Source organism: Aegilops tauschii, chromosome 5 (assembly GCF_002575655.3).
Source record: "Aegilops tauschii subsp. strangulata cultivar AL8/78 chromosome 5, Aet v6.0, whole genome shotgun sequence".
Classification (NCBI taxonomy): Eukaryota; Viridiplantae; Streptophyta; class Magnoliopsida; order Poales; family Poaceae; genus Aegilops; species Aegilops tauschii.
The window spans coordinates 451,629,650-451,700,837 of NC_053039.3; the positions used below are offsets into that span (position 1 = coordinate 451,629,650).

At 44.9% G+C, this 71,188-nt stretch overlaps 5 protein-coding genes and 2 long non-coding RNA genes across 8 annotated transcripts; 3 read left to right on the forward strand and 4 right to left on the reverse strand.

Annotated features, from left to right (window-relative positions):
* Nucleotides 1–27,583: 27,583 nt before the first annotated feature.
* On the forward strand, nt 27,584–30,660 carry LOC109782082 (uncharacterized). Its single transcript, XM_020340665.4, has 4 exons — nt 27,584–27,750; nt 28,872–29,876; nt 29,955–30,038; nt 30,180–30,660. Exons 2-4 carry the CDS (start codon nt 28,910–28,912, stop codon nt 30,308–30,310), a joined length of 1,182 nt encoding a protein of 393 aa, XP_020196254.1. The 5' UTR covers nt 27,584–27,750; nt 28,872–28,909; the 3' UTR covers nt 30,311–30,660.
* A 133-nt stretch (nt 30,661–30,793) lies between these two features.
* On the reverse strand, nt 30,794–35,194 carry LOC123494202 (uncharacterized). The gene is made up of 3 exons (XR_006664504.2): nt 35,109–35,194; nt 32,206–34,055; nt 30,794–31,676 (listed from the first exon to the last, which is right to left on the reverse strand). It is a non-coding gene; the product is annotated as an uncharacterized lncRNA (long non-coding RNA).
* Nucleotides 34,861–39,996, forward strand: LOC109782081 (protein NLP1). The gene is given in 5 exon segments (XM_020340663.4): nt 34,861–35,081; nt 35,084–35,826; nt 35,991–36,041; nt 36,705–37,587; nt 38,454–39,996. Coding segments are annotated over 5 exon segments (2,580 nt in total). The 5' UTR covers nt 34,861–35,056; the 3' UTR covers nt 39,332–39,996.
* Nucleotides 39,997–40,584: 588 nt separating this feature from the next.
* Nucleotides 40,585–43,091, reverse strand: LOC109782079 (uncharacterized). Its single transcript, XM_020340662.4, has 2 exons — nt 42,179–43,091; nt 40,585–41,360 (listed from the first exon to the last, which is right to left on the reverse strand). Exon 1 carries the CDS (start codon nt 43,015–43,017, stop codon nt 42,187–42,189), a length of 831 nt encoding a protein of 276 aa, XP_020196251.1. The 5' UTR covers nt 43,018–43,091; the 3' UTR covers nt 40,585–41,360; nt 42,179–42,186.
* A 1,762-nt stretch (nt 43,092–44,853) lies between these two features.
* Nucleotides 44,854–46,267, forward strand: LOC109782065 (uncharacterized). Its single transcript, XM_020340649.3, has 3 exons — nt 44,854–45,001; nt 45,148–45,299; nt 45,685–46,267. The coding sequence occupies exons 1-3, from the start codon at nt 44,869–44,871 to the stop codon at nt 46,018–46,020; spliced, it is 621 nt and encodes a 206-aa protein (XP_020196238.1). The 5' UTR covers nt 44,854–44,868; the 3' UTR covers nt 46,021–46,267.
* Nucleotides 45,530–49,446, reverse strand: LOC109782078 (uncharacterized). 2 transcript variants are annotated; one of them, XM_020340661.3, is made up of 2 exons: nt 48,776–49,446; nt 45,530–45,906 (listed from the first exon to the last, which is right to left on the reverse strand). In XM_020340661.3, exon 1 carries the CDS (start codon nt 49,151–49,153, stop codon nt 48,785–48,787), a length of 369 nt encoding a protein of 122 aa, XP_020196250.1. In that variant the 5' UTR covers nt 49,154–49,446; the 3' UTR covers nt 45,530–45,906; nt 48,776–48,784. The 2 variants fall into 2 exon arrangements, with proteins under 2 accessions (XP_020196250.1, XP_040246727.1); XM_040390793.3 differs by lacking the exon at nt 45,530–45,906 and adding an exon at nt 46,408–47,059.
* A 1,942-nt stretch (nt 49,447–51,388) lies between these two features.
* LOC123494203 (uncharacterized) lies at nt 51,389–53,378 on the reverse strand. Its single transcript, XR_006664505.1, has 2 exons — nt 52,491–53,378; nt 51,389–52,425 (listed from the first exon to the last, which is right to left on the reverse strand). It is a non-coding gene; the product is annotated as an uncharacterized lncRNA (long non-coding RNA).
* Nucleotides 53,379–71,188: the final 17,810 nt, after the last annotated feature.

A 71,188-nucleotide genomic window follows, 5' to 3' on the forward strand; every position in this document is an offset into this window, starting at 1 on the left:
GTTTATCAAGATTTAAATCTTGAATCATTTATGGAAACTATCTCGGATTATATTGGCATTTAGCCAATTCCGGAGTCAGGGCCCATCAACGCTTCCTTGTGTATCATAGGTATACTGTTGTCTAACAACAATATCTCGTTTGCACACCTGAGAGGTTTGCATGAGCTTTGCCTATGTTGTTCAGCTGCAAGTTCGACCGAAGTCCATACATCTAATGTAGACGCTTCCGTATCAGTCGCAGTAGGAAACTCTGGAATCACTTCCAAGGTTCCTTTTCTTTGACCTGATGACGAAGATACTTGTTATCTCGTCGAGTTGCACTGTCCTCCCACTTACCCTTTTGCAAGAACTATTCTCTTTAAAAGCATACCGTTTTGTGGCAAAAATCCTTTGCCTCGGTATAGTGGTGGGGGAATACCCAATGACTAGGGATAACTTACAAAGTAGCACCTGTCTGATTTGGAATAGGTTTGTAACCTTTTACACAAGCCCCATATTCCAAATGTTAAGAAAAGATATAACATGGTTGGGCGTACCATACCATGCGTCATTTCAACGGACCTAGTGGAGCTCTTTTCAGTGTAAAAGCCGCAGTCTCTAAAGCATTACTCTTTAAAAGTGATAATGGAAAATTTATTTATGTCATCTTTGATCTTACCATGTCATAAATGGTTTGATTACATCTTCACAGACATTCCACTCATAGTGGTGTTCCGGGAGTTGTATGTTATGAAACTCTTTTCACAACTCATCAGACATTCGCTAAACTTGTAACTCAAATATTCCTTTCTGCAATAAAATTGCAGAAACATAATTTCCTTGTTACAATAACTTCTACTTCATTTTTGAAAACCTTTCGAATGATTTCAAAAGATCCAGACTTATGTCTCATCAAGCAAATATCCATATATCTACTTGAGTCATTTCTGAAGATATATAAATCCACTACTTGCAACAACATTTATTGAACTACACACATCAAAATGTATGATCACCAATAAGTTTGTTGCTCATTCCTTATGGCCTGTGAACGGTATTTCAGTCACTTCACTTTTCGAAAAAAAGTTGCAAGTGTCAGATGATTCAAAATCAAACGACTTCAAAATCCATCATAATGGAATTTTTCCATGCGTGTTTCTCCAATGTGACCAAATGCAGTGCCACACATGTGTGGTATTCTCATAGTCTTGCGAAATTTAGCGTCAGTGTTATGGATGTATCATTTTACCATCAATATTCATAACATACATCCCATCTTGGATGGAAGCATGGCCCTTCATGTTATTCATAATACTGAACAACAATTGTTCTTTTATGAACAACCCTTTTGCAATAAACATTGTGCAATGGGCTAGAGTGTAAGAAACTCTAAAATGAATTATGAAAGTAAACATAGAGGTAATATATTAATATCATTATTCATAACATACATCTCATTCATAATGAAAGTATGGCCCTTATGTTTATTCATAATACTGAACATCAAAAGTTCTCTTATGAACAACCTTCTTGCAAGATACCTTATGCAAAGGGCTAGAGTGTGAGAAACTCTAAAATGAATTATGAAAGAAAATACATAGGTAATACACCGATGGAAGGTATAGTAACTTTTACTATGTTCCCAGCATGTATTAAAACCTCATTCCTGGCTAGTCTTTTTAGGCCATAGTAGCTCTTACATTGATTTGCAACAGAGTGCAATCGAGCGGGTATCTTTGCGATTAACTCACAATACCCAAGAATTAGTGATTACCATGTTTAACCATAATTCCCAAGAACTATATTTTTGACCGGCCTTCTATACATCAAAAACTTGTATGACATTCATACATGAGCTGGATATTCCAGTCATCTTTCTTTCTACCTTTATACTTCTAACAGTTTAACTTTTAGTATTTCTCCTACTCGCAAAAGAAGCACCCAACTTAAGAGTGGCGTTAGCCCCGGACTTCCTAGGCGTGTAAGTCATACTAACACCCTTTGGACACTTCCTTTCTCTTTAAGTTGTTGTTTTATTCACCTTTCATCATATGACAGGTGTTCTTCTGGATCCCTCTCTTATCAGTCTAATGCATAGTAAAAACTTTACTAATAATTTGCAAACAAACATTGCTTTGGATATTTCATATCTTTCAGTCTTTGTTTGTATCTAAAAATTAATTTTCAGTTCCATGAATATCACATAACTATCCCAAACTTTTGAAGTTCGAGTTTCATGGAAGCAAACATATTGCACTTGACCGCAATGGAATTCTAGCTTTTGGATCGAAGGACGAGAGTCTCATCATCCATTGCATTTAGCGGGAGTATACGGAAAGCATGCGATAGGACAAAGTCCTTCTCGGCACTTTTGAGGACAATCCTCACATTACGTTACCAATCGTAAAGTTTTAACCAGATATTTAACAGCTATTCAATTTTAACAGGGAAGGTGGAAACGCGAGCCATAATTCTACAACTTTTTTGCAAGAAACACTTAGACAGTGTTCATAATTAATTGCACTGAGAATTAAACATGTTAATTCAACAGTGCACTCCCACTCAAATCAATATCTCTCAAAATTGATTATGAGTGACACAAGACCCGCATATCCATTCAACGCCATTGAACGAGATGAACACTGATGGCGCGGAATTCAATCGGTAGGCAAACTTGCCGATCACATCTCTATGTGACTCTTGTTCATCTTTCGATGGGCGTGTTCCGAGCTCAGGGAGATCCTTCCAGAACGTCAAGACAACCAAGTGATCTTGCTGCGAGGTCTCAACTCACCCGCCTCATACTTCCCTAATCGTTCGTACACAGGGAGATCCTGCGATACCCCGAAAAGTTAGGTGACGTGACGGTGCTACACTTGGGAGAACACTAACTACTTGATATTTTTTTGAGAGACCACCCTAAGAAAAGCGACTACCGCGCAATCAAGAAGGGTGCATCAAGAGGGATAAACATCTCAGGCAATTCATAATAGCATGATATGGTATAGCCTCTTCTGACGGAGAAGTCAAGTATTTCTTCGTCTTCGGCATTCGCGTCGGTGTTCACCTTCGCGAAGATTGCCACCACCTTGTCGATGCACCAGATAATATCGCTATCTCCATAGCGGATAAAATAAATGCATTACTTAAGGTTGACACGCAGGTCATTAAAGTGCAATCATATGGCTCCAGCCATCATGCTGAATCATGACACGCAGGTCATGTTAATTACATCATATAGTCATCTCATACATAATCAAATTGAATATGAGCATTGCTATACCACATCACATGCACATCCTGCAAAACAAAGTTAGACGCCTCTAATCGGTTTATGCAAATTTTATTTTACGTGGCTTCTAAGGTTTTGACTTAAACTGTAGCTACCAACGTTTTATCATCAAGTATGATTATTCAAGTTGCTAGATTAACATCTCGGGGTGTATGAAACACGAGATAATTAAATCTCGAGCCCCATACTAAACTTTGTCATACGCATGACCCCCGTGCAGATCATATCTGCAATGCCCTTTCATCTGCGAATTTCATCTTTCTTTTGACTACGGCAGAACCCAAAGAACTGATAGCACTTCCATGATCAATCAGGATCACGGATTGCCAGAACATTGTCAAATTCCACCATGTTGTCTCGAGATTGAGAAAACGCAAATTCTAGGGAAGCAACAAGAACGTCGGGTAACAGATTTCATCTGTCACCCGCATAAATAATTTTCAGCAATAGATCTCATCTACTACCTAATTATAGTATGCAATACCCATACATCTCCATGTATTCTAGATCGAAACATGCATCTACGCATAGCACGGCTCTTGATGCCACTATAGGGTAATGCGGAAGAAAACAAAAATTTCCGACCTACGCACCAGCCCAGGACCACTATGGAGACTGCATACAAGGTTTGATCTTTTTCGTTACTGACTCGTAGCGCAGCGGGAAGTAGAGTCGATGACGATCGGCGGTGCAGATCCCCGCAGCTAGGATTTACAACCTCCCAACCGCGAGGATGTATACCCTCATCGGCCCCTCGAACAGCCCTCCGGGAGGTGGTCGGACAGTCCCCCGGATGGTGTCGCGGACAGCCCTTCGGGAGGACCTTCGAAACTCGGACGGTCACTCGGACAACCCTTCGGGAGGACCTTTGAAACTCGGACGGTCACCCGGACAGCCCTTCGGGAGGCACTCTTGAACTAAGACCGAAACTACGATCTCTCTACAGAGTTGCACACATACAGTGTCATCTATCCGGCAGGGCTTCACTGTCCAGAACTAGTTCCCACCGGAACCCAGACAGCCTTTCGGCTCTACGAAACTATTTCACGGGGAGGGAGAGAGAAGCCAGATCATTGCAATGGCACTTGTATGTGAGAAAGAGTGAGTGTGGAGAGTGCCTCTTCACCTCTATTTATAGGAAAACCCAAGGGGTAGGGGACACATGAAAAACCCAAAAATGCCCACACTTTATGTCACACATAAAGGGCATAAAGGGATGACAAGTGGAGCCCCATGGAGGAGCTGCACCCTCCAACATCCCACCTTCATGGGGGCCCCCAAAATGGGGTTCCTTGATCCCCAAGTCCTTCTAGAATCCTTTTGGGAAAAGCCCCAAAAGGTGGCTTTCCATAAATATCCCAAAAAGCACTTTCACTATTCACGACGACATTTTTCAGCGTCCGTTCGAACTGAAAATATTTATGTGGGCTTAGAACATTTCCAGTACCCACTAAAATAATTTTCAACGCGTTCCGAAACAATTCCCGATTAGTGATTTTCATCTGCGAAAAGCATCTGAAGTGGTTCCGGCAGCTCCGGAGCATATCTAGCTTTTATCCCAGAAAATTCCAGAAAGTTTCCAGAATGACTCTGGCACCCTCCAAGAATTATCAGGCGTGTCCCGAAACCAATTTGACTTAATGGTATATCCCGAAACAACTTTTCGGTGTTACAAAACTATTTCGCTATTCTCTCTCCGGAACTCTTCCATTGTCTCCGAAACTTTTTCGGCAAATTTCTCTCAGACTCCCTGTCTAGTATTCAGCAGATAGATGACCCTTAAGCGTGTGACCCTATAGGTTCGGTGAAGCATAGACATGACCGGAACACTTTCCGATCGATGATCAATATCGGAGCCGTGGACACCCATATTGACCCCTATACCCACACGAATGAATATTCGAGTGAACCTCCAGTTGCCGTGTGTTATTCCTGTTGCTTCGCGATATGTTACAAAGACCCGAGGTGAGATTTACTTGCATCCCCGTGGATCAACAACTTGTCCACTATGCTAGTTACCTCGTTACTGGTTTTGTTCTCTTTTCTCGTTTCCGTGTTCCGGCATCCCTGTGATCAAATCACACTATGTCTGGCCAGACGATTATGGTAACCATGACACCGAGAGGGCCCGAGAATATCTCTCCATCGTCGGAGGAGCAAATCCCAATCTTGAGATATCAAGTTACTTGACATATTTTCCATGAACCCGTAAGCCGCCGTAATAGCCACCCATTTACGGATGACGTTTAACAAACCCCAAAGTTCATGAAGCAAGCATGAAGAAACTCGATACTCTCATGGTCTAAGGAATCATGCAAACGTTAACCATCTTTGTGTTATGTACCATTAACTTGTGACGAATTAATCTCATAGCATAACATCAATCTGGGTCGATTCAACACAAATGTTCTCTTAACATTGTGCCCTCAAAGTTGCTGGCATTGACATGCCCATGATCAGGAAAACAGAACCATCATCCAACACTTGAGCTAGTCTTAGAGGCCAGACTAAGAATACTTCTTACCGTTTATTATTCCACACGTGCATATGAGTCTTCCTCCGAGCCTCTTGTTATTGCAGGCTCGAGAACCATAGCAGTTATAGCATGGAACATAAACATAATTATGAACTTGGAGATAAATAATATCATTTATTATTGCCTCTAGGGCATATCTCCTACACCGGGCCACCGACCGGCGGCTAAGGAGCGGCGGCTTTTATGGCGAGGTCAAGGTGCTTCTCAGCAATGGCATCCAAGGCTTCCAGCCGGTTGAAGAAGGCTAACGTCATAGCGTCCTCACTGGACTTGCGGATATACCTATGTACACGATTCGCTTGTACACATGGATGTGTAGGTCGACGGTTTCTTGTAGGGCGAGGTGCCTCGTGGCGAGGGCGACCTCCAGGTGGACATTCTTCGTGGCGTCGGCGGGCAATCGCAGGGCCACCAGTGCTTGAAAGAGGTTCCGACCATGGAGGCCGATTAGGGTGGCAGGCAATGAGGAGCCCGGGTGCGCGGGCTGGAGGAGTATGGCGATGTCGTCCGCGAGCTTCTTGACGACGGTGAACCTGTTGGTGGTGCGAACGATCATCTGGTCGCACTGAAAGTCGTAGCTGGCGTCGACGGTGGCCATCCCACCAGCCGGTCGCCAACACCGTGTGGAGACGATCCACGATGCCATGCCGCAGGCCGGCGTCGTGGACCATCTGGCACAGCCGCTGGCCGCTCGCGGGCATCGCCGCTATGGGTCTGGAGTGAGCACTTTTGTGCTTATTAGTGTAGGTGCTTAGGCAAATGCTTAGGTGCGTACGATGTGGTAGATGCATTGGAATGGAGGGGCGCCTTTCTATTAGTGCAAACTGCGTTGCATTCACATCATGCTGCCTCTTTTCCCGGTCCTCCTCCCATTACTTCCCTCATATGCATTCACACAATGCTAATTGAAGGAGGATGCATCATTGGCCGTTCAATATTTCGGGAACCGCTACCCTCTCCCTCGTCTGCATTAAAGCCGTATCGGGAACTGCGCCGCCCGCTGTCAAATCAAATAGTACCGCGCCTCTCGCTGCACGCCCGGCTAAACACGCCTCCTCGCCTCCATCTATGCTTAATTACTGAATTTTAGTTGCAAAAATTAGATACTGCTAGAGATTTTTAGCTTCATATTTTGACAAATCGCAGTGTTACAAGGTTGGCAAATGGCAATGTTACTAGATCAACAAATGTCAATCTTTCTAGTTTTACAAATGGCAACAGACCCAATATGACAGATGCAAATCTTACCAAATTGTTTGTAAGTGGTTCACACGGGTCATCCAAAAGAACCGTTTGTGTTCAAGAGATGCACAAATCCTGCTCTCACTTTGCATACGGGTGTTCTATCTAAAACGTTTGCGATCAAGAGCCATTAAAACCTATAGCCATTAAAACCAAGACACGTGGCGTCACGTGAATGGTTAACATGACGCACACGGTTTGAATTATACAAACGTTTGAGATATTAAAGTGGCAGCTATTTTTTCAAAATGCCTTTGTTGGCTGTTATTCGAGTGCGCCTTCTCTCAAAATGGACACGAAAAATACCACAACATGTCGGGTGCCACTCCATGATAGCATGCCAAGTTTCATGAATTTCAGACGAGTCTTGGATTTACTAGAATTTAAAAACCAGGTATCTCAATGTTTGCGGCCGAGTGACGGTGGCAGGGTGTTTGACATTCATTCCCATTTCTTGCATGGGGCCTAAGCATGCACCCAAGGGCAAAGATTTGAATTTTCAACCAATTTATATGCACTCGAGCATGTGCATTTAGTTCAAATTTGAATTATGCATGTAAATGCATTGAAAACTCACTTAATGCATAAAAATGTCCAAACGAACCCTGAAATATCACAAAAAATAACACAACACTCCTGCTATTCTTTGTTGACATGAGAAAATTTTGAAAGCAATAAGAAGCAATGGATATCGTTTTGTCCCCAAAGGTGGGACGTTCCCTATAGAAACCATCATGCTTGTTGTGAGAAGCTCTGGTTTGTGAGAAGCTTAAACCCAAACCTGCCCCAAATGGGACAAAAAATTACCACGACATGTTGATGCCGCTCCATGATACCATGCCAAGTTTCATGAATTTCAGACGAGTTTTGGATTTACTAGAATTTAAATACCATGCATCTCAACATTTTTCCGGCAATCAACGATGCCCTGGTGTTTGAAATTCATTCCCATTTCTTGCATGGGACCTAAGCATGCACCCAAGGACACAGATTTGATTTTTCAACCAATTTATATGCACTAGAGCATGTGCATGTAGTTCAAATTTGAATTATGCACATAAATGCATTGAAAACTCAGTTAATGCATAAAAATGTCCAAACGAACCCCGAAAATCCACAAAAATTGACACAACACTCCTGTTGTTCGATGTTGACACGAGAAAAAATTTGAAAGCAATAAGAGGCAATGGATATCGTTTCGTCCCCAAAGGTGGGACGTGATACGTCTCCAACGTATCTATAATTTTTGATTGTTCCATGCTATTATATTATCTCTTTTGGATGTTTAATGGGCTTTACTATGCACTTTTATATTATTTTTGGGACTAACCTATTAACCCAGAGCCCAGTGCCAGTTTCTGTTTTTCTCCTTGTTTCAGTGTTTCGCAGAAAAAGAATATCAAACGGAGTCCAAACGGAATGAAACCTTCGGGAGAGTTATTTTTGGAACGGAAGCAATCCAGAAGACTTGGAGTATACGTAAAGGAAGCAACAAGGAAGGCACGAGGCAGGGGGGCGCGCCCACCCCCTGGGAGCGCCCTCCACCCTCGTGGGCCCCTCGTGGCTCCCCTGACCGACTTCTTTCGCCTATATATTCCCATATACCCTAAAACCTTCGGGGAACAGAAGAGATCAGGAGTTCTGCCGCCGCAAGCCTCTGTAGACACCAAAAACCAATCGGGGCCCTGTTCCGGCACCCTGCCGGAGGGGGGAACCCTCACCGGTGGCCATCTTCATCATCCCGGCGATCTCCATGACGAGGAGGGAATAGTTCACCCTCGGAGCTGAGGGTATGTACCAGTAGCTATGTGTTTGATCTCTCTCTCTCTCTCGTGTTCTTGATTTGGCACGATCTTGATGTATCGCGAGCTTTGCTATTATAGTTGGATCTTATGATGTTTCTCCCCCTCTACTCTCTTGTAATGGATTGAGTTTTCCCTTTGAAGTTATCTTATCGGATTAAGTCTTTAATGATTTGAGAACACTTGATGTATGTCTTGCATGGGATAACCGTGGTGACAATGGGTTATTCTATTGATTCACTTGATGTATGTTTTGGTGATCAACTTGCGGGTTCCGCCCATGAACCTATGCATAGGGGTTGGCACACGTTTTTGTCTTGACTCTCTGGTAGAAACTTTGGGGCACTCTTTGAAGTACTTTGTGTTGGTTGAATAGATGAATCTGAGATTGTGTGATGCATATCGTATAATCATACCCACAGATACTTGAGGTGACATTGGAGTATCTAGGTGACATTAGGGTTTTGGTTGATGTGTGTCTTAAGGTGTTATTTTACTACGAACTCTAGGGCTGTTTGTGACACTTATAGGAATAGCCCAATGGATTGATCGAAAAGAATAACTTTGAGGTGGTTTCGTACCCTACCATAATCTCTTCGTTTGTTCTCTGCTATTAGTGGCTTTGGAGTGACTCTTTGTTGCATGTTGAGGGATAGTTATGTGATCCAATTATGTTATTATTGTTGAGAGAACTTACACTAGTGAAAGTATGAACCCTGGGCCTTGTTTCCTAGCATTGCAATACCGTTTTTGCTCACTTTTATCATTAGTTACCTTGCTGTTTTTATATTTTCAGATTACAAAAACCTATATCTACTATCCATATTGCACTTGTATCACCATCTCTTCGCCGAACTAGTGCACCTATGCAATTTACCATTGTATTGGGTGTGTTGGGGACACAAGAGACTCTTTGTTATTTGGTTGCAGGGTTGTTTGAGAGAGACCATCTTCAACCTACACCTCCCACGGATTGATAAACCTTAGGTCATCCACTTGAGGGAAATTTGCTACTGTCCTACAAACCTCTGCACTTGGAGGCCCAACAACGTCTACAAGAAGAAGGTTGCGTAGTAGACATCAAGCTCTTTTCTGGCGCCGTTGCCGGGGAGGCTAGGTAAGCGGCACTCACACCCTGTCAACTAAGCTCTTTTCTGGCGCCGTTGCCGGGGAGGTGAGTGCTTGAAGGTATATCTTTAGATCTTGCAATCGAATCTTTTTGTTTCTTGTTTTATCACTAGTTTAGTCTATAAAAGAAAACTACAAAAAAATGGAATTAAGGGTGCCTGATATGCTTCATCTTTTTAATGTCTTTCGTGAAAATGATGGAAAGGAAAATTGTGCTCAAGTGCTAGAAGAAGAATGCATTAGAATGTTTGGCACTAAATATGTGAATGATGAGCATGATTGCAATGTTGTTAGTATGAATTCTTTGAATACCCATGATGCTAATGATATGCAAGGCCACAAACTTGGGGATGCTATGTTTGATGAAGATGATATTTTTAGCCTCCCAAGTTTTGATGAGCAAATTTATTATGATGATCGCATGCCTCCTATTTATGATGATTATTGTGATGACACGTATGCTATAAAGAATAAAGATAACCATGAAAATTGTCATCATGATTTTAATTTTCAATTGGATTATGCCTCACATGATAGTTATTTTGTTGAGTTTGCTCCCACTACTTTCCGTGAGAAGAAATTTGCTTATGTGGAGAGTAATAGAAATTCTATGCTTGTAGATCATGAAAAGAATGCTTTAGGTGCTGGTTATATTGTTGAATTCATTCATGATGCTACTGAAAATTATTATGAGGGAGGAATATATGCTTGTAGGAATTACAATAATATCAAGTTTCCTCTCTATGTGCTTAAAGTTTTGAAGTTATGCTTGTTTAGCCTTCCTATGCTAGTTGATTATTGTTCCCATAAGTTGTTTACTCACAAAATCCCTATGCATAGGAAGTGGGTTGGAATTAAATGTGCTAGTCATATTCTTCATGATGCTCTCTTTATGTTTCATTCTTATCTTTTATGCGAGCATCATTGAAATCATCATGCCTAGCTAGGGGCGTTAAACGTTAGCGCTTGTTGGGAGGCAACCCAATTTTATTTTTATTTCTTGCTTTTTGGTTCTGTTTAGTAATAAATATTTGATCTATCCTCTGGTTAGATGTGGTTTTATGTTTTAATTACTGTTTGTGCCAAGTAAGACCTATAGGATCTTCTTGGATGATAATTATTTGATCTTGCTGAAAATTCCAGAAACTTTCTGTTCACGAAAACAATTGTTTAAAATCACCAGAACGTGATAAATACTGATTCCAATTGCATAATATCAATAATCAAATTTTCTAGGCCTTCCTATTTTGGTAGATTTTTCTGAGTTCCAGAAGTTTGCGTTAGTTACAGATTACTACAGACTGTTCTGTTTTTGACAGATTCTGTTTTTCGTGTGTTGTTTGCTTATTTTGATGACTCTATGGCTAGTAAAATAGTTTATAAACCATAGAGAAGTTGGAATACAGTAGATTTAACACCAATACAAATAAAGAATAAGTTCATTACAGTACCTTGAAGTGGTGTTTTGTTTTCTTTCGCTAACGGAGCTCACGAGATTTTCTGTTAAGTTTTGTGTTGTGAAGTTTTCAAGTTTTTGGGTAAAGATTCGATGGACTACAGAATAAGGAGTGGTAAGAGCCTAAGCTTGGGGATGCCCAAGGCACCCCAAGGTAATATTCAATAACAACCAAGAGCCTAAGTTTGGGGATGCCCCAGGTGGCATCCCCTCTTTCGTCTTCGTTCATCGGTAACTTTACTTGGAGCTATATTTTTATTCACCACATGATATGTGTTTTGCTTGGAGCGTCATTTTATTTTATTTTGTTTTGCTTGCTGTTTGAATAAAATACCAAGATCTGAAATTCTTAAATGTTAGAGAGTCTTCACATAGTTGCATAATTATTGAACTACTCATTGATCTTCACTTATATCTTTCGTAGTAGTTTGTCGTTTGCTCTAGTGCTTCACTTATATCTTTTAGAGCACAATGGTGGTTTTATTTTGAAGAAATAGATGAACTCTCGTGCTTCACTTATATTATTTTGAGAGTCCTAAACAGCATGGTAATTTTCTTTGGTTATGAATTTAGTCCTAATATGATGGGCATCCAAGATGGGTATAATAAAAACTTTCATATAAAGTGCATTGAATACTATGAAAAGTTTGATTCTTTATGATTGTTTGAGATATGAAGATGGTGATATTAGAGTCATGCTAGTGGAGTAGTTGTGAATTTGAGAAATACTTGTTCTAAAGTTTGTGATTCCCGTAGCATGCACGTATGGTGAACCGTTATGTGATGAAGTCGGAGCATGATTTATTTATTGATTGTCCTCCTTATGAGTGGCGGTCGGGGACGAGCAATGGTCTTTTCCTACCAATCTATCCCCCTAGGAGCATGCGCGTAGTACTTCGTTTTGATAACTAATAAATTTTTGCAATAAGTATATGAGTTCTTTATGACTAATGTTGAGTCCATGGATTATACGCACTCTCACCCTTCCACCATTGCTAGCCTCTCTTATACCGCGCACCTTTCGCCGGGTATCATACACCCACCATATACCTTCCTCAAAACAGCCACCATACCTACCTATTATGGAATTTCCATAGCCATTCTGAGATATATTGCCATGCAACTATCCACCGTTCCGTTTATTATGACACGCTCCATCATTGTCATATTGCTCTGCATGATCATGTAGTTGACATTGTATTTTTGGCAAAGCCACCGTTCATAATTCTTTCATACATGTCACTCATGAGTCATTGCACATCCGGTACACCGCTGGAGGCATTCATATAGAGTCATATCTTGTTCTAAGTATTGAGTTGTAATTCTTGAGTTGTAAGTAAATAAAAGTGTGATGATCATCATTATTAGAGCATTGTCCCAGTGAGGAAAGGATGATGGAGACTATGTCCCCCACAAGTCGGGATGAGACTCCGGAGTAAAAAAAAGAGGCCATAAAAAAAGAGAAAAGGCCCAAATAAAAAAATAAAAAAATGAGAGAAAAAGAGAGAAGGGACAATGCTACTATCCTTTTACCACACTTGTGCTTCAAAGTAGCACCATAATCTTCATGACAGAGAGTCTCCTATGTTGTCACTTTCATATACTAGTGGGAATTTTACATTATAGAACTTGGCTTGTATATTCCAATGATGGGCTTCCTCAAAATGCCCTAGGTCTTCGTGAGCAAGCGAGTTGGATGCACACCCACTTAGTTTCTTGTTGAGCTTTCATACACTTATAGCTCTAGTGCATCCGTTGCATGGCAATCCCTACTCACTCGCATTGATATCTATTGATGGGCATCTCCATAGCCTGTTGATACGCCTAGTTGATGTGAGACTATCTTTCTCCTTTTTGTCTTCTCCACAACCACCATTCTAATCCACCTATAGTGCTATGTCCATGGCTCACGCTCATGTATTGCGTGAAGATTGAAAAAGTTTGAGAACATCAAAAGTATGAAACAATTGCTTGGCTTGTCATCGGGGTTGTGCATGATTTAAATATTTTGTGTGGTGAAGATAGAGCATAGCCAGACTATATGATTTTGTAGGGATAACTTTCTTTGGCCACGTTATTTTGAGAAGACATGATTGCTTTGTTAGTATGCTTGAAGTATTATTGTTTTCCTGTCGATATTAAACTTTTGTTTTGAATCTTATGGATCTGAATATTCTTGCCACAATAAAGAAGATTACTTGGATAAATATGTTAGGTAGCATTCCACATCAAAAATTCTGTTTTTATCATTTACCTACTCGAGGACGAGCAGGAATTAAGCTTGGGGATGCTGATACGTCTCCAACGTATCTATAATTTTTGATTGTTCCATGCTATTATATTATCTCTTTTGGATGTTTAATGGGCTTTACTATGCACTTTTATATTATTTTTGGGACTAACCTATTAACCCAGAGCCCAGTGCCAGTTTCTGTTTTTCTCCTTGTTTCAGTGTTTCACAGAAAAGGAATATCAAACGGAGTCCAAACGGAATGAAACCTTCGGGAGAGTTATTTTTGGAACGGAAGCAATCCAGAAGACTTGGAGTATACGTAAGGGAAGCAACAAGGAAGGCACGAGGCAGGGGGGCGCGCCCTCCACCCTCGTGGGCCCCTCGTGGCTCCCCTGACCGACTTCTTTCGCCTATATATTCCCATATACCCTAAAACCTTCGGGGAACAGAAGAGATCGGGAGTTCCGCCGCCGCAAGCCTCTGTAGCCACCAAAAACCAATCGGGGCCCTGTTCCGGCACCCTGCCGGAGGGGGGAACCCTCACCGGTGGCCATCTTCATCATCCCGGCGCTCTCCATGACGAGGAGGGAATAGTTCACCCTCGGGGCTGAGGGTATGTACCAGTAGCTATGTGTTTGATCTCTCTCTCTCTCTCGTGTTCTTGATTTGGCACGATCTTGATGTATCGCGAGCTTCGCTATTATAGTTGGATCTTATGATGTTTCTCCCCCTCTATTCTCTTGTAATGGATTGAGTTTTCCCTTTGAAGTTATCTTATCGGATTGAGTCTTTAATGATTTGAGAACACTTGATGTATGTCTTGCGTGGGATAACCGTGGTGACAATGGGTTATTCTATTGATTCACTTGATGTATGTTTTGGTGATCAACTTGCGGGTTCCGCCCATGAACCTATGCATAGGGGTTGGCACACGTTTTCGTCTTGACTCTCTGGTAGAAACTTTGGGGCACTCTTTGAAGTACTTTGTGTTGGTTGAATAGATGAATCTGAGATTGTGTGATGCATATCGTATAATCATACCCACGGATACTTGAGGTGACATTGGAGTATCTAGGTGACATTAGGGTTTTGGTTGATGTGTGTCTGAAGGTGTTATTTTACTACGAACTCTAGGGCTGTTTGTGACACTTATAGGAATAGCCCAATGGATTGATCGAAAAGAATAACTTTGAGGTGGTTTCGTACCCTACCATAATCTCTTCGTTTGTTCTCTGCTATTAGTGGCTTTGGAGTGACTCTTTGTTGCATGTTGAGGGATAGTTATGTGATCCAATTATGTTATTATTGTTGAGAAAACTTACACTAGTGAAAGTATGAACCCTAGGCCTTGTTTCCTAGCATTGCAATACCGTTTGTGCTCACTTTTATCATTAGTTACCTTGCTGTTTTTATATTTTTAGATTACAAAAACCTATATCTACTATCCATATTGCACTTGTATCACCATCTCTTCGCCGAACTAGTGCACCTATACAATTTACCATTGTATTGGGTGTGTTGGGGATACAAGAGACTCTTAGTTATTTGGTTGCAGGGTTGTTTGAGAGAGACCATCTTCAACCTACGCCTCCCACGGATTGATAAACCTTAGGTCATCCACTTGATGGAAATTTGCTACTGTCCTACAAACCTCTGCACTTGGAGGCCCAACAAAGTCTACAAGAAGAAGGCTGCGTAGTAGACATCAGGACGTTCCCTATCGAAACCATCATGCTTGTTGTGAGAAGCTCTGATTTGTGAGAAGCTTATACCCAAACCTGCCCCAAATGGGACAAAAAATTTACCACGGCATGTTGATGCTGCTCCATGAGAGCATGCCAAGTTTCATGAATTTCAGACAAGTTTTGGATTTACTAGAATTTAAAAACCAGGTATCTCAATGTTTGCGGCCGAGTGACGGTGGCAGGGTGTTTGACATTCATTCCCATTTCTTGCATGGGACCTAAGCATGCACCCAAGGACAAAGATTTGATTTTTCAACCAATTTATATGCACTGGAGCATGTGCATGTAGTTCTAATTTGAATTATGCACATAAATGCATTGAAAATTCACTTAATGCATAAAAATGTCCAAACGAACCCCGAATAATTCCAATTCTTTTATGACACACATATAGTTGCATGTTCACTGTAGATAAAAGGTCTAGAAATTCAAACACCGTCCATGGCCGCTGTGACCCCATTATGTAATTCAAATCAAGACGAAAAATCAAGTAGATCCCACACAATTTTTTATAACCAACCGTGTGAGATGCAGCACAAAATATCTTGGAGCACCGTCAGAGTATAGTACACATACGGCTTACGCGAGAAGGTGCGACGACACAGTCCACAGCCCGCTCTGAATAAGGACCGTGTCTGATGACACTTTGCGCGCCAGTTTTTTCGCTGAAGCGATTCCAAATTTTCGGCTTCCACGGAAATATCTACCTCCCTGCCCCCTCCCCCTTACCAAAAGCCACATTTCCCCTGTTTCCGCCTTCCTTTCCAAGTTGAAACCTTCACTCCTTCCTTGCAGCGCCACCTCCTCGCCAGCGACCCTCCTTCACGCTGCTTGGCCTCGCCTATCCATCAGGTAATCCACAGCCGACCCCCATCCTCCTCCTCCTTCCACATCCCACATGCCCCGACCGCCGGCGCGAGCGCGACACCTTCCACCCAAATCACCGACCCCTCCACCAAATAAGCGCCGGCCTAAGCCGTGGTGCACGCAGTATAGCTAGGATCTCAAGGAGCATTTGGCAGCAGAGAAGCAAATCGCGACCGCACGCGCGGATGAGGTCGCGATGGCTGCCATTCGTGTCGACCCCCAGATCTTGGAGGAGCACCTCGCCGTCGAGGCCACTGTTGATGCCTCGCGCGCCGATGCCGCGACGCGGTTGGCTGCTTTAAATGACAGTTTGTGGCATTTTCTCGAGGCCACCGTCGGTGCCTTCGACGAAGACTACGAGGTGTTTTCTCAGCGTGCACGTGCTTACCTCATCTCGAGAGCCAGCAGGTTGGTGCCCGGAGCGGCTCAGGAACCTCACCACTACAACGAGGGCACCCACGATGCGGAGGCCTCGCCCTCTTCCATGTCCAAGGAGCCAATCGTCATCGATATCTCCGACAATGAGGAGTAGCTTGTCTTATTAGCTCACTATAAGGACCCATGTTCAGTTTGCTAGCTACTGCCTTTCCTTAACAAATTCTAGTGGATTGTGTTATCTACTTTTACCATGCAATCCTCTACTATAGTGTATATGTTCTATATGTCGTGCAATGTGGTGTTCAGTTAACTGCTTGGTTGAATTCTGCAAATGTGATGTTCAATTCTTCAGGGTGCAATATTTCCAAGTCGTTAAGCATGCTTGGTTTGGTTAACTGTCTGATCTTCTATTACGAGTATGTTATATTGTGCAATGTAGTGCTCAGTTAACGTTTGGTTCATTTGTTGTGGTGTTTAGTTAACTGCTTGGTTCAATTCTGCAATGCGATGTTCAATTGTTGTGGCTGCATTCTGTTATTGTATACCATGTGAGAAATAAATCAAATTTGGCTGTACTGAATACATGATAAACAAATACAATTGCTATATTTCCAAGTTGTTAAGCATGCTTGGTTTGGTTAACTTTCTAATCTTCTATTAGGAGTATGTTATATTGTGCAATGTGGTGCTCAGTTAACGTTTGATTCACTTGTTGTGGTGTTTAGTTAACTGCTTGGTTCAATTCTGCAATGCGATGTTCAATTGTTGTGGCTGCATTCTGTTATTGTATACCATGTGAGAAATAAATCAAATTTGGTTGTACTAAATACATGAGAAACAAATACAATTGCGATATTTCCAAGTTGTTAAGCATGCTTGGTTTGGTTAGCTGTCTGATCTTCTATTAGGAGTATGTTATATTGTGCAATGTGGTGCTCAGTTAACGTTTGGTTCATTTGTTGTGGTGTTTAGTTAACTGCTTTGTTCAATTCTGCAATGCGATGTTCAATTGTTGTGGCTGCATTCTGTTATTGTATACCATGTGAGGAATAAATCGAATTTGGCTGCACTTAATACATGAGAAACATATACAAGTGTTATATTTCCTAGTTCTTAATCATGCTTGGTTTGGATAAATGGGTTTTCCATGTGGCTTGAATTAATTTGATGAATCTGCAATGTGCTTATTTATCATCAACATATTTTACTGATAGCATGCGAACACTTACTTAACCTGATGACTAACTACCTTATATGGGTTGCAGGGAAACAATGGGAAGCACTAAGGTTTACAGGATGGTACTAACTATTATACCTTGCCTTTTTTTATTCCTTTGCCCCATTTCCAATATAGAGAAGATATTTATGCACATCCTTGTTTTCAGGGTTCACTGATGATTGCCTCTCAAACCACCTCTGTGGTCAGGAGGCGAGGAAAGTTTTCATACAACACCCACGGTTCAATATTGAAGTGTTCCTGAAGAGGTCGAAGGATGGACGGTCAATCATCCACAGGCACTGGCCTAAAGTTGCAAAGACCTTCAACATGAATGAAGGCTCAATATTTGCCTTCCGCTTCAGCAGTTTTCCAGATGAGATGCATCTCTCTATGTACCGTCTATGATGCTAATTTTGAAAGGTTCTAGATGTTGCATGTGAAACTTGCTGCTGGTGCAGTCGTGTAATGGGGTAGCTGAGTGCTGAAGCTATATCATGTTGTACTCCGATGTATTTCAATTCTGAAATCCTGCTTCCTTAATATGGAAATGGAATATATTATGTGCTTAATATGAATGTCAATTAGATTAGTAAATTATTAATAATAGGGCAATTAGCCCGCTAATGGGCCAATTTGCTTACTAATTGGGTTTTCCTATTGCAAACGGTTATTGAGAAAACACCGTGGGTGATGACCTCAGGCAACGCACACAGTTTCTAGGAATAAATCGTGTTGGATCAATGAACAATCACACACGACATTCTCTTGAAAATTGTTTGCGTTACGCCACCTTGCGCAAACGTTTTCCTTGGAGTGACTGTGTGGGATGTATATACGAACAAAAACGTTTAGCGGTGACTGACTGTGTGGGATGTACTTACGACCGGAAATGATTTTGCCTGTATAATTGTATTTTTTTAGCACTACTGTACGTATTTCTGTATTTGAGTGCTCGCCGGTCGCACACGACCTCATTTTGCCGAGCGTCTGTGCCAGGAGGGCATATCCCCGACGGTTTCTGGGTCGTGTGGGAAGTACCCCCCCCCCCTATCGCCCACACTCACTAGGTGATGGTTCCGAATGCCGTCGCGGAAAGGGGTTAAAAACCGGTTGTATAGCACCGACGTGTACCAGTGACTCCTCATTGAAAGCTTTGTTAGGAGAACAAAGATAATATCATCAACATATAGTTGGCATACAAACAACTCCCCTTTGACCTTCTTAGTAAAAAGAGTGGGGTCTATTTTCCCAATTTCAAACCCACGATCTTGTAACAACTCGGTAAGCTGCTTATACCACACACGTGGGGCTTGTTTAAGGCCATAGAGTGCCTTATCGAGTTGGTACACATGATTGGGGAACTCGGGATCCTCAAACCCCGGGGGTTGTTTGACATACACCAAATCATTAATAGGACCATTAAGAAAAGTACTCTTCACATCCATTTGTTGCAACTTGAAGTTATGATGAGAAGCATAAGCAATCAACAAGCAAATAGATTTAAGGCGAGCAACGAGTGCAAAGGTTTCACCGTAGTCGATACCCTCGACTTGGGAGTAGCCTTGTGCCACAAAATGAGCCTTGTTACGAATGATAATCCCGTGAGCATCTTGCTTGTTCTTGAATATCCATTTGATTCAAATAACATTATGGTTCTCCTTTGGCCTGGGCACCAATCTCCACACCTTGTTGCGCTCGAAGTTGTTGAGTTCTTCATGCATGGCATTAAGCCAATCCGGATCCTCGAGCGCCTCATAGACCTTTTGGGGTTCAACACAAGAAACAAACGCGTGATGTTCATAATAGTTTGCTAATTGTCTATGAGTGCTTACCCCCTTTCTTAAGCTTCCAAGCACATTCTTCATGATATGATATTTGGTAGTGAGCTTGGATGCAATCTTGGCAGCACGACGCTCCAATTCCTCCTCAAGAGAGAGTTGAGGAGCGGTAACTTGATCATCGTCTTGAGCTTGATCTTGATCTTGAGCTTGCTCTTGATCTTGAACTTGCTCGGTGGTAAGAAATTGAACTTGGCCATCACTTGGTGGTTCACCACCATCTTGAGGTTGATCTTGCCCTTGGTCTTGTTCATTTGGTTGAGGGCCTTCACTTTGTTCTTCGGAAGCGTGTGGGTCTTGGGTTGGTGATGGTTCCACTTGAGTGGAACATTGTCCTTCTCCTTCGGCCACAAGGGGTTCCTCAATGGGTAGGATATAGCCAACACCCATTCTTCTTATGGCTTGGGGAGGAATTTCATCACCTACATCACAAGTACCACTTTGCTCCACTTGGGAGCCATTATTCTCATCAAACTCCATGTTACACATCTCCTCAATGAGTCTGGTGGACTTGTTGAGGACATGGTAAGCATGAGAGTTTGTAGCATAACCAACAAATATGCCCTCATGAGCTCTAGCCTCAAATTTAGAAAAACGAACACCTTTCTTGAGAATGAAACACTTACAACCGAACACCCAGAAGTACTTGAGGTTGGGCTTGTTGCCGGTGAGTATCTCATATGGAGTCTTGTTCAAGCCTTTGCGGAGATAGAGCCGATTGGATGTGTGACAAGCGGTGTTGATGGCTTCGGCACAAAAGTTGTATGGAGACTTGAACTCCGCCATCATGGTTCTTGCCGCATCCATCAAAGTCCAGTTCTTTCTCTCCGCTACACCATTTTGTTGAGGGGTGTAAGGTGCGGACTATTGATGCTTGATCCCCTCATCACTAAGAAACTCATCCAAGGTGTAGTTCTTGAACTCGGTGCCGTTGTCACTTCTTATCGTCAAGATCTTTGCATTGTGTTGACGTTGAGCTTCATTTGCAAAGTCGATGACGGTTGTTGGGTCTCACTCTTCCTATTGAAGAAATATACCCATGTGTATCTTGAATAATCATCCACAATCACCAAGCAATACTTTCTACCCCCGAGACTATCAAAGGATGGAGGCCCAAAGAGATCCATGTGAAGGAGCTCCAAGGGCCTCTTCGAGTAGATGATAGTCGAGGGAGGGTGAGCCTTCTCATGTAGCTTTCCTTCGATACAAGCACTGCAAGCACAATCTTTGGCAAAACTAACATTTGTTAGTCCATGGACATGGTCCCCCTTGAGAAGACTTTGCAAAGATCTCATATTGACGTGGGCTAAATGGCGATGCCAAAGCCATTCCACGTCAACTTTAGCCATTAGGCATATCGCGGTCTTAGTGGGTCGCTCTGAAAAGTTAATCACATAAAGACCGTTTTTGACATGCCCAACAAAGGCTACTTTAAGAGTCTTGCTCCACAAGAGGGCCACGGTATCAATATCAAAGAAGGTGGCAAAGCCCATGAGTGCAAGTTGACGAACGGAAAGTAAATTGTATGCAAGGGACTCAACAAGCATGACTTTCTCGATCGTGAGATCATGAGAAATGACAACCTTGCCAAGACCCAATACCTTAGAAGATGAAGCATCACCCCATTCGACATTGGTGGGCATAGATGAAACTTTGTGCACGTCCACCACCAAGTCCTTGCTTCCGGTCATATGATTTGTGGCTCCACTATCGAGCAACCATGATCTCCCACTGGAAGCAAACACCTACAAGAGATCAATGCTTGGTTTTAGGTACCCATCTTGTAAAGGGTCCTTTGATGTTAGCAACAAGGGTCTTAGGAACCCAAATAGACTATTCAATGTACTCGTAAGAAGAACCAACAAATTTGGCATAAACATGCCCATCACTAGCACGGCATAACACATAAAGAAGGGTTAAAGTCGCCGGCTTTGTTGGAAGGGGTGGCATTGCCCTTCTTGACACCACCACCCTTCCCATTGTTCTTCTTCTCCTTAGAAGCACCCTCTCCCTCCTTCACAAAAGTTTGCTTGAGAGGAGGAGGTCGTTTGGCCTTGTCATTCTTCTTCTTATTCTTGGACTTGGGTGTAAACCCAATCCTCTCCTTGCCCACAACTTCCTTTTGATTGCTCAAAAGGTCGTTGAGGTTCTTCTCACCTTGTATGCAAGACACAAGGCCTTTCTCAAGTTGCTCCTTCAACTTGGCATTCTCCTCCACAAGATGCACATGCTCACAACACGGGTTAGTAGCATTTGCATTATCAATTAAAACCATATGAGGAAATGTGGCTTTCTCCTTGGTTAGCTTCACTTGGAGTTGATCATGAGACTCTTTGAGGCTAGCATGAGCACTTTTCAAGGCCTTGTGAGCCTTGTCAAGTATATCAAACTACTCCTTGAGTCTAGCATGGTCAACCCCAAGTTTGGCCTTCTCGGATGTGAGCACACGAGATACAACAAGAGCATGATCAAGATCTTTCTTTAACTTAGCATGATCATCATTGTGTGACTCCTCAAGAGCCAAACGATGACCATGCTCTTCCTCAAGCGCATTAGAGAGGTCTGATATCTCATCAGCATAGTCACGACTATGCCCTTCCATCTTAGAGATGGTTTCGTCGTGAGCCTCGATCATGTCATTGGCTTCACCAAGTTGTTCCAAAAGAGCAACAAAGTGCTTCTTGGATTTACCCTTCAGCTTACTCATAAAAGACTCAAATTCATTTTCTTCCTCCTTCGTCCCCTCACTTTCATCAATGCAATCCGTCAAGGAAGGATTAGTAATGATGGTAGTTTTGATGTTGGGGGTTACCTTGTTGGTGGCTTTGTCCATGAGTCACTTGGCGGTGATGTTCTCGTTTGGTGAGTCAAAGAGGGACACCCGTGGAGTTGTTGCAATGGCAACGGAGGCCACGGCAACCGTCTCACCGTCTTCATCATCATCATCATCCTCATTATACTCTTCTTGTGCCACCAACCCCTTGGGAGGAGTCTTCTTGGTGAAGTTGTTCTTGCTGGGGAAGGACTTGGCCTTGTCTTTTCGGATAAGCTTGTCACCATTGTCTTCCCTCTTCTCGTACGGGCACTCCGCAACAAAGTGGCTCACGTTGCCACAATTATAGCATGTCCTCACACGTTGCTTGACCTTGGCGCCACTTGAGTTGTTCTTGTTGAAGTTGGGCCTTGAGTTCTTCTTGCTCCAAAATTGCCGTGAAGCGAGAGCCATGTGCTCATGATAAGCATATTTGGTATCTTCGGGGCAACACTCCTCTTCTTCCTCTTCACCCTCTTCTTCCACACTAGCCTTGGCCTTCAAAGCAAGGTTGGGCTTCTTTGATCGTTGAGATCGCAACACTGCATTGTCGGCGGTCTTGTCCAAGATCCTCATAGCAACAAACTCATCCAACACTTCACTTGAGGACAAGGCGTGAAAGTCCGGCCTTTGACAGATGACGGATGACATGGCCTTATGGTAGGGCATCATGGCCTTGAGAAACTTGCGCTTGATCCAATTGTCATATGTATCCTTGCTCCCGTGATCTCGGAGTGAGACCGCGAGAGTGGTCAATCCCCGGTGAAGCTCACGAGGTTCTTCATCTTCATTCATCACAAACTCATAGGCTTCATTTTGCACCACTTCAAAGTTAGAGCGTTGAATGCTTGTGCTTCCCTCGTAAATGGAAACAACATGTTGCCATGCTTCCTTGGCCACGGTGAAAGGTCGGAGGTGTGCAATATCTTCGGGAGGAATTGCTTCTTGGAGAATGAAGAGAGCGGACTCGTTGAATTGATGGTCCACGGCTTCTCTAGGAATGAAGTTGCTTGGGTCGTGCGGGTAGAAACCTTGCTCAATAATTCTCCAAAGATTAGTAGAACTATGATTTAAATGATGTTTAAAGCGATACACCCAAGAGGCAAAATCCTCATTTTTCACAAGCTTAGGAGGAGGACCAACATGATTCATATGCGTGGAGGGAACCGGTCCTCCATAAGTAAGTGGAGGTTCAACATGGGCAAAGATGCCATTCCCACTTCTACCACTAGTCAAAGGTACTTGATCACTAGTAGTTTCCCCCTTGTTGGAGTTAGCATCCGTCACCTTGTTAGTGGGATCGACCACTTCCAACGGTGCGGTGGAAAGATTAATGCCTTCAAGATATTCCTTGAACATGCCTTTAACCTCGGCCGTCAAGGAGGTTTTCAATGTGTCCAAAGCCGCATTGAATTCATCACGAGAAACCGCGGAACCCCCATCGGCCGCGGACAAGGTGGGACTCGCACCGGGGTGCTCCTCCACCTCGTCCGTGGTGTCAACCATACTCTTCGGACAGCAAAGTCCTTAATAAAGAGACGATGCTCTGTTACAATTGAAAGGATCGATATGGTTGACTAGAGGGGGGTGAATAGGCAACTAACAATTTTTATCTTTTCTTGACCAAATTAAATTTAGCATCAAAATAGGTTGTCTAGATGTGCAACTAGGTGAGCAACCTATATGATGCAACAACAATAAGCACACAAGCAAGCAAGGGATACAACACAATAAAAGCTTGCACAAGTAAAGGTAAGAGATAACCAAGAGTGGAGCCGGTGGAGACGAGGATGTGTTACCGAAGTACCTTCCCTTTGAGTGGAAGTACATCTCCGTTGGAGCGGTGTGGAGGCACAATGCTCCCCAAGAATCTACTAGGGCCACCGTATTCTCCTCACGCCCTCACACAATGCGAGATGCCGTGATTCCACTATTGGTGCCCTTGAAGGGCGGCGACCGAACCTTTGCAAACAAGGTTGGGACTCTCTCCACAACCGAATTGGAGGCTCCCAACGAAACCACAGAGCTTCACCACAATGGAATATGGCTCCGAGGTGACCTCAACCGTCTAGGGTGCTCAAACACCCAAGAGTAATAAGATCCGCAAGGGATTAGTGGAGGGAATCAAATTTCCCTTGGTGGAATGTAGATCGGGGCCTTCTCAACCAATCCCTAGAAAATCAACAAGTTTGATTGGCTAGGGAGAGAGATCGGGCAAGAATGAGATTTTGAAAGGCAATGGAGCTTGGGGGAAGAGGTCAACCCTAGGAAGAAGAAGACCCCCCCTCCTTATATAGGGGAACCAAAATCCAACCGTTTTCTGCCCAGGCCCGCAGCTAAGCGGTACTACCGCTCCTAGGAGCGGTACTACTCCGCACAAGCCTAAAAATACACAGTGTATCTACGGTAGTGCCAGTGGCAGCGGTAGTAGAAGGTGCCAGGGGCGGCAGTACCGTGCGGAGCAGTACTACCGTCCTAGTGCCGCTCTACTACCGCTAGAAGCAAAGTGGGAACATAACCTTGCACCGAGGAAAACCCCACAAGCGGTAGTGGAGATGGTAGTACGGGCTGTAATACCACCGGAGTGGTACTACCGCGCCACTACTGCCCTACTACCGTGAATTACAGACCGACAACCGAATGTTGCACGCTCGGGGAAACCCTAAGCGGTAGTGCTACGAAAGTACCCAACGGTACTACCGTGGGCACTAGCGGTACTACTGCTAGCAAGATGCTGAAAACACCACAGAAAACATGGAAAATCTCCAGAGAAGGGAAAGGAGGCTGTGGGTGCATATGGGGCTGTGTACGTGTTGATTCCACCCATACCTTTCCAAAGCGGACCCCCTCTTAATAGTACGGCTTTCCTACGACTCAAATCCACCGAAAAGAAACGTAGAGAACCGCCGTCTTCGATAGGCTCCGAGGGGCATCGAATCGTCTAGTGCCTAGACATGAGATATCTGAAATGCTCAATGCACACGATTAGTCCGCAAATGCATTGTCATCAATCATCAAAACCACTTAGGAAGAAATATGCCCTTACATTGGCTACACTATTAACCTTGCATACCAAATATAGGTCACTTGCAATAAAATTATGTCACTATTGCTCCATGAAGGAGTGATGACCTTCCCATAGGTCACTTGCAAGGAGTGTGGAAAGCCCTTCGACATCGCCTTTGTCTTGCTTTGGCTGCATCCATTGAGAAAGCAAGAGGTCGCGTGGGAATGAAGAAAGTGACGTGATTTCTTTCAAGTTTTTCTTCTTCTTCATTTTCCTTTTTTAATTTTGGTTTCTTGGGTTTACAAGTTTTTTTTAAAATATTTTTTCTCGTGTATTGCTCAGCATGCTCTCGTGGACAACACATGTGTGCCCCCTCACATAGCGCACCTGTGCTCCTTATGTTCCTATGTGCAACACATATGTGCTCACACCCGAAGCACACATGCCACGCTCTCACAGATAGTGCATGTGTGCTCCCCACAGGTGGAGCACAAGCAAACCAGAAAAGAAGATAAGGGAGCCATCTCCGCATGAAATACACATGTGCTCCCACAGGCAGCACAAGTGTACTCCCTGCAATGGAGCAGAACTAAACCATAGAAAAGGAAAAAAAAGAGGTGTGCTTACATCAGCAACACATGCGTGCTCCCTGCGGTAGAGCACAACCATAACAAAGAAAGTAAGCACGCTCTAGCTGGCAGCACATGTGTGCTCCGTGCGGGTGGAGCACATCGAAACGAGAAAGAGAAAAAAGAAAAGAAATGAAAGATGTGCTCCCGCACGAAGCACACATGGGCAATGCAGGCGCACTCCTCATGGCCCAGCACATCCAACCACCCAAAGGGGAAAATGAAAAGAAGGAAATACATGCGGTTATCTCTCCTTCCACCACATGTTGAACACGGAGCGCACCCAAGACCCGATGGAAGGTATCAAGGCCGTACAAGGAAAACCCAGCGAACCGAACACCGGAAAAGTAGGATCGGATCGCACGAGGCGACCAGGAGGCGACGAGGCCCTTGCGCGCCGCCGGTGACGCCTCCGGTTCCCTCTCTCTCCATCGGCCGCTCCGGCGGCGGGAGGGAGGGGGAACCTCGGGTCTGTTCGCTAGGTGGGTGTGTAGTAGGGTTAGGGTTGAGGAAGACGCTGCCGAGGCCGTTGCGGTGGTGTCGCGTCGGAATAAGTTTCTCCGGGCTCCGTTCGCGGTCAGGCGAGGCTTTTGCCTTTGTCTAGGAGCCAGCGGAGTTGGGGATCCCCGGGTCTCGTCGAGGTCGTGGGCTTTGGTGGCTGGAGGTCCATCGGCACTGGCCGTCTGGGTCCTTAGATGGGCGATGGATTCAGGGAGACGGAGACCCTTCTTCTTCCTTGTTGGTATGATTTGCTGCTGCTGTTCTTCTCCTTCCTCTGTGCTGATGCTGGTGGGAGATCCTGCTTTGTCCGGGCGGATGGCCCGGCCGCGGTGCTGGATCGGTCGGATGACTCGAGTTCTCTTCCCTCCGGAAGGGACACTTTTCGCGGTACTCAAAGCCAAAGATGGCGACGACTGTTGCAGGTGTGTTGGATTGATGCCCATGCCCTGTCAGCGCTGGTGTCAAGAAAAGAGGAAGCAGCATGGCGGCAATTGTACCGTGGTCGAAGATGATGACCTACTTGCGACTGGTTGCAGATCCTTCTGCTGCAGGGGTCTTCTCTCAAGATTCAGGGATGATGACACAAGGCTCCGGAGATCTTCCTGTGTTATGGTTGTCTTAGGGTACTTTAGGTGTTCATGGTCCTTTGTGTTTGCGTTTCAGTGTGCTTGTAAGGGTCAACTTCTTTGTACTGATTGAATGAAAAAATTCTTTAAAAAAAAAAAGACCCGGTGGAAGGTACCTCTTGACCAGTGATTTTCCTTTTTTTTCTTATAAGTTTATTTAGGGGTCTTTCTTATAAGTTTGAACTAGCGATTCAATTCGTTTCTCTGCAATGAAACCGTAACCGTGTGTGTTTGCCACAAACGGGCTTGTTTGCAGGTCCAGGAGGCCCATGCTGGCCGCACATCCGGCGTGCCACACTCCCACTAGCGATACCTCCGCTCCCTTCCCCCACAGCTCCAGTCTTCACTCTCTCCAGCAAGCGCTAGCTACTCTCCCCCGTCCCCCACCCGCCGATAAACCCTAGCTAGCTTCTCCCCGGACCCGCCGGCCTCTCCCCGACGCCGGTGCGCCGGCCGCCAGGTGAGTCACGCGACCGACTACCCCAATCCCATCTCTTCCCCTCCCCTCCGCAATCCCCCGATGCGCTCGTCGCCGGCCGGCGGGCGGCGGCGTGGTTCATGCTGGAACGCCGCCGGCCGGTGGTTCTTCTTAGTCTCTCCCCGGGATGATTTCCTTCATATCCGGGACAAATATAGCATCGGCATTTTCCTACACAGATAGTGGATTTGATTGGATTGGGTTGGGTGCTCGCTCTTACACGAGTTGGTTGCATTTTGCCACATTCTGGTACTATCAGTGTAGAATCCTGTTTGATAATGCCTAGAATTGACCTGACTGCAGAGTGGATACCACATCCTGTAATTAACCTAGACACCTAGTCATGCCCTGTTTGTTATCATACCGGCGGTGTGGTTCTTGGTCGAATGCCGTTCATGGGGTTAGCCTGCCCCCAATGCTCTTCATCTTCGGGTCAGGGAGGGCATGTAAAGCTGGATAGTGGTGGATTGGATTGGATGCTCTTACATGAGCTGATTGCATTTGCTTAATTACATTCTGGTGCCCTTAATCCTGACAGATAACAAATGTATAGAATCGACTTGATTGCGGAGTGGACAACACATCTTGTACTCCCTCCGTAGCTTGCAAAATGGTCTTACATTATGGGAAGTAGTTAGCTTAGCCGTGGCCTGTTTGTTTTCATAGAGAAAATGAGTCTTTTTTTCAGTATATATGTATGGACGAATAGTTCTTTCTTTTAGAGAGACATATGAATTGAGCTAAATCTGCATAAACCATATCGTTTCGCCAGTTGATGGGCACAATCTGAAATAACTAATCCCAGGTAGGTAGTAGAGAGAAGCTGAACTTTTTGTTGTATTGTAATGTTCGATGATTTTCCGTCCGAGCTCTGTACTCTAGCATTTTCTGGATAACAGCATAAGTAAAGGACTGTAATCGTACAATGAGTACTAGAGTGTGACTGGAAACTGCATGACAAGTGTAGGCCAAATTTTGGCATTTCAGTGGTGCTGATGGACCTACCAAGTTGGTACTTGTTGATTGAGTAACTTGTTCGCTGCTGATATTCGTAGTACCTACTTTGCAAATTTCATCACTGATGTGGAGATTTTTGAATCCAGATATCCAGGTTGATTGGCTGCAGTTCTTCAGAGGCACCATGCCTGCTGGTGACAACCCACACTCGATATCAGAGAAAAAGGCAGCACTGAGGGAGTCACCTAAGCAATCTAAGAATGATGTTAATCAGCAAGCCAGAGCTTCTACATTTCCTAAAGACAAAGTTGCTGGGACCGTTGGCATCAAGAGGCCGCAACCTAACGCCCCCCTGAGCCTAACCACCAACCAGCACGCGCCAGGAAATCCCGGGGCAAATGGCCATCTCGTGTATGTGCGCAGGAAGCTTGAGACAGACCAAAGCAAAGGAGGCGCTTCTGCTGGTGCAGAGAGTGCCAATTCTGTGAGCTCAAAGAAACCTGCTACTGGTGGACCGCAGGAGCAAAGTTTGAAGCTTCAGAACAGTGCGACTCATGCCCAATCAGCTCCTGTTTCCGTGTCTCCTGCTGCAGCTGCTGCTACCACCAATGCGTCTCATACTCCATCAGCTCCTGTTTCCGCGTCTCCTGCTGCAGCTGCTGCTACCACCAATGCGTCTCATACTCCATCAGCTCCTGTTTCTGCGCCTCCTGCTGCTGCAGCTGCTGCTACTGCCCCTGCTTTGCACCCTGCAAGTTTGCCGGCTCACCTTTCTCTCGCGAAACAGTCTCCAGGAGTGGTCGCTGCTACTGCCCCTTCATTGCACCCTCCAACTTTGCCAGCTCACCTTTCTCTTGCGAAACAATCTCCAGGGAAGGCTACTGTCCATCCAAGTGTTGTTGTGACTGCTAGTCCGCCGCACTGCAGTGTTGTGTCTACTGCCATGCCTCAGAACTATACGGCTGTCAATACATCGCCTTGTAATGCTGTGGCTACTAGTGCAGCACCTCGTGATGCTGTGGCTACTGCTACGACACGTAATCCAACTGATTCGCAAAGATCAGGGGATCAAGATTGGAAAGCAAGGTTTCTTCGGCTGCAGGCATTCCTGAGAAATAATGAGCAATCAGGACAGGAAGAATACATCCGCAGTAAGTTCATTATTCTTTGTTGACAACAAATTTACCACAACTGCTATCTAAAACACGTGTGCTTTGTCTGAATTGTAGTGCTCCAGTCTTTGTCATCTGTTGGCCGGAGCAAGCATGCCATTGAGCTGGAGAAACGAGCAGTCAATCTCTTAATTGAAGAAGGTACTCAATCTGATTTTTGCAGCTTTGATCTTGCATTTTAACAATGCTTATTGGTATTTGTATTTCCGCACATTGATTCATCATAAATCTGTTTACAATAGCTTGAGTGTTTGACTGCACTTACACCCTTATTTGCTTCAGGGAAGGAGCTGCAGAAGATGAAATCTCTGAATGTGCTCGGCAAGCTTCCACCTGCCGAACATCCATCACTACCAACTCAGCCAACTTTTGGTATGCGTCTGCCGTTCCAGCCATTCCCAGCCCGCCGCTGAGAAGAGCGGAAAATCAGATATGTCACCGCATAACGAGTGTTCTGAAGCTTTCTCATGACAAACTCTTGCGACCCGAACGCTGCAACATGGTCAGCGTGTTTTTGCCTGTGTGAGCATAAGCTTTTCATGCGTATGTCCAAGACTTAATGCTAGCTGAACAGAGAACCCTCTCATGGTGCCGAAAGCGCATAATAGCCGTGCACCTTGCCTGAACTTTGATGGATCTAATGTAACCATGAACCCTATAGGTAGATAACTGCTGTGAACATGGGGCATGTGGTTCACAGACTTCCCTAATCTCTGACCAGCATATTCAACGGTTTGCACTGACGTAGGCTGTGCCAGTATTATTCGTGTGTTGCATCTTGTTTAATTGCACGGGTGGGGATCAAGCCATCAAGGTAGGAACTCCGTCAGCAACAAATAAAAGAAGTGCTAATTTGACTAAGATGCTTCATTATTGATGCTTATATATACAATACACCCTAACCATGACGACACCACGACTATTAATAACAAGTTTATCGCTTAAATACGGATCGGGACAGGCATGCTCCCTCCCAACCAGCACATCATATTTGATCTTATGTTTATGCACAGTAGCAATGATATATTTTTTGATCTTCTCTGATTCTCTCTATCTTCTCACTACTAGTTCTTGTAGACAAACATATTCTCAATGATATGGAGAAATTGAAGTTTTACATGATGCCTTGTCACTCAACGTAAACAGAGCCATTTATGGATGGAGGTTTTTACCTCTTTACTTTGTTCTCATTTCTGTAACGTCGCTAGCATACTGAACCTCGGCCGCCTGAATTGAGCACGGCCATCAGAATATCAGATATTTTCAAATTACATACACCATTCTAAGACTTCACGACATCGACGCCATCAAGGAGATCAAACTAAGCTTCCGAGCATACCATTGGCGCAGCAAAGTCGCAGACGAAGGAGCTTCCAAGCATACCATAGGCGCGGCAAAGTCGTCAAGGAAGAAACTTTCAGCAGCGAGCTCCATGGGGGTACTTGTCGCGGTACATGGAGCGAAGCTAAAATTAAACCCATGTATGAATCCCCTCCCTTGACCTGGAATATCCAAATCCCCAGAGTTCGATGCAGTTCATACACATCTTCAGGCTTAGTTGTCAGATTCCCAAGTATCCGTTATTGGGTGCATCTCTCAATTGATAATGTGATCCAACCAGCTTTTTTTCACGAAGAACTCTTAAGAGAAAACACTAAACATTAACAAGTGACAGGCTCTGAAGAAATCACACACGCTTTGATCTTCTCGGTGGCCCGCCATCGCCATTGGTGAGCAAAGTCTTGTCATTGAAAACCGGTTCCGAGCAAGAGTTTCCTGCTGTACAACGTTATTGAACAGCTTCAGCAAAACACTATAAATTCCAACAAGTGATGCAGCCTACGAAAAGATCACACAAGAGGAAACGCAAACGAGGCAGAGCGCAAACCATTCACGGAAAGGAAGCTAATCAACCGCTAAGCGACGATGGCACCAATACTAGTTTTACAGGTTCTGATGCCGAGATTGGATCTGTGTTGGTGGTGACGCGTCGCGGGTCCCACACGCATTAGGTGCCCACTGGCTCGGGGCCCGCCTACCGGAGAATTTTAACAGCCAAACCGGCATCTGATTGGCGGGAATTAAGAAGGCCTTCTCCATAGCTGGTGGAGCTGATGGTGTTGGCATGCCACTAAACAACAACAGGGCTTTTGGTCAAATATGAGACAAGTAGCAATTAGATCTATTTGGCAGTGGGCTCTAGGCTAGTGACAGAACCAATATATAAAACGGGAAAGCAAGAGAAAAAGTGGGCACTGCATTTGTTTTCGTTTTTAGTGATGTCAGGGCAACAGGTATCTCAACTCACAGATGAGCATTTGCGGTGCATTGTGCTTTATCAACTAGTGTCACCTCCAACTAGTGTCTTCTCCTCTCTATGTTGATCCAAGACCAAGAGCAATGTACACCTCTCCATGCAGCAGGAAACTGATGCTGGCATAAACAAGCACATGTGGGCAGTAGAGAACAGATTAGCTCATGAGAATAAATATTGCAAATGGGTGTGCTTCCGTGCTCCCCACAATTATAAATGAGGTTACGATTAAATCAAAATAGCAACAAAGTGAGCTAATCACAGTTCACATAGTTTTCCCCCTTTTGAAACAGCACACAGCACGCTCCAAATGTAAAGAGAGAGGAGAAAGTTTCAAAAAAAAAAATTCAGATAGCGCCAGTTGTACTTGTTGCCTTTGTTGCATTGCCAAGAGGCATCAAAGATTCCTAGACATGTCATGGAATAATGAATCAAGGCAGTATTCTAATGCCCTCCTCCCTGATCAGGGCGCAGAAACACGTTCTCGCGGGAGGAATCAAGCAAATTGCAGTTAGCAGTACTTACATAGTAAGTTGTAGCAAATTAACATTCTGACAATCTTTAAAGCCCTCCCAAAAGGGAACAGCCTTGGGAAGAAAAATCTATTGCTCTGGCATAATTAACCCCCCCAATTGGACTTTGGTATTGGGGATCACATGTATGTCCACCTAAACCGCCATTATTTGGCTCACTAATTGATCCTTGTTCTGAACAACTTCCTATCTTTTAATATTCCCAAGCAAACAACCATAGAAAACCAAGGAAGGTAAAGATCTAACAAGAGAAGAAAGATTAAACTAAAGCACTAACCAATCCCATATAGATACGTGACTAGCCGTACATATGTAGCTTTACAAGATGCAGTCCTGGGAGCAAGCACAGTCCATATTTAACTATGCAAGTGCATCTGCGATCTCTAGAAAAAGGAACTGCTTAGCTCATAAAGCATCTACAGTAAAATAATTTGGTGCCAGACAGCCCACAACTCATAAATCTATCTATTTAGGATCTGTGAAGTTTCCCCCCTACAGACTCGAAAAGGTTTTCATGGCATTTTTTTTCTGCTGTTATTTAAGCACTTTTTTACGGGAAGGTACACAGGCACTTTTAGCCTCTCTGGATATTTCCTGTACTTAGTTTTTTGAAGGCTTTAGAGAATTTTTCGGAAGACTACTTTTTGTGATGTAATTTGCTGCCAGAGGGAATCATGTGGCGTGTGTACGCAACGGTAGTGGGAACTGGGAAGATACTAAAACGCCTAGCTTTCCAGATAAGCCCCCGGGAATCTGTGGTTTCCCGTTCATTGCACAGTGATGACAAATTTTATAGACCCCACACAACTATATACCAGAATCTCTAATTAGTGCACCCTCCCTGATCCCCCTCTATGCTGTGACATCACTGATGCAAGACTTGTGGCCTACATCTTAGTGGCCTTGCATGTGGCCTCTAACAACAAGGACTGGTTCACATAACAAATCCCCTTAATGGAATGGCCACATCAGCAACTGTTACAATCCTGTAGAACAGAATGAAGCTCTAGAATTTACTATGATAATACCACATGAACACACATGTAGAACACCAAGGCAATAAGCAACTACTTTAAAAATAAGGCAATACACAATTAGTTCTTTATTTTTGGAAATGGACGCAGTTAGTTCCGTGAGCGAGAAAACCTTCCTTAGTTTATTCCCACCGTGTAACCGCCCATGGTATATTGGTATTGCCAAGAAGAGGAAGACGGCTTGACGCAATTAGTTCCGTGAGAAAAGGAGCCTTCCTTAGTTTATCCTTGCCATATAACCGCCCATGGTATATTGGACGGCTTGACGCAATTAGTTCTGTGAGAAAAGAAGCCTTCCTTAGTTTATCCTCACCATATAACCCTCCATGGTATATTGGTATTGCAAAAGAGAGGAAAACAACTTGGTATACATTTTTGTTAAAATTAGGACATATCAGGGAAAACACGTCCAAGCGCTGTTTCTTTAGCTTTATCTAGATGATATAAAAACCCAATAAACACAACTTCCATCGTTTATAAATCTTGTGATGAACGCAACTTACACGGGTGATTGGAGGAGCTGGTAATCCTTGTCAAGCCGGCCACATAATGACCCACAGAGTTGACTTTAACAAGGCAGCGGGGATAGTTGGATTCCTGTGTGGTGCTGGGGCCCCCAGTGAGAGGGAAAGATTCTAACAAAATAAAGAAAATAGGGAATAAAAAAACGCAGTGGTGGGCCCCACAGGCTTTGTTCTTACGACAAAGCCAGACAATGAAAGGCAGAAGCAAAGCGAGGGCAGGGCCAAACAAGGCCAGGACAAGCACAGCAAATTTCTAGTTTTCCTTTTCCATCTCACAGCAGCAGCGGCGGAGAGCGGGGAGAGCAGACAGGGGCGCCTTTGGAACGAATGGTGGGGGGTGCTCTGGTGGAGCACTGAGCCTTTTCTAGAGCTGCTACTTGCCGGAGGAGGCCAGCGCAGAGCTAGGAGGAAGAGGGAGGGAGGGGAGGGAAGGGAAGAGGCAGAAGGGGGACACCATACGATTACCAGTGAGCAGCTACTACTCTCTACCAATCTCTTTCTTTGCTTCCTTTCTGCAGAAAATGATGTGTTCTCCCCTACCACCCTCACCCTGCAATCCAAACACAAACGCGAGCACATCTGACACAAAGATCTTCCCTAGACCCCCTTCACCCTCCAATACTTGGTTCACCCAAGATGCGCTTCTTGGTTTCGAGCAGGAGAGGACAAGTATTGTGACTTGCATCCATGCTCCTGCTTTCAATTCCAAGGCTATCCATCCACCTTTCTATCTTTCTTTCAGGCTCTAAAACTGATGCAGTGTTATGGTGTCAAATTGTGTGATCAGGTTCTGAAGGAAGCTTTACCTGTATGGAAGGGGGAGACGCCCAGCCAGGCATCTCCATGGGGCGCGCCTTGTCGTCCGAAGGCGACCTGGACCTCCTGGAGCAGCTGCTCTCCGGCGACAACGCCTGGCTTGAAGTGGCGCCCAACACTTCTCGCTCACCCAACTTTTTCGCTTCTCCCTCCACCTTCCTCTCAGATGCCACAACCACCACCACGACGCCGGCAAGTACAAACAACGCCCTGTGGATTCAGTCAGGCTCTTCCACCGTCCGGCAAAGGCTCGACCAAGCTCTGGCTTACATAAAGGAGATGCAGAGAGACGTCGGCATGCTTGTGCAGCTATGGGTGCCTATCAAAAGCGGTGAAGGGCAGTTAGTGCTATCAACGAGCGGGCAGCCATTCACTCTTGATGAGACCTCAGAAAGGCTCAGACAGTTCAGGGAAGTGTCGACGCGGTACCAGTTCTCTGCAGATGTTGCGTCGGAGTCCTCGCCGATTGGGCTACCGGGGAGGGTGTTCATTGGCAAGCTACCTGAGTGGTCACCGGATGTTCGCTACTTCACCAGCTATGAGTACCCCAGGGTAAACCATGCACAGTATTTGGACGTCCATGGGACGATGGGGCTGCCGGTGTTCGAGAAGGGAAGTTACTCGTGCTTGGGTGTCATGGAACTGATCATGACCAGGCAGAAGCTCAACTTCACCTCTGAGATCAACAACATATGCAGTGCTCTCCAGGTATTGATGCCTCACTTAACCTGAAACTTTTCAAACATTGGTCTGAAACAAGTATAAAGAGCGTTTGGTGTCATCTGTAATACACATGACAAATGCCTACAGTAGGAAATAATCATGTTCTTTTCCCTAGATTTGAGGTTTCTTAATGGGAATGCACTTTGCAGGCAGTTAACCTGAGAAGCACAGAAGTTTCAAGCATTCCTCGCGCCACAAAGGTAGGCAGCAAGAAAAAACTCAAGATACTAGAGTTTTGATTTCGTTAGAACTGAACCTTTAATATCCACATACGGACATACCATACCAGTGAAAGCATTTACCCCTCTTATTTATGAAACTCTAGATCTCTAGTACAAAACAGTTATTTAACCTCTCAAACTTTGGAAACTGGCAGTGGTCAGAAAGTGGTTTTACCATGTTGCCTGCTTACATGGCATTCCAATCAGTGTTGGATAACCAAATAAAGCGACCCAACAGAGAGGATAGAGGAGAAAGAGAGGAAGAAAAATGGTAGTATTTCTTTCTTTGTTTTTTAGTTAAGTTAATCACTATGTGAGGCGGCCTCCTGAGATAGCTCATTGGCTTGCCGATTCGGTGAATCGAGCCAAGTCGGATGAACAAGTACCAGTACCACCATCTTGGAGAAAGTTGATCTGATCTTCAATGTTAAGGCCTCCAGGGGGTTAAATAACCGAGTCTATAGTATATAAGATCTAATTTGCAATTTCATGAAAGCAGAGGGTATATGTAAAAGAATTTGTCTACCTAGGGTCTACCCTATCTCACAGTAAAAAGTAATTGTAGATAAATACCTCCAAATGAAATAATGGTACTGATATCTTCTCATGACTTCATGGTTGCTCTTTCTGATTATCAATCAGTTCAACAGTGCTTCCTACAAAGATGCTCTACCAGAGATACTAGAAGTTCTAAGAGCAGCCTGCGTCACCCACAAGCTCCCATTAGCTCAGACCTGGGTCACATGCGCTCAACAAGAGAAAAGGGGCAGCCGCCACTCCGATGAGAACTATCGGCACTGCATCTCCACCATTGACGCAGCATGCTACGTCAATGATCCCCAGATGCAGAACTTCCATGAGTCCTGCTCTGACCACCACCTTCTGCGTGACCAAGGGGTTGCAGGGAAAGCCTTCAGCACAAACCAGCCATGCTTCTTACCAGACATTGGTTCTTCAACCAAAATGGAGTACCCATTGTCCCACCATGCTAAGATCTTCAACTTAAAAGGAGCAGTGGCAATCCGGTTGAGGTGCACGCGGACTGGGACAGCGGACTTTGTGCTAGAGTTCTTTCTGCCGACCAACTGTGAAGCCCTCGAGGAGCAGAAGGCAGTGCTGGACTCCTTGTCAGGCACCATGCGCAGTACTTGCCGAACTCTACGTGTGGTTACAGATAAGGAGATGGGGGATGAGAAAATGCTGGAAGTGAATGAGCTGAACTCATTTGGTCCTCAAGGGAAGAATAAAGTTGAAGAGTTGTCTTTTGGAGACCAAGCAACAGAACATAGAGAGGAGGCATCATGGACAAGCCTAGCAGGGACTTCAAAAGAATCAGATTTAGCTGAATTAAGTATACATGGTATGCTATCACCTGTAGGACAGGGTCTATCTCCAGCTGGTGCTCAGACAAGTGCACAAGGCAGCAAAGGGAAAAGGCGCACAAAGACGGAGAAGACTGTGAGCTTGCCGGTTCTTCGGCAGTACTTTGCTGGTAGCCTGAAAGATGCAGCAAGGAGCCTTGGAGGTTAGTAACTGTAACTCGTCACGTAAATGCAAGATTCAGCTATGAATAGTTTACTGTTTTAGTATATACCATCAGTCATTAATCTATAGTGGCACAAGCCATGGACCCAGCATGATAAATTGAATGCTCAATAAGAAAATGTTGTCTCCACATTGTGAATTTTTTTTAGTGTTGTCTCCACAAGAAAGTCAACCTCCACATGCACCTCATAATAAAATATGAACATTCTTATCACCTTTTTTTGTGTTTTGTACTGTTAGCCTGAAGGGGAAAAGAAGGCAAATCTTTATTAATTGCAATAAACTGAACACGATGAGAACTAAACAGGTATAAAACAGTATAGTCGACTCTCAAGAACTGCCATAACAAGTAAATTTACTACCTTACAATTAGTTAGCATCTACTAGATGGCCTAGAACTGATCAATAATATCTCATAAATTTGCATTCATCATTTGCAGCTGGCAAATTTACATGATAAAACAATCAATTATATATTAGAGGACGATATTATTCAGTGCAGTGTTCAGTCGCACAGATAGGGCATATGTAAGTCATACCAGGCGAAAAATAGGACTCTAAATTCATCATATTGACATGCTATGCTGCTTTCTAGAAGTAGTACAGCTAGCATTGAAGTCCATGAGTCAAACATAGCTAAACTATTCCTTTTAGCAGACAATAGAAAGAAGACAGCATGTTCATCATGTGTACGCTTTGTCTCCAAGGTGTGATCACACGTTTTGTGTGAAAGAATACTTGTACTGTCATGTACACTTATTTGATCTACTGTCAAACAATGAAAAATAAGAACTCTATCCAGCTTGGGTGGATACATGCTCACCACACTTTTTCTGTCTCTTACAGTGTGCCCTACCACCCTCAAAAGAATATGCAGGCAGCATGGTATAAATCGCTGGCCATCACGAAAGATCAAGAAGGTAGACCACTCTCTAAGAAAGCTGCAGCAGATCATTGATTCAGTTCACGGAGGAGAGACAGCTTTCCAGCTTAATACCCTGTACAAGGATCTCACAAACACCTCTGTATCATCTGACAACAATTTGTCAGGAAGCGTCACAGTTCCTCCACACAAGCAGAGTAATCTTACTGATTTTGAGGGGCACCGACACCACAGGCTAAACAGTAATGTGCCATCAACCTCACACTCACACTCATCATGCAGCCAAAGTTCTGATTCAAGCCCGTCATCGTGCAGTGGTGGATCAACAAAGCATCCACCTCAGGCTGGTGTTGATTTGCTTATGTCAGGAAATCCTGTAAATCACAGCCCTGTCCAGACTCTGCAAACAGAAAATGCATCAATAAGAGGACATTTCCCAGTTCAGGAGGCACCAGATCTGTTGCATAATCTGAACCAAAAGGCTTTAGGCGGGCAGCATTCTTCTCGAAGCCCATCACCCCCGAAACAGAATGCAGATGCAGGTATGAGAATAAAGGCCACATTTGGCTCAGAAAAGGTCAGGTTCAGATTGAAGCCTGAGTGTAGTTTTCAAGAACTGAAGCAGGAGATGGCAAGACGTTTGAGTATAGTAGACACAAGTTTTTTGATTGTAAAGTACCTGGATGATGATTTAGAGTGGGTCTTGATGACATGTGATGCAGATTTACAGGAATGCCTTCATGTATATAAACTAGCAAATCTCCAAACAGTCAAAATTTCAGTTCATCTAGCTCCTATTCGAGAGGCAAGGGTCACTATTGGTCACACTGGTTTGTCATGAAGACATTGTAGGCCTCATCAGCTTGTGGGATTTAATCAGAAATCTACGAAGAAGCAGTGCTTAGTTTTTACCAGAGGGCAGCCCAGAATCCATGATTGGCAGTCCATGCTAGGTAGCAAGTAACATCACTGCTTCCAGTTTTGCTGCTAGCTGGATTAGCCTTTGATTTGATTCTCAGGCTAGGAGCTGATGATGACACTAAAGCCAGTTTCAAGTATTAGAATACACTGAAGAAAGCATGCATTGACTTGTAAATACTCTCACTGATGTACCGCAAACTCTGAATGACAGTCCAACTTGATTGTGTTGATAGGGTGGATATCTCTGAATAAGGTTTGCTCAAGATATATTTTGGTTCTTGGAATGTTGATGTGCAATAATCCCCAATGGCTTTGTCTGATTATTGATGAACTGAGGATATGACGCCATTCAATGCCTCACCCAAGTGACCAGCACCAAGGCTTTTAGTGTTCAGTGTGTTTTATCATTCAATGGACATGAAGCTCTATTTTTGTAACAAAAATTCTGCAGTAATTATTCTGGATTAGTTCTAGATATTGGAGGATAGGATACTTTGTTCAATTTTTTTGTCCTTACAAAACTAAATATGTATGGTACGCTCGTACCACAGAACTGTCTCTTTGCAAAGACTGTTTGTTGCCGTAGACAGTGTTTTATTTAAGAAGCTTTCAGTTTGGTGACTGTATCGTCAAATGTCAGTATGCAGATTGAATTATATCACCGCTCAAACAACTTTGAACATGAGATAAGGTGATTCTGTTAATATGCCTAAAATGCAACAAACACCAATTAATTTCAGTTCATGCCAATAGGTAAACATGTGCTTTTGTAATGATTGATGAGTAATTTTAAAATCTATATGGAGGATGAGAATGGATACTTTTCAGTTTGCCCTTGCTGATGACAGAGACTACACACAACCAGCAAACTATTCAGTTTACAAGATGAAACATAGTAGAAACATGAGTAGATGAACAACAATAGAGCAATAACAAATACAAAGAACAGAAGTATGTCACAGCTACATTTGGTACATGGAACACAGATCAAGCACAGATCTAAAGGCTATGTTCACTGAAAAGTTATCCAGTTTAGAAATATACCTCTACATAGTCTGCCAACAAGGGCAAACAACAGACAGTACATACCGTATCATATCATGTACTCCTACTGTACACTAACGTAAACGTCTTACATTAGTGTACAGAGGTAGTATATCTCAAATGCCGCAATTAATAGATGCATTCTATAACTGAGATGATGAATGTATTCCAGAACAGAGAGGATGGTTTCAAATGATAAATGTACAAGGTATGCAACTATTACTACATAAGTAGCAAACATTTAAATGACTAAGATTGCTTACAAAAAAGAAGACTACGATTTACTTCTCTGCTGGATTTGTCACTGATTGTTTGCCTTCAAGCATATCGCCCCAAGACATGTTAAACTTTTGTTACCCACCCTCTGATGTTTGTGACGGACATCCGTTGCAAATCCCAAGAGATCACCAAATCCCAAGTGAAGGACAGCTGGAAGCCATCCTTAAAAATTTCCAATGTTTAAGTTAAGCTCCTCCAGATGAGGATATCTACAGATCCTTTCTGACAACAGAGAGTTGCCTGTCAAATTAAATGCCACGGAACCAAGGGTCAGGGACCATAGAATGGATGCGGCCCGCCCTTATTCTCAATATTTCCATCAGACTCAACATCAAGTCATCTTCAATGCAAAAGGTGCCAAATCATTGATTCCTTGAAAACAGGATGCTTGTCTTCACAAGTTAGCAGCATGACAGCACAAGATGATGTCACATCCAAGTGTCAATAATACATTGAGCAGAATAACAGAGTGCCCTCAAGTGCCCCCATTGTAGCCAAGGACTTAGCCATTGATGATGGTGTCGAATTCCCTATGGTATAATTTGCCAGGCATAAGCCTGCGAGCCAACTGCCTTGAAACCACAAGGAACGACCCAGTCTGGACGTATGTTGGCATTCAGGTGCATCTACATGGATCTCAGAACATCAGTATCGAAATGAAAGGCAGAACGTTCCAGGACAGATATCAAAATGGACAGCAGAAACGCATTTATCAATAAAAACACCAGGGTGATCAACTACAACCATCAAGAATGGGCAACAGACAAGATTATGTAAGGACACAAACTGTTTTTCATCAACTGCTGATTAGTATGACTTTGGCGGACCGAATGTACATTTGCTTCTTAAACTAAAGAGATATACCAAATATAACTAGAATTGAAGAATGAGCTTAAATGTGTCTCCATGCTACATGCTATGGTGCTAACAAAAATTTATATATAAATCTGCCTCTATGTTTCTTAGATTATTTGAGTCTTAGCGCTATACCTAATTGCTGAAAATAGTTCTTAATCCAATATATGATTAGGGAAAAGAGTTCACAACACACAGATTGAACAGAACAAATTAAGGATGGGGAATGCATATCACATATGGGGTTCACCAAGTACAAACAGGTAACAACCCCTTGTAGTCTGCCACAAGCAACAAGCAGCAATATATCGAAAAACGCTGTAATGAGGACACTGGCAGTAGGCCGATAGCTCATCGATCTACACTCTCTATAACCCTAAACAGAACAATGCGAGCGTGTTCACTATGAGTGATGAGAAAGCAAACCAGGGAAATTGTTCATACTACCTGATAATAAGCATGATAACACGGCACGGACAAATGAGACCAGGTTCGCAACAAGAAATTATTCATTGACCAACTCATAAAATTTCTAGGAACATTTATCTTAGAATACAGACGCTATCTTAGAAGCACGCTAGAAGCATACGCTGAAGCTCAGTCATCGTCCTCGTCGCTCTCGTCGCTGAAGTAACCTTTCCTCTTCTCCTTCCTCGCCGCCTTGGCCTTGGCCCTGCCCTCCTTCTCGGCCGCCTTCTCCTCCTCCCCCCTCGTGTCCACCACCGACGCCCACCTGTCGTCCTCGAACGCCGCGGCGACGGCGTCGTCGTCCTCGTCTGACTGCCAGGAGGGCCCGTCCCCTTCCCCGCCCCCGCTTCCGCGGCCGCCGCCGCCGCCACGGCCACCAGCAGCGCCGCCCCCGCGGCGCGACTTCTTCGAGGGCGGCGGCCGCTCGCGGGGGCCGAGCTGGTTGCGGGGGCACTCGTAGGAGAGGTGGCCCTCCCCGCCGCACTCGTAGCAGTGCGACTTGTCGCGGTACTCGCGGCGGCGGATGAACTGCGCGGCGCGGCCGTTGTCCTCGGCGATGGAGGCGGCGAGGGTGCGGCCGTTGAGCACCTTGCCGTGCATCTCGGCGGCCGCCGCCACGGCGTCCTCCCGTCGGACGAAGAGCACGAAGGCGACCCCCTTGCTGCGGCGGGACTCGCGGTCCTTGAGGACCGTGACGCGGGCCACCTTCCCGAAGCGGGAGAAGAGGGTGTGCAGGTCGGAGTTGGTGAGCGCGAAGTCCAGGTTGGAGACGTACACCGTGGACTTGGACGGCGCGAGCCCGCCCGAGCCGCTGCCGCCGCCCCTGCCGCCCCCGCCGTGGCCGCCCGACGCGGGCAAGCTGGAGGGGGCGCCGGCGGAGGAGGAGGGCATCGGGTAGCGGTAGAGGAAGCTGTCGTCCTCGCCGTCGGAGTCGGAGCCCTGCCGCCGCCGGCGAGACATTTTCGCCGTCCTGCCCCCCTGCGGCTGTTCCCCCCTCCTCTCCTTTTTTTTAGAGAGAGAACCCTACGGTAGAGGAAAGCCTTGTTTCTCCATGAGCCCGTGAAAGAGCAGGATAGCGGTGGCTATGGGCCTTCGCATAAGAGTGGGCTGACTCGTGCTTAATTTTCGGCCCATCATATACTTCCCTTTTTTTTCATCCATGGCATCAGACTAGTCATCCATGTGAGAAATATTTGGGTATGCCAAGTGATGTTGGCAACTCCTTTTTTGAAAACAAGTGATGTTGACAACTCAAAAAATGGTGCTTTCAAATATTTGTACTAGACGAATCTCCGCGTCATGGTGCAAACTATGGAAAATACAAGTTCCCTCAAAGACTAGAGTTTTTCTTTGGAGGCTCGCACAACAATCAATACCATCAACAGATTTGCTTCACCACTGGAACATGGGCACGTCCAACATTTGTGTTCTGTGTGGCAGCGAAGATTCATGACGACATTCATTAATGGAATGCACCATGTCAAGATGTGTTTGGGCACTTGAGGATGAAGAGCTAGTCACTACAATAAGTGAGACAACGGAGCCAGATGCGCGCTGATGGATTTTCACGGTAATGGAGAAGCTCCTTGATCCGGCCTTCATCAGGGTACTTGTCACACTATCGCGGCTATATGGCATGCTAGACGGAAGGCGATTCACGAGCATGATTTCCAGAGCCCGTCCAGTACACATTTGGTTTATCGATCATTTCATCACGGAGATATCTGCCGGCAAGCCGACTAGGCAAGGGCGTGCACAAGCTGAGACAAACGAGCCGCGATGAACTCCAACGCAGGGCCATTACCAATCCTCTAGACATGGCGCGGTGGGCGTCATCTGCAGAGGAGAGAGGTGTTTAGAGTAACATAATATGTTACTGTAACATAGCGCTTCCCAAGAAAGGATGAGTCTACAAGCTAATAAATGAAGTCATCTATGATACTACTATTATGTTACTTTGCACTATGGAGATAGTAACTTAGACTAGTGTCATATGCATGACACTAGTATAAGTTACTCCCCACTATGACCAGCCTAAAGGCACTGAAGGAAAACATGCTCATATCATCAAGGAGATCAAGTTAATGTCCTTAGATTTAAGGTCTTGTTCTTTTTATTTTCGAACGTAGAGTTTCGAATATCAAGGCGCATAGCCTCGCTAGATACGCGCTTAGCCTTTCAGTTGGTCGTCATGTTTGGCTTCTTCAACGTCCAGACCTAAGCTGTACTGTATTCCTTCTTGAGTAATAAAGCGTGTGTGAAGCCTAAAAAAACCTAGTCATCCATGTTTTTTTAAAGACCATTCATTCAAAAAAAATTTAGTACTAAGGAGTATTAATTCATTAGTTGGACCAAGACCATGCAAAAGTCAAGAGGGGGGAAATCCGTGAAGGAGAATTAAAGCACCATTTTTCTTCTGAAAAGCATACGATGTGACGATTACACACCACTTGACTGACTAGTATGAACAGGGAAGGGGTTAACAAACAAGCAAAACGATCCTTGAATGCCCATCGATCGGTGAGAGTGGCTCTTTGTGATTCACGGCACCGCATGGAACTTCGCGCCGTCCAATCCAATCCAATCCAATCCGGGCGGTTAATTACCAGCAGCGAGTGAAACACCTGTGTAGACCACACGCCTACTTAAACCACCCACCCCTGACCTCCACCAAACCCCACACAATCTGCCACCACCCAGACGAGCTCTCTGAACCCCGCCGGCCGGCCGCCCGCCATGGCAACGGTGAGCAACCAATCTCACCTCCTCCATCTTCTTCTTCTTCTTCTTCCTCCGATCCATGATCCGTCCATGGATTCTGGCTCCTCTTGGCAGGAGGGAGCCAAGCACGCGCGGTTCAGCCTCCAGGTGGACATGCAGTGCCGGTGCATGGGCTGCGTCGGCAAGGTCGAGAAGGCCATGGCCGCCGTCGGCAGCTTCACCGGTAGGGCACCAACGCATTTGCACATCCTTCCTGACATGACATGATGACACTCTCGTTTGATTTTGCCTCTATTTTCTCCCTGAAAAACCCTTTGATTGACGGTGACACCCGGGGACATCCATTTTGCTTGGTTTTCGGTTCGGCAGGGGTCGAGACGGCGGTGGGGGACGTCAATGCTGGGGTCGTGGCCGTGGCGGGGAAGGTGGACCCGGCGGAGCTCTGCCAGTGGCTCAAGAGGAAGACGAGGAAGGATGTCAAGATCGTCTGCCCTCATCCGCCGGCTGAGAATCATAAGCAGGTATGTATCTAGTATCTTGTTTTTCTCTAGTGCTACCTTCAGATTGAAAGATCATGTGTGCCACCAGTGTTCTGTGTCATATCCAAACGAATGTACTAGTTCTGAAGTTTGATATGTTCCGTACTTTGCTTCGTAGAATGATAATACAGAGATCAAATGCACGCCAACACCACACACACCCAAGGCAGGATACAGAGATCAAATTGCATGAAAAGTAGAAACCGGAGAACTTATGGGTATAAAACCGTTATAAAGGAAGAGATAAATCTGCAGGTCCAAAAGAGTGAATTTGATTGACAGATTTTACAAGTTCAGATAGTGACTTTTTTTTCCAGTTTCCACAATTACTTCCTCAACTCGGACTAAACCTGCTACTTGTTTGCAGAAAATGATACTGGTCCTGGGAGGCAGTTCAAGAATCGAGAACACTACACCTTCAGCTCCACCGCTACCGCAACATTTCTCCAGCGCTCTAGCACCATCAGGAGTTCAGTCTGGCCACGAGGACCTGCATCTGATCGAGGAGAAGATCAGAGACCTCGAGAGGGCCAGGGATGCGTTGAAGGTCAGGAGCCTGAAGAACGAGCTGACTGCAGCCAAGTCTGAGCTGAAACAATCAAGGGAAGTGATCAGCAACAGTAAGAAGGCTCTGCTAGATAGTGCCCTGAGCCAGCTCGACGCGTTCAAGAAACTAGAATCACTCACTCAGGCCACCATGTGACTGAGCCTATTCAGTCCATGGTTTCGCCGTTATGCTCTTTAGTACCAGCATGGCCGGTGTAAACCCTGCTGGATGTTTTGGTATATCTGTCACTGCATTTCATTTCATTCACTGAAATATGAACAAGGGACACTGCAGAGTGCAGAGTTACCTTTGTTCAGATAGAAGTTAGATTTCAGCAGTGACCTTGTAACAAATCAAACTGTGTATCGTTTTACTCTGTAGATGTTCACTGGTTCAGACTTAATAGCACGAGTATCAAACTAGCTGGCAGCTGAGAACTAGGGCAGTGAGGCAAATTGCAAATGAAAGCGCGCGCGCGCCCACACACACACACACACACACAGATGACGGGCACCAAGGCAGAATTCAAGATCTTTGAGAAAAGTGCGAGATGCCGATGCTGGGGTCATGGCCGTCGCGGGGAAGGTGAACCCGGTGGAGCTCTGCCAGTGGTAGAAGGGGAAGACGAGGAAGGATGTCAAGATCGCCCGCTCTCACCCACCATCTGAGAATCATAGGCAGGTATGTGTCCCTTTTGTCTACTACCTTCAGATTGAAGGGCACTGTGGTGTTCTGTGTAATATATGCAATGACCAAATGATTCCACTTCTAAATTTTGATAGTATGTACTTTATTAACGACTGTGAACGGGCAAGAAGGATTATGTGTACTCTGTACTTACCAGAATGAGAATACAAACACCAAAATTGCATGAACCATGTAAAAGAACAGATCTACAGGCCCAAACACTGAATTTGGTTGACAGTTTTTAGAAGTTCAGAGAGTGATTTGTCTCCTATTTCCACAACTTGGACTGAACCACTACTTGTTTGCAGAAAATGATATTGATTCTGGGAAGCCCTTCAAGAACCGGGGACACGATGCCGTCAGCTCCACCGTTACCGCAACATTTTTCCAGCGCTCTACCACCATTAGGAGTAGTTCAGTCTGACCACGAGGATCTGCACCTGATCGAGTAGAAGATCACGGACCTCAAGAAAGCCAGGGATGGGTTGAAGTCTTGAAGATCAGGAACCTGAAGAATGAGCTGACTGCAGCCAGGTCCGAGCTTAAACAGTCAAGGGAAGTGACCAGCGATAGTAAGAAGGCTCTGCTAGATAGTGCTCTGAGCCAGCTCGACGCGTACAAGAAACTAGAATCACTTGGTCAGGCCACTATGTGACTGAGCCTATTCAGTTTCATGGTCTCGTTATTATACCATACAGCATGGTCCGTGTAAACTTTGTCATGTCAGTAAATTTCCATGCACTATAGCAGTGACCCTGCTTGATCCTTTGGTGCGTTTCTAACTGCATTTTATTCGTTCTTTAGTGTAAATTTCGCTACTGCATTTTAGTGAAATGTGATTCAGGAACCATGCAGGGTAGGATAACATCTGTTCAGAAATGGCTATTTAGACAGAACACATAAGTTAATTTTCAGCTGTGACCTTGCAACACAGCAAACTACATATATCATGTGCCTCTACAGATGCTCAATTGTTCATGCTCAGCCACATTAATATGTGTATTAAACTAGTTGAGAGCTGAGAACTAGAACAGTTCATGCTTAACACTATATTGAGACCTGAGAACTAGAATAGTTCAGTGGCATAAGGCAACATCGAAGTAGCATGTTAACACTTTATTTTGTTGCCCCTTACACATTTGCAAAGCAACACATAGTAGTATGGCGCAAAGGCAGATAATTGAAGGAACACACTGAACACTGATGTCTGTCTGTCAGACATGCACCTATGTTCACCATCATCGTCGAGTCGGAGGTAGATGCTATTATAATAACAGCATGTTTGGTGTAAACCTTGTTGTTAGCTAGTATGCAAATCAAAACATTCTTGAGGTTTTCGTGCATCTGAGATGCCTTGCCTGAAGTGACAACAAAATATGGGGTATAAATTTCCATGCCACTACAGCAGTGACCCTGCTTCATCTTTTTGTTCATTTGTTACTGCATTTCATTTCTTTTTACTGAAAAGTGATTCAGAAACATTGCAGAGTTTCCTCTGTTTAGAGAGTAAAAAGTTAAGATTCAGCAATGACCTTCCAGCAAATCAAACTAAATGTATAATTTTCCTCTGTAGATGTTCACTGGTTCAGAGTTAATAACATGAGTATCAAACTAGCTGGGAGCTGAGACTAGGACAGTGAGGCAACATTGAACAGCATGTCCAGATGCAGAGGCCGGGGGTCTTCCTCCATTTCTAAAAAAAAATAACAGCATGTTCGGTGTAAACCTTGTTGTTAGCTACAGAAGTATGCAAATCAAAACATTCTTGAGGTTTTCGTGCATCTCAGATGGCTGATGTTACAGTATTGTTGCCTGAGGTGACAACAAGACATGGGGTATAAATTTCAACCACTACAGCAGTAACCCTGCTTGATCTTTTTGTGCATTTTTTTTTTACTGCATTTCTTTTCTTTTTACTGAAAAGTGATTCAGAAACACTGCAGAGTTGCCTCTGTCTAGATACAAGTTAAGATTCAGAAGTGACCTTGCAACAAATCAAACTAAATGCAGCATTTCCTCCGTAGATGTTCACTGGTTCAGCCTTAATAACATGAGTATCAAATTATCTGGGAGCTGAGACTAGGATAGTGAGACAACATTGAACAGCATGTTACAATCAAAGCACTAAAATTTCTGCACTTTTTTACTAGCCTCCTGCACATTGCAAATGAAAACACACACGTAAACAAATGACAGGCACGGAGGCAGGGTTCAAGAGACGCACTGATGCTCGTCAGACATGCCGCCTATGGTCGCCGTCGTCGTCGACGTGGAGGTTGACGCCGTGGCTGCGGAGCGCGTTGAGGATGGCCCAGACCTTGGTGCGGTTCTTGAAGCCCTTCTTCTCGACCTCCTTGGCGGCGTCGGCGTGGATGGGCTCGTGCGCCAGGCCATCCACCCGGAGGCGCATGGCGAGCACCTCGCCGACGGCGGCGGCCGCCTTGGCGTTGCAGGCGCGGCCGCACTCCAGCCCGTCCCGGAGGGGCTTCTCGACGGTGGAGGCGGTGACCACGACGCGGCCGCTCTGCCGGTCCACCACGTTGGCCGTCACGTACTTGAGCGAGATGAAGAGCCGCAGCACGTACCGCTTGGCCTGCGCCATGGGACCCGGCCCGCCGCCTCCGCCGCCGCGGACGCGCCTAGCACGCGTGGCTGCAGCGTTTCTACGAGCACCTGGGGGGCGCCCGGCGGGACCGGGCGAAAGAGGCAGTCGTGGGACGGGGAAGGGCGGCGAGACAGGGCGGGGAGGACCGCCGGTGGGCGAGACCGGGTGAAGGAGGAGGAAGGAGGCGGGGGTGGGCCGGAGCGACGTCGACCGGCGCGGCGTCGCCGTCCGCGCAGGAGAGGGCGAACGGCACAAGTGCGGAAGTGTGTCGTGGCGTGGCACTGCAATTTCTGAGCGAGGCAGTCCAGCGGTGTGAGTGTCCGGTATATCTGGCCATCTGTTGGGCCGGGCCGGGCCAACCAAAGCCCGACGCAAAAAAACCCAGGCCCGGCCCGTCCGCCTGGCCTAAAAATCAGGCCCGAGCCCGGCCCATCATGCTAAAAGCCTACCGGGCCTTGGGATACGGGCCGGGCCTCTTCCTTAAATGGCGAAAACGACGGGCCTGGCCCGGTCCGGCCGTCGGGCTCGAAATCTAGGCCCAGGCCCGGCCTATGGGCAAGGCCGGGTCAGGCCGTACGGTCCGGGCTGCCCATGGCCAGGACTAGTGTCCGGCTATTATTTGATTGTCAAAGTCAAAAACACAATGGGTGGTTTAGCATGTAAAGTGGTTGATACGACAATATGCTAAGTCTTCATATAATTCAGAGATGGAAATAAAAGGATGTCTTCAATGGTTATCTCTTAGCCTTATCTTTAATAATAGTCATTCTTAAAAAACGTGATGAGACATATTATGCTAAGAGATCATCTCTTAAATAAGAGAAGACAAGCCTTTTCTTATGACTTATCTCTCCTCTACCACAGTATTTATCCTATGTGGCACTCCTAAGATAGCACCATCGTACATGCCCTTATCACAAAGCATCTTGTGGGAACCACACCCATTCCATGTCACTAACAATGGGTAAGAAAGTACAATAGTCATTTCAACACCGCATTAGTGTTTACACGAAGGATCTAGTGAAGCCCCCGAGGCAGAATAATGTGAATTTGGACAAGGTGCACAACATCATTCAGTCGTTCACAAAGCGGACGCATCGAAACCTATGCAGGCGCATAAGTTGAGATCGGGCAGACGATGATGTTAGCAAGACAATGAAAGTATTTGCGGAGCTGGAGGCTAGTGGCCTGGACTTCACTTAGCTGGTAAAAATGTTATCAGTCAGTTAGGCTTAATTAATTGTCTTCTAGACACACCTTCAAATATATAAAAATAATTAGATAAGGTAGTTGTACGAAGACTATATTTTTGGTTTACGATGTAAATGATTTCAGTGACCAGAAAATTTCACTTTCCTTTGTTTCTTTTCATTTCCTAGATGAGAAGGCAAGGATGTACTTGAGCATTATGAGAAAACAAGTACCGTTCTCTCAGAAGTTAGAAGTTTTCATTTGATACCTTTGTACTAAAATTCTTTAAAAAGAATGGTCATTATGCTATTAGCACCATGATTATGTGTCAGTTGTAGACTCTTAATTGCCTATAATTCTTTTACTAGCACATATGCCGGTGTGTTGCAACGGGAGAGAAAGAGTTTAGCATGCACTCAATTTTTTTAAGAATTGTATGTGCAAGCACAACCCCCATGTTTTGCTACGAAGAAAGTGCTAGATGCCCCGTGGGAGAGAATTTTTTTAGCATGCACTCAATTTTTCTAAGAATTGTATGTGCAAGCACAACCCCCATGTTTCGCTACGAAGAAAGTGCTAGATGCCCTGTCCACCAAAACAACGAACCCAAAACACCTGACTGCACGCCACGACAACATCGAAACGTTGCCACCCAATGTCAGTGAGGCGTTGCAACGAGAGAAAGAATATCCTTGAACCCATGCATCTACACAGATAAATATCAAGCCAAAAAATTGTTACAATGGACCGCCAAATTCTGGCATGCAAACAGAAGACAATGACAATCTCCATTTATCAAAGAACAAAAAATTGTATGAAACTAAAACTATAAATTTGGTCTTGTACTATGAATAATTCATAATACAACAACACTAACTTATCAGGTCAAGGCTACAAATTTTTTCTAGTGAAGTGCAGAACCCATGGGTGATCGACCTTACAAATATGATAATTCTGGTAAGAAAATTGCTTGTCATTTCCATATGCGACAAAATGATCCTTGATAGAACACGTGGACATAGTTCAAAAATGAACCGGGGATCAGACAAGCTTGTGGATTGACCCTTTTAACATTTAGTATGAACTTTGCTAAAAACATTTAGTATGAACATGAGTAAATAAATTATAATCATAGAAAATGTGATCTCTGCTGTGGATCACACCTGCAAAATAATGATACAATGTACTTGGATCTAGGAAAAAACTTCTACATAAAATTTTAGAGAAGACTAATACCAAGCTGGGCCTGTCTAGCCATCCTGCCGAGCTCCATCTCAGCTGCAATTTCTGGACCAACTCACTTCTTTGCGATCAACAATGAGCGCAGGCAAGTCACTATGACAACACATGAATGAGCATATGCATCGAACAAATTGATCAAACAGATGGAGCATAGTTCCATGAATAAACATGCATATTCATTAGACATATTATCTAATTTCAAAGCCTCAACTCTCTGCACATACATGTCTGACAACTGAAGCATCCAAATAATTCAAACCAACAGTTATGCATCACTATGTACATTGCCGATGAAGACCCTCATAAAGTGTTGCTGATTCGGAAAATAACCATGCAAATAGAGGTAGATTCATCAGTGAACATGTGAGTCCTTGATTGCACTGTCATCAAAATAAGCTGGTCATTGCCCATGTTTGTCCCCCAATTAGCTACAAACAGACTATAAGAGCAACTAACAATGCAGATTTGGTTGAGTTAAAAGCATAGCCTGCAAAAGGAATCGGATGCCAAGATTTCACTATTCTTCAGTGCACTGAAGAGCAATGGAAAATGCCAAAAATTTACACAAACAAGTTCAGAGCAAAACATCGGTCTTTCCAATAACAGGCATTATATACATGATAATCCATCAGTGCATCATGTATTTTTTTCAATCGGCGATTACCTCAGTTGCTTCTCACTTTTTGCTGCACCTCTTCGAACACAAATCAGCAACGACCTGCAGTCATGGTATTTCATTCAGGTTTGTAGCATTTAGATCATTGTCGTGTCTTGGTAACCATCATGATGTACAGCCCCGGAGATGTCAGCCAACAACACCAGCGTCCATTGGAAATCTGGAACTATGTAGAACCTTGTTCACGTGCATGCCTGTAAGACAAATAACTCATGGGCTTCTTACCTGCTATTCCTGATCCTTCTTCCTTGGACTTCAGTTTGGAATATTGAGGGTCTAACCAATCAGAAGCATTTTAACTCATCTCATCAATCAGCTTATGTTCTAGCTCAGAGCGCCCAACCTTTTCATGTTACTGATCAGTGGACGTACGGTAGGTATATAAATCAAAGGCTGGTGTAACCTGCACGCATTTGGGCTCGAGTGATGTGAGGAAGTGGACGACGTCGAGCGCCGAGCGCCAACGTGCGTGAGAAATTAACTTACAACTGAAACTTTGACGAAACTGAATTATCTGAATCTGATGAAACTTAATCTGACAAAAACTGATGAAACTGAAATTGACGAATCTGACGGAACTTCAGGACAGCATAGGTGGCGCCGTAGTGGCCTCGTGCGAAGGCTGCTGCAGCCTCAGAGGCAGCTGCACGGGGAAGGGGGCAGCCGAGTTGGTCGTGGATCATTGAAGCCGTGGGTCGCAGGTGGCGGGAGAGCAGATCCGGGGCTGGGAGGAGTAGCCGCGGGTCGCCGGATATAGGGCGCGTCAATCCTGTACGGGCAGCCAGCATGCGGCGGATGAGATCAAGCGGCTAGGGGATTTGATGACGGGGCGATGCCGGCCACCTCCTGCAGCCGCCCGGCAACAGAGAAACAGGTCGCGCGTATGGATGCCGGTGATGGGCGCGGGTGTGGGGGAACTTGGGGTAGGGGTAGGCGGGGCGGCAAGGTAGGCCATGGCAGTGCGTGACGACGGTAGGCGGTCCGGCGGCGCGGCGAGGAGGGGCGACGACGCTCGGCGATGGGAGGCGGAGCGCCGGCCGGGCGGGGCGGGGCAAGAGGTGGCGGCGCGCTGGAGTCGAGATGGGATTGGGATTTGGGAGGCAGGGTCGTGAAGGGTTGGGTCGGGTAGCTCTTTCTCTTTTCGATCTTTTTTCTAATGTATTTTTTCAGATCTTTAGCGAAACGTTTTTTCCACCTAAAGATGGCAGTGGTGGGTAATTATTTGCAACTTTATTAATGAAAAGTGATGGTGAACCCACGGAGTCAATCCGTGCTTTATTATTAGAGAGAGATTTATTTGATTCCTTCTGTTCATATTTGTGCAACAAGAAATTTGTTTCAAGTTTGGTCCAGGTGAGGATTGAACAAGTGAATTTATGTGGCATCAAGCTGAGTCTGTTGATACCATGCTCTCCTTTTCTTTTTCTTTACAGGATTAGTCTCGTCACTCGAGATGTATGTTAATCTTCTAGCTTTGCTCATTTTATCTTCTGATTTCTTCTTAGTTGGTAGAATATTGTGCCCTCGTTCATAGGTTGAGATATGGTCCAAGAGGCCGGCCTAGCCGCAAGCAGACCTGCAAAAAAGTCATGGATATGGTCCAAGATGATATTGGGCTTAGAAACGCACCTCCCCTTAATGATCAAACTGGTAATAGCACATCTACGACGCCGCCCGTTGGCAATGACAAAGAAGTAAGCCGTTAAAGAATCCCCTTTTAAGGTCTAGTTAATAGTCCCGCTTTGTTTCCAGTATTCCTTAGCTTGACGGTGCAACTGCATAAGACAAGCCTCCAACTTGTACCTACGCTGCCAGCCCCCCGCAGAAAGCCCAACAACGTCTGCCTCCGCGTCCAAAGCCGAGACCTGCCCCAACAGGTCCCGTTTGCTCCGTAAGGCCTCTGCCGCACGGTTACGACCCCAACTTTAAAAAAAATCCGCAATTGGTATGAGCAAAAATGCCAGCCATCCATGGGGCCAAAGGAACGGGTCCTCGAAGCAAGAAGAGAGGAAATTTTCTCTGAGATCATATCATAAAACCCATCAATCAAGAGCCACGACGCATCAAATTGGAATCTAGAAGCTTTAGCCATGGCAGAAACACCAAGGTCCAGGATGAGAGGATAGTGGTCGGATCCCACAAGAGGTCTGTTTGTTTTCTATATGGTTTTCTTCTGTTTCATTGTTTTTTCTATCTATTACGACTTTCTTTGGCTTCCATTAGTTTTACATTTCTCTATCGAGTTTTTTCATTAAAAAATATTGGGAAAAGAAGAATAAAAAAGACTAGTAAAAAATATTAGGAAAAAAAAGAAATATTAGGAAAATAAAAATAAAAAATACTAACATGCGGAAAAGAAAAAACCTGTTGCACAACATGCGGAAAAGAAAAAATAAAAAATAAATAAATATTGGGAAAAGAATAAATAATAAAAAAAGACTAGTAAAAGGAAAGTAAAAATATAAGGAAAATAAAAATATAAGGAAAATAAAAATAAAGAAGACTAATAAAAGAAAAGGAAAATATTAGGAAAACAAAAGAAAAGTTAGTTAGTTTTTATTTTTCATATTTTATTTTAGACACTACATGTGCACCTGTTGCACAACATGCAAAACATTACGATATTAGCCTTAGAGTAGCAAATAAGGGAAAAATAATTAGAGAAATAAAAATAATAAAAAGAAATAAAAGAGTGGGCAAAATAATATTAATATTGGGAAAATAAAAGTAATGAAAAAGATTAATAAAAGGAAAGTGAAGTTGCAGAACCTGCAAAACATTTGAATATGAGCCTTAGAGTAGTATATAAGGGAAAAAAGAAATATTGAGAAAATAAAAGTAACTAAAAAGAGTAATAAAATAAAAGTAAAAAATATTAGGAAAATAGAAAAAGACTAACATCGCACCGTACTTCTAACCCCCCGCACCTCCAAGGGAGAGACCTAGGGTCACATGCCGCCAGGACGGGCCCAGCCAAAAGTGCGAAGCGACTGCTTTCGCCTAGGCATGGCTGATGAATCAACTCTGCGTCCTCGGCGATGAGAAGGTAAGCACTGGGCTATTTAACCCGCGTACAATGTTGCTAGCCGAGCGATGTGGTACTAAGTGCCTGTTCGGCAACTCTCTGGCTCCGCAGCTCCGCTCCTGAAGCGGACGGAGCGGAGCGGCCTGCAGTGTATTTTCTGGGAGTTGCGAAAGTGGTGCTTCGTCGGCTCCCGTATTTTACGGAGTTGGACGATTCCCGAACAGGGCCTAAATGTTCCAAATGCTGCGTTTGTTTGTTCGGCCGTCGTGTTCGTCCGCTCGGCCACAATCTTAGCCAGCGCACAAGGCGGAGTCTCACTTTAAGCGGTTCGCAGCGTGAGTGCAGAACAACGGCGAAAAGCAGAGGGCGACTGTAGAGAGATCGCCGCTGGCCACGGTAGAGGCGGTGACCACAGCGCGGCTGCTCTGCCGGTCCAGCACGTTGGCCGTCACGTACTTGAGCGAGATGAAGAGCCGCAGCACGTACCTCTTGGCCTGAGCCATGGGACCCGGCCCGCAGCGGGAGCAGCCGGGGACACGCCTAGCACACTTGGAGGCGGTCGAACGCTTCGGTGGCGTTTCGGCGAGCAGCCGGGGCGCGCCCGGGTGAAAGAGGGGATCGTGGGACGGGGGAGGACAGCGGGACTGGCACTAGTAGAAAACAGGGCTTTCGTTTGGGCCTGGCCAGCCCATTAGTCCCGGTTCGGCACGAACCGGGACCCATGGGGTGCATTAGTCCCGGTTTGTGAGCCCAGGGGGCCGGCCGGGCCACGTGGGCCACTGGTCCCGGTTCGTCTAGACCTTTTGGTCCCGATTCAAGGCACGAACCAGGACTAATGCGCCTCGCCCCTGGCCCATGACCATTAGTCCCGGTTTGTGCCACAAACCGGGACTAAAGGGTTGGTCCAGTTTAGTCCCACCTCGCCAACCGAAGGGCGCTCACACCGGTTTATAAGCCCGTCCCTCTCTGCCTTGTTGAGCTCCTCTCAAAATGAAAATAGATGCCCTTATACATGGAATTTGACCTAAATTCATAGTGAGTTTCTCTGAAATTCATAGAAATTTATTATGAATTTAGGTTGAATTTTCTCTATAGGCGCATCTATGCTCATTTTTTTATGTTGGGGTTGGCGATCTTTACAGACTTTTTATGCGTTGAATATGCACCATTCAAAATCAGTCTCTGCTTTGAATGGTTCATTTTGAACACACAAAAAGTCAGGAATTCAAATAAGTTAAAGAAAATGAAATCCCTTTGTAACAGACGAGTTTCCGTATGAAATCCTGATACTTTGAAAGAGATTGTCCATTTTGTTCACGAAGTGCATCCACCTTTTGCCGGGACCCTCTCAACTTTCTTGCACATCCTATGTGGATGAAATGATGATACTATGCCAACTTTCAACCTTTTCAGAGTTTATTTGAAATGCTTTTCAATTTTAGGGTCTTATAGCTTAAAATAATTAGTAAATGCATGAAAAATAACAAATGAAGTCAGAAAGGATTGAAAAATGATGATGTGGCTTTGAATGGTGCATTTTGAACGGCACTTCATTTTTTAAACTTATTACAACTCCAGACTTTTTTTGCGTTCAGTAGGCACCATTCAAAGCGACGTCATCAATTTTCAACACTTTCTGACAACATTTGCTGTTTTTCAGTCATTTACCGATTTATTTTCAGAGCTAAATGACCGTGAAATTGAAAATCGCTACAAAATGAACTCTGAAAATGTTGAAACTTGGCATGGTATCATCATTTCACCCACATAGCATGTGCAAGAGAGTAGAGAGGGTTACGACAAAAACTGGACGCACTTCGTGTACAAACTGGACAATCTCTTTCGGAGTATCAGGGCTTCGGACGAGAACTCATCTGTTACACCGGCACTTCATGTTTTTTAAACTTAATTGAACTCCAGACTATTTTTGCGTTCAGTACGCACCATTCAAAGCGACGTCATCAATTTCCAACACATTCTGACATCATTTGCTGTTTTCAGTCATTTACCGATTTGTTTAGAGAGCTAAATGACCGTGAAATTGAAAATCGCTACAAAATGAACTCTGAAAATGTTGGAACTTGGCATGGTATCATCATTTCACCCGCATAGCATGTGAAAAAGAGTAGAGAGGGTCACGGCGAAAACTGGACGCACCTCGTGTACAAACTGGAGTTCATTTGAAATGCTTTTTAATTTTACGGTCTTATAGCTCAAAATAATTAGTAAATGCATGAAAAATAACAAATGAAGTCAGAAATGATTGAAAAATGATGATGTGGCTTTGAATGGTGCATTTTGAACACACAAAAAGTGAGGAGTTCAAATAAGTTTTAAAAAATGAAATCCCTTTGTAACAGACGAGTTTCCGTATGAAATCCTGATACTTTGAAAGAGATTGTCCGTTTTGTACACGAAGTGCATCCAGTTTTTGCCGTAACCCTCTCAACTTTCTTGCACATGCTATGTGGATGAAATGATGATACCATGCCAAGTTTCAACCTTTTCAGAGTTCATTTAAAATGCTTTTCAATTTTAGGGTCTTATAGCTCAAAATAATTAGTAAATACATGAAAAATGGTGAATGAAAAATAACAAATAAAATAAATAAGTAATTAGAAACAAAATAATATAAACTTTATTAAAATATAAAAGTAGAAACAGAATAAAATAAACTTTAATAAAATTTATGAAACTAAAATTAACAAAGTATTTTCTGTTCAAAACATTATAAGAAACCTCTAGTATTATTGAAACTAAAATCATATAAAATTGATGCAACTAAAATTATTGAAGTATTTTCTGTTCAAAATCATTAAAAGCAAAAAGAATTTTCATAAAGAACTTTTTTTGATAGAAACTTTAATAGCAAAAAGAATTATCATAAAGTAAAATAAATAAGTAATTAGAAACAAAATAAAATAAATAAGTATTTTGTTGTAAGTAGAAACAAAATAAAATAAATAAAGCAAAAAAGAAAACAAAATAACTGGGAAAAAAATAAAAAATGCCACCTACTGGGCCACCACGGCCTGAATACGACTAGAAACCCATCCATGGGCCAGGATTCAGGCCCGCAGAAGGCCCAGCAGTCCCACAGGCATAGCAGTGCAAGATTAGGCCCAGAGGCCTGCAGTTCAGAGGAGTTCAATGAAGATGGCGGGGCAGGGCTTATAAACAGGTCATGCCGCTCCTCGGCTAGCGAGGTGGGACTAAACATCTCACCGCACCGCGGCTTTGGCAGGCGCAGGACATTGGTCTCGGTTGTGCTACGAACCGGTACCAATGCCCCCTTTGGTCCCGGTTGGTGGCACCAACCGGAACCAATGCCCACCCTTTAGTCCCGGTTGGTGCCACCAACCGGGACCAAAGCCCTCTGCTTCCCGCCCTTCGGGCTGCTGAAAAGAGGCCTTTGGTCCCGGTTGGTGGTACCAACAGGGACCAAAGAGGGGCATTTGTCCCGGTCCGTGACAAGAACCGGGACTAAAGCTTCATGTATATAAGGCAAACTTGTGAAAATTTTGGTTTGCATCGTGCAGTTCGCCCCCGACGACGCGCGCGGAGAGGACGCCGCCAGGCTGTCGGACGCCGTCGCCCCCGCCCCGGAGCCCACGCCGACGCCATTGCCGTCCGCCGCCCCCGCCGTCGCCGTCGCCCCCGCCCCGGAGCCCACGCCGACGCCGTCCGCCGCCCACGCCGTCACCGTCCGCCGCCAACGCCGTCGCCCGTGCCCTGTTCCGCGCGCCCGCCCGGATCCTCTGCACGCCGACGCCGTCCGCCGCCCCCACCGTCGCCGTCGTCGTCGTCGCCGTCGCTGCCCCCGCCGTCGCTCTAGCCGGCCGGCCCCGCTGTGAGCCCCCGAATCCTTTTTTCTTTTTTTTGTATATGTATTTTTTCCATGTATATATACTAGTAAGTGTTTAATAAAATTAGTTAGAGTAGGTGAATTAGATGTTTTTCCATGTAGTTTAGATTAGTTGAATTAGATGTTTTTTTGTCAATTTATGTATATATATGTGCATATTTAGAAAAAAATTGTGTTGAACTAGTTAAATATAATAGAACTAGTTAAACAAGTTTATTTTTAGTAAGTGCTTAGTATGTTGAACTAGTTGATTTAATAAAACTACTTTATTTTACTATAGAAGTAGTTTATTTGAGTAAGTACTACTTTATTTTATTTATAGTAAGTGCTTAATTAGTAGTTGAACTAAGTTGATTTAATAAAACTACTTTATTTTACTATATATAGAAGTAGTTTATTTTTAGTAAGAACTACTTTATTTTATTTATTTATAGTAAGTGCTTAGTAGTTGAACTAGTTGAACTACTTTATTTTAGCAAGAAAATTAATAGAACTAGTTTATTTTTTTAGTTCAAGCAATTAATCCCGCATCGACGTCAACGATGCCTATCCCGCATCCTCGTCGTCGACTCGGCGGAGGAGGCCGGCTTGATCAGAGGGGCCATGTCCGGGACTGGGCTCCGCCGGGCTGGTTTTGGGAGGTGCTACCTTCCGGTGGGCGTAGGTTGGTGAGGAGCCAGCCCGTCGTTGACCCGATCCTTGTTTGGTGGCGGTCGCGTGGGCCAGTGACGGTGCCGAGGCTTCCGGACACCGCAGAGGTGGTACGTCACCGTGTCAGGGAGGAGGACCAGCACGTCCGTCGGTACATGATTGCGTTGGAGGGCAGGTTCGACAATACCTGGCAGGTTCTTCAGGGATCTCACTGGAGCTATGATCCTGTGATGGTTCCATCCCTTTGGGTGTCCACCGCCCACGCCGATACCTGTCGGACGCTACTGTTCTAGCTGTACTAGCGATGCTATATGCATGTATGATAGTATTCGAGGTGTATTAGTGATAATATTCGACGATGTACGGACGCATGGAGATGATGTAGTTTTGCTTATAATTGAATGCATCCTAATTTGAATACTACTTTATTTTGTGATTTGATTTTGCTTATTGAATGCTCAAAGTGGAAAACTACTCCTACTTTGAATGCTAAAATTGGAGAGCACTATGCAAGGCATATGCATATGATTAGTTGATAGCTTATAGGCTTTTTGTTTTCGCAGAAATCTAGGAGCCCCCGCCCCCTCCATCATCCCCACCGTCGTCCCCGTCACCGCCCCCTCCGACATCGAGGTGAGACTAGCCAAATCCTCTTTTAGAAAGATAATTAAACGATATTTCGGGTTGACTGTAAGTCTGTCGAGTCTCCACCATATATGAGAGGATGAAGAATCCCGACTGTTGTCGTGGGGGTAGCTTCTCCTTCGTTCCCGTGTGCTAGACAATTTGGTGTAATGCACTCGAGAACGAAAGGAGGAGCTACCATACCATCACCGACGGTCGCAAATGTCAGAGAGGAATCAGTGAGGGAGAGTTCCACCATATATATATGAGAGGACGAAGAATCCCGACTGTTTTCGTGGGGATCGCTTCTCCTTTGTTCCCGTGTGCTAGACATTTTGGTGTAATGCACTCGGGGACAAATGGAGGAGCGACCATCACCAACGGTCGAATGTATACACCACGTGAGCTGAGAGTTTTCAAGAAAAGACTCGACAAACCGATAGTCAGCCCGTGATGAATAATAATGATCTAACTTAGGTTTTTTAGTGCATATATTTAATTGTAGATGTTTAATATTTGAAATATGAACATAGGAAATGTCGTACTCGGACGACGAAAGTCTCCCGGGGGAGTGCGACTGGTGCCACGACGACCGAGGTCAGTGCGACATGCCTCACCTGGACGAAGATCGGCGCTTCAGTATTAAGCTGGAGGAGACCTTCGATGTTGAAACGCTACGCAACGACAACAAGTGTTATTTTTTCGTAATTAAGCACGACTTCAACTATTTCAACGTGTACTTTTCATCTTTTACAATTCGGCTAGCTTATCCCATGCCATGCAAGACGCTACGTCTTGGAGAGGATGGGTTTTGAAGACCATGAAAGTATGGAAACAAAGAAAATTCACCTAAGGACCCATCATGATATAGATTTTGAAGTAAATCTGTATAATTCTGAGAGCGTAACCCATTTTGGTTCCAAAATTTGGGAAGCATTTTGCAAGATGTATGGTTTTGATGAGGGTATGCTTGTCACCATGGATCTTGGTGATCCTGACATCGAGCAAGACAATATGGACATTTGGGTCCTTGTTGATATGCCTCCAATTCTACCGCTATGTGAGTTTCTCAAACATAGTTATTAGCTAATTTATATTGTTCATTTCAAAATACTTGACAGCTTATTTTCATTGACAGCTTATTTTGATTGTTCAAACAATGTGCGGAACATGGTAGACAGAACCTACTACACCGATGGCTCTGAGTTAACTTATAAGGAGAAAACTCATCTGGTCTGATTTTGTACTGATCTTGAGAATTACAATATTTATTGTAAAACTCCTCCACATTATGGTCAATACGTGCCACTAGTGCACGTGTTGAACTACGGTAACTACTATGGAGATACCTGTTGGAAATATGCCCTAGAGGCAATAATAAAATGGTTATTATTATATTTCCTTGTTCATGATAATTGTCTATTGTTCATGCTATAATTGTGTTATCCGGAAATCATAATACATGTGTGAATACATAGACCACAACGTGTCCCTAGTAAGCCTCTAGTTGACTAGCTCGTTGATCAACAGATAGTCATGGTTTCCTGACTATGGACATTGGATGTCATTGATAACGGGATCACATCATTAGGAGAATGATGTGATGGACAAGACCCAATCCTAAGCATAGCATAAAAGATCGTGTAGTTCGTTTGCTAGAGCTTTTCCAATGTCAAGCATCTTTTCCTTAGACCATGAGATCGTGCAACTCCCGGATACCGTAGGAGTGCTTTGGGTGTGCCAAACGTCACAACGTAACTGGGTGACTATAAAGGTGCATTACGGGTATCTCCGAAAGTGTCTGTTGGGTTGGCACGGATCGAGACTGGGATTTGTCACTCCATAAGACGGAGAGGTATCTCTGGGCCCACTCGGTAATGCATCATCATAATGAGCTCAATGTGACTAAGGAGTTAGCCACGGGATCATGCATTACGGTACGAGTAAAGAGACTTGCCGGTAACGAGATTGAACAAGGTATTGGGATACCGACGATCGAATCTCGGGCAAGTAACATACCGATTGACAAAGGGAATTGTATACGGGATTGATTGAATCCTCGACATCGTGGTTCATCCGATGAGATCATCGTGGAACATGTGGGAGCCAACATGGGTATCCAGATCCCGCTGTTGGTTATTGACCGGAGAGGTGTCTCGGTCATGTCTGCATGTCTCCCGAACCCGTAGGGTCTACACACTTAAGGTTCGGTGACGCTAGGGTTGTAGAGATATTAGTATGCGGAAACCCGAAAGTTGTTCGGAGTCCCGGATGAGATCCCGAACGTCACGAGGAGTTCCGGAATGGTCCGGAGGTGAAGAATTATATATAGGAAGTCCAGTTTCGGCCACCGGGAAAGTTTCGGGGGTTATCGATATTGTACCGGGACCACCGGAAGGGTCCCGGGGGTCCACCGGGTGGGGCCACCTATCCCAGAGGGCCCCATGGGCTGAAGTGGGAAGGGAACCAGCCCTTAGTGGGCTGGGGCGCCCCCCCTTGGGCCTCCCCCTGCGCCTAGGGTTGGAAACCCTAGGGGTGGGGGCGCCCCACTTGGCTTGGGGGGGAAGCCACCCCCCTTCCCCCTTGGCCGCCGCCCCCCCTTGGAGATCTGATCTCCCAGGGCCGGCGCCCCCCCAGGGGTCCTATAAATAGTGGGGGGAGGGAGGGTAGCAGCACCACAGCCCCTGGCGCCTCCCTCTCCCCCTGCAACATCTCTCCCTCTCGCAGAAGCTTGGCGAAGCCCTGCCGAGACCCTGCTACTTCCACCACCACGCCGTCGTGCTGCTGGATCTCCATCAACCTCTCCTTCCCCCTTGCTGGATCAAGAAGGAGGAGACGTCGCTGCTCCGTACGTGTGTTGAACGCGGAGGTGCCGTCCGTTCGGCACTCGGTCATCGGTGATTTGGATCACGGCGAGTACGACTCCATCAACCCCGTTCATTAGAACGCTTCCGCTCGTGATCTACAAGGGTATGTAGATGCACTCCTTTCCCCTCGTTGCTAGTGTACTCCATAGATGGATCTTGGTGATGCGTAGGAAATTTTAAAATTCTGCTACGATCACCAACAGTGGTATCAGAGCCAGGCCTATGCGTAGTTACTATGCATGAGTAGAACACAAAGCAGTTGTGGGCGTAGATGTTGTCAATTTTCTTGCCACTACTAGTCTTATCTTGTTTCGGCGGTATTGTGGGATGAAGCGGCCCGGACCGACCTTACACGTACGCTTACGTGAGACAGGTTCCACCGACTGACATGCACTAGTTGCATAAGGTGGCTAGCGGGTGTCTGTCTCTCCCACTTTAGTCGGAACGGATTCGATGAAAAGGGTCCTTATGAAGGGTAAATAGAAATTGTCATATCACGTTGTGGTTTTACGTAGCTAAGAAACGTTCTTGCTAGAAACCTATAGAAGCCACGTAAAAACTTGCAACAACAATTAGAGGACGTCTAACTTGTTTTTGCAGCATGTGCCTTGTGATGTGATATGGCCAGAAGATGTGATGAATGATATATGTGATGTATGAGATTGATCATATTCTTGTAATAGGATTCACGACTTGCATGTCGATGAGTATGACAACCGGCAGGAGCCATAGGAGTTGTCTTTATTTTTTTGTATGACCTGCGTGTCATTGAATAACGCCATGTAAATTACTTTACTTTATTGCTAAACGCGTTAGCCATAGAAGTAGAAGTAATCGTTGGCGTGACAACTTCATGAAGACACAATGATGGAGATCATGATGATGGAGATCATGGTGTCATGCCGGTGACGAAGATGATCATGGCGCCCCGAAGATGGAGATCAAAGGAGCAAAATGATATTGGCCATATCATGTCACTATTTGATTGCATGTGATGTTTATCATGTTTTGCATCTTATTTGCTTAGAACGACGGTAGTAAGTAAGATGATCCCTTATAATAATTTCAAGAAAGTGTTCCCCCTAACTGTGCACCGTTGCGAAGGTTCGTTGTTTCGAAGCACCACGTGATGATCGGGTGTGATATATTCTAACGTTCGCATACAACGGGTGTTGACGAGCCTAGCATGTACAGACATGGCCTCGGAACACACGCAATACACTTAGGTTGACTTGACGAGCCTAGCATGTACAGACATGGCCTTGGAACACGGAAGACCGAAAGGTCGAGCATGAGTCCTATAGAAGATACGATCAACATGGAGATGTTCACCGATCTTGACTAGTCCGTCTCACGTGATGATCGGACACGGCCTAGTTAACTCGGATCATGTTTCACTTAGATGACTAGAGGGATGTCTATCTGAGTGGGAGTTCATTGAATAATTTGATTAGATGAACTTAATTATCATGAACTTAGTCTAAAATCTTTACAATATGTCTTGTAGATCAAATGGCCCACGTTGCCCTCAACTTCAACGCGTTCCTAGAGAAAACCAAGCTGAAAGATGATGGCAGCAACTATACGGACTGGGTCCGGAACCTGAGGATCATCCTCATAGCTGCCAAGAAAGATTATGTCCTAGAAGCACCGCTAGGTGATGCACCCATCCCAGAGAACCAAGACGTTATGAACGCTTGGCAATCACGTGCTGATGATTACTCCCTCGTTCAGTGCGGCATGCTTTACAGCTTAGAACCGGGTCTCCAAAAGCGTTTTGAGAAACATGGAGCATATGAGATGTTCGAAGAGCTGAAAATGGTTTTCCAAGCTCATGCCCGGGTCGAGAGATATGAAGTCTCTGACAATTTCTTCAGCTGTAAAATGGACGAAAATAGTTCTGTCAGTGAGCACATACTCAGAATGTCTGGGTTACACAACCGCTTGTCTCAGCTGGGAGTTAATCTCCCGGATGACGCGGTCATTGATAGAATCCTTCAGTCGCTTCCACCAAGCTACAAGAGCTTTGTGATGAACTTCAATATGCAGTGGATGGAAAAGACCATTCCTGAGGTATATTCGATGCTGAAATCAGCGGAGGTGGAGATCAGAAAAGAACATCAAGTGTTGATGGTGAATAAAACCACTAAGTTCAAGAAAGGCAAGGGTAAGAAGAACTTCAAGAAAGACGGCAAGGGAGTTGCCGCGCCCGGTAAGCCAGTTGCCGGGAAGAAGCCAAGGAATGGACCCAAGCCTGAGACTCAGTGCTTTTATTGCAAGGGAAGTGGTCACTGGAAGCGGAACTGCCCCAAATACTTAGCGGACAAGAAGGCCGGCAACACCAAAGGTATATGTGATATACATGTAATTGATGTGTACCTTACCAGTACTCGTAGTAGCTCCTGGGTATTTGATACCGGTGCGGTTGCTCATATTTGTAACTCAAAACAGGAGCTGCGGAATAAGCGGAGACTGGCGAAGGACGAGGTGACGATGCGCGCCGGGAATGGTTCCAAGGTCGATGTGATCGCCGTCGGCACGCTACCTCTACATTTACCTACGGGATTAGTTTTAAACCTCAATAATTGTTATTTAGTGCCAGCTTTGAGCATGAACATTGTATCTGGATCTCGTTTAATTCAAGATGGCTACTCATTTAAATATGAGAATAATGGTTGTTCTATTTATATGAGAGATATGTTTTATGGTCATGCCCCGCTGGTCAATGGTTTATTCTTAATGAATCTCGAACGTGATGTTACACATATTCATAGTGTGAATACCAAAAGATGTAAAGTTGATAACGAAAGTCCCACATACTTGTGGCACTTGTTGGAAATATGCCCTAGAGGCAATAATAAATGGTTATTATTATATTTCTTTGTTCATGGTAATTTTCTATTGTTCATGCTGTAATTGTATTGTCCGGAAATCGTAATACATGTGTGAATACATAGACCACAACGTGTCCCTAGTAAGCCTCTAGTTGACTAGCTCGTTGATCAACAGATAGTCATGGTTTCCTGACTATGGACATTGGATGTCATTGATAACGGGATCACATCATTAGGAGAATGATGTGATGGACAAGACCCAATCCTAAGCATAGCATAAAAGATCGTGTCGTTCGTTTGTTAGAGCTTTTCCAATGTCAAGTATCTTTTCCTTAGACCATGAGATCGTGCAACTCCCGGATACCGTAAGAGTGCTTTGGGTGTGCCAAACGTCACAACGTAACTGGGTGACTATAAAGGTGCACTACGGGTATCTCCGAAAGTGTCTGTTGGGTTGGCACGGATCGAGACTGGGATTTGTCACTCCGTGTGACGGAGAGGTATCTCTGGGCCCACTCGGTAATGCATCATCATAATGAGCTCAATGTGACCAAGGCGTTAGTCACGGGATCATGCATTGCGGTACGAGTAAAGAGACTTGCCGGTAACGAGATTGAACAAGGTATTGGGATACCGACGATCGAATCTCGGGCAAGTAACATACCGATTAACAAAGGGAATTGTATACGAGATTGATTGAATCCTCGACACCGTGGTTCATCCGATGAGATCATCGTGGAACATGTGGGAGCCAACATGGATATCCAGATCCCGCTGCTGGTTATTGACCGGAGAGGTGTCTCGGTCATGTCTGCATGTCTCCCGAACCCGTAGGGTCTACACACTTAAGGTTCGGTGACGCTAGGGTTGTAGAGATATGTGTATGCGGAAACCCGAAAGTTGTTCGGAGTCCCGGATGAGATCCCGGACATCACGTGAGGTTCCGGAATGGTCCGGAGGTGAAGAATTATATATAGGAAGTCAAGTTTCGGCCACCGGGAAAGTTTCGGGGGTTACCGGTATTGTACCGAGACCATCGGAAGGGTCCCGGGGGTCCACCGGGTGGGGCCACCTATCCCGGAGGGCCCCGTGGGCTGAAGTGGGAAGGGAACCAGCCCCTAGTGGGCTGGGCGCCCCCCCATGGGCCTCCCCCCATGCGCCTAGGGTTGCAAACCCTAGGGTGGGGGGGCTTCCCACTTGCCTTGGGGGGCAAGGCACCCCCCTTGGCCGCCGCCCCCACCCTAGATGGGTTTTGGCCGGCGCCCCCCCTCCCAGGGGGCCTATATAAAGGGGGGGGGGGAGGGAGGGCAGCATGATCTCAGCCTTGGGCGCCTCCCTCCTCCCCTGCTACACCTCTCTCTCTCTCTCGTAGAAGCTCGGCGAAGCCCTGCCGGCATCCCGCTACATCCACCACCACGCCGTCGTGCTGCTGGATCTCCATCAACCTCTCCTTCCCCCTTGCTGGATCAAGAAGGAGGAGACGTCGCTGCACCGTACATGTGTTGAACGCGGAGGTGCCGTCCGTTCGGCACTCGGTCATCGGTGATTTGGATCACGGCGAGTATGACTCCGTCATCCACGTTCATTGGAACGCTTCCGCTCGCGATCTACAAGGGTATGTAGATGCACTCCTTTCCCCTCGTTGCTAGTATACTCCATAGATGCATCTTGGTGAGCGTAGGAAAATTTTAAAATTATGCTACGATTACCAACAGTGGCATCATGAGCGAGGCCTATGCGTAGTTACTATGCACGAGTAGAACACAAAGCAGTTGTGGGCGTTGAGTTTGCAAATTCTTCTTGCCGCTACTAGTCTTATCTTGTTTCGTCGGCATTGTGGGATGAAGCGGCCCGGACCGACCTTACACGTACGCTTACGTGAGACAGGTTCCACCGACTGACATGCACTAGTTGCATAAGGTGGCTAGCGGGTGTCTGTCTCTCCTACTTTAGTCGGAACGGATTCGATGAAAAGGGTCCTTATGAAGGGTAAATAGAAATTGGCAAATCACGTTGTGGTCATACGTAGGTAAGAAACGTTCTTGCTAGAAACCTACAAACCACGTAAAAACTTGCAACAACAATTAGAGGACGTCTAACTTGTTTTTGCAGCATGTGTGATGTGATGTGATATGACCAGAAGGTGTGATGAATGATATATGTGATGTATGAGATTGATCATATTCTTGTAATAGGAATCACGACTTGCATGTCGATGAGTATGACAACCGGCAGGAGCCATAGGAGTTGTCTTTATTATTTTGTATGACCTGCGTGTCATTGAATAACGCCATGTAAATTACTTTACTTTGTTGCTAAACGCGTTAGCCATAGAAGTAGAAGTAATCGTTGGCGTGACGACTTCATGAAGACGCAATGATGGAGATCATGGTGTCATGCCGGTGACGAAGATGATCATGGTGCCCCGAAGATGGAGATCAAAGGAGCATAATGATATTGGCCATATCATGTCACTATTTGATTGCATGTGATGTTTATCATGTTTTTGCATCTTATTTGCTTAGAACGACGGTAGTAAGTAAGATGATCCCTTATAATAATTTCAAGAAAGTGTTCTCCCTGACTGTGCACCGTTGCGAAGGATCGTTGTTTCGAAGCACCACGTGATGATCGGGTGTGATAGATTCTAACGTTCGCATACAACGGGTGTTGACGAGCCTAGCATGTACAGACATGGCCTCGGAACACACGCAATACACTTAGGTTGACTTGACGAGCCTAGCATGTACAGACATGGCCTCGGAACACGGAGGACCGAAAGGTCGAGCATGAGTCGTATAGAAGATACGATCAACATGGAGATGTTCACCGATCTTGACTAGTCCGTCTCACGTGATGATCGGACACGGCCTAGTTAACTCGGATCATGTTTCACTTAGATGACTAGAGGGTTGTCTATCTAAGTGGGAGTTCATTGAGTAATTTGATTAGATGAACTTAATTATCATGAACTTAGTCTAAAATCTTTACACTATGTCTTGTAGATCAAATGGCCAACGTTGTCCTCAATTTCAACGCGTTCCTAGAGAAAACCAAGCTGAAAGATGATGGCAGCAACTATACGGACTGGGTCCGGAACCTGAGGATCATCCTCATAGTAGCCAAGAAAGATTATGTCTTAGAAGCACCGCTAGGTGATGCACCAATCCCACAGAACCAAGACGTTATGAACGCTTGGCAGCAGCGTGCTGATGATTACTCCCTCGTTCAGTGCGGCATGCTTTACAGCCTAGAACCGGGTCTCCAAAAGCGTTTTGAGAAACATGGAGCATATGAGATGTTCGAGGAGCTGAAATTAGTTTTCCAAGCTCATGCCCGGGTCGAGAGGTATGAAGTCTCCGACAAGTTCTTCAGCTGTAAAATGGAGGAAAATAGTTCTGTAAGTGAGCACATACTCAGAATGTCTGGGTTACACAACCGCTTGTCTCAGCTGGGAGTTAATCTCCCGGATGACGCGGTCATTGACAGAATCCTTCAGTCGCTTCCACCAAGCTACAAGAGCTTTGTGATGAACTTCAATATGCAAGGGATGGAAAAGACCATTCCTGAGGTATATTCAATGCTGAAATCAGCGGAGGTGGAGATCAGAAAAGAACATCAAGTGTTGATGGTGAATAAAACCACTAAGTTCAAGAAGGGCAAGGGTAAGAAGAACTTCAAGAAGGACGGCAAGGGAGTTGCCGCGCCCGGTAAGCCAGTTGCCGGGAAGAAGTCGAAGAATGGACCCAAGCCTGAAACTGAGTGCTTTTATTGCAAGGGAAGTGGTCACTGGAAGCGGAACTGCCCCAAATACTTAGCGGACAAGAAGGCCGGCAACACCAAAGGTATATGTGATATACATGTAATTGATGTGTACCTTACCAGTACTCGTAGTAGCTCCTGGGTATTTGATACCGGTGCGGTTGCTCATATTTGTAACTCAAAACAGGAACTGCGGAATAAACGGAGACTGGCAAAGGACGAGGTGACGATGCGCGTCGGGAATGGTTCCAAGGTCGATGTGATTGCCGTCGGCACGCTACCTCTACATCTACCTACGGGATTAGTTTTAAACCTCAATAATTGTTATTTAGTGCCAGCTTTGAGCATGAACATTGTATCTGGATCTCGTTTAATTCAAGATGGCTACTCATTTAAATCTGAGAATAATGGTTGTTCTATTTATTTGAGAGATATGTTTTATGGTCATGCCCCGCTGGTCAATGGTTTATTCTTGATGAATCTCGAACGTGATGTTACACATATTCATAGTGTGAATACCAAAAGATGTAAAGTTGATAACTATAGTCCCACACACTTGTGGCACTGCCGCCTTGGTCACATTGGTGTCAAGCGCATGAAGAAGCTCCATGCAGATGGACTTTTGGAGTCTCTTGATTACGAATCATTTGACACATGCGAACCATGCCTCATGGGTAAGATGACCAAGACTCCGTTCTCCGGAACAATGGAGCGAGCAACCAACTTATTGGAAATCATACATACCGATGTGTGCGGTCCAATGAGTGTTGAGGCTCGCGGAGGATATCGTTATGTTCTCACTCTCACTGATGACTTAAGTAGATATGGGTATGTCTACCTAATGAAACACAAGTATGAAACCTTTGAAAAGTTCAAGGAATTTCAGAGTGAGGTTGAGAATCAACGTGACAGAAAAATAAAATTCTTACGATCAGATCGTGGTGGAGAATATTTAAGTCACGAGTTTGGTACACACTTAAGGAAATGTGGAATCGTTTCACAACTCACGCCGCCTGGAACACCTCAGCGAAACGGTGTGTCCGAACGTCGTAATCGCACTCTATTAGATATGGTGCGATCTATGATGTCTCTTACCGATTTACCGCTCTCATTTTGGGGCTATGCTTTAGAGACTGCCGCATTCACTTTAAATAGGGCTCCGTCTAAATCCGTTGAGACGACACCGTATGAATTATGGTTTGGGAAGAAACCTAAGCTGTCGTTTCTAAAAGTTTGGGGATGCGATGCTTATGTCAAGAAACTTCAACCTGAAAAGCTTGAACCCAAGTCAGAAA

What these genes read in the sequence shown, in the direction of transcription:
- LOC109782082 (XM_020340665.4), top strand. Translation starts at nt 28,910, where the DNA reads ATGCCTGCTGGTGACAACCCACACTCGATATCAGAGAAAAAGGCAGCA. An exon ending in ACAGGAAGAATACATCCGCA is followed by an intron (nt 29,877 to 29,954) that starts GTAAGTTCATTA and finishes TCTGAATTGTAG; the next exon opens with TGCTCCAGTCTTTGTCATCT. An exon ending in CAATCTCTTAATTGAAGAAG is followed by an intron (nt 30,039 to 30,179) that starts GTACTCAATCTG and finishes TATTTGCTTCAG; the next exon opens with GGAAGGAGCTGCAGAAGATG.
- LOC109782079 (XM_020340662.4), bottom strand. Translation starts at nt 43,017, where the DNA reads ATGTCTCGCCGGCGGCGGCAGGGCTCCGACTCCGACGGCGAGGACGAC.
- LOC109782065 (XM_020340649.3), top strand. Translation starts at nt 44,869, where the DNA reads ATGGATTCTGGCTCCTCTTGGCAGGAGGGAGCCAAGCACGCGCGGTTC. An exon ending in CGCCGTCGGCAGCTTCACCG is followed by an intron (nt 45,002 to 45,147) that starts GTAGGGCACCAA and finishes TCGGTTCGGCAG; the next exon opens with GGGTCGAGACGGCGGTGGGG. An exon ending in CGGCTGAGAATCATAAGCAG is followed by an intron (nt 45,300 to 45,684) that starts GTATGTATCTAG and finishes ACTTGTTTGCAG; the next exon opens with AAAATGATACTGGTCCTGGG.
- LOC109782078 (XM_020340661.3), bottom strand. Translation starts at nt 49,153, where the DNA reads ATGGCGCAGGCCAAGCGGTACGTGCTGCGGCTCTTCATCTCGCTCAAG.